The sequence below is a fragment of the Mauremys mutica genome, chromosome 1, assembly GCF_020497125.1.
Source record: "Mauremys mutica isolate MM-2020 ecotype Southern chromosome 1, ASM2049712v1, whole genome shotgun sequence".
Lineage (NCBI taxonomy): Eukaryota > Metazoa > Chordata > Testudines > Geoemydidae > Mauremys > Mauremys mutica.
This window is the reverse complement of record NC_059072.1, coordinates 178350554-178422366: the sequence shown is the minus strand read 5'-3', so window position 1 is coordinate 178422366 and position 71813 is coordinate 178350554. Positions and strand designations below refer to the sequence as shown.

Genomic DNA, 71813 nt, shown 5'->3' with positions numbered 1-71813 from the left:
CTAGACCATGATCAAAATAGTTAAAAACTGCAAGACGCTGATCAGGAATATATCATTCCAAAGAACACAGACAGGGTCATGCTCGAGAGTAAAAGGTATGAACACAACAGCAAACACTGAATTCAAGAACTTTCTGGAATGGTTCTTCCTGTGATGACCTGGGTATTAAACGCAGGCCTGAGAGTCCTCAGACAGCTGCTGCATCCTGGCCTCTGCCCACTGTCTGCTGAAACCTGGTGGACCAAGGAGCTAGCAGGACTATAGCCTCAGCCAAGGCACCACCCAGGGGCCCATTGCCCAGGACCACTGATCTGTCCAACATGCTGTTTTGGCCAGAAGGAAGCGCAGGAAGTTTGTCTAAGCAACCAGGTGATTTCTTGTGGTTGCTGCATTGGACCCTGCTTGTGCCTGCCTCCCACACCTACCCCTGTTCCTGAGTCCTGCTCTGCTCCTGGCTTGCCCCTGCCTTTGCTCCTGTTTCCAGCATGCTCCAGCTTTGAACTTGATCCTTGCCTCTTATCCAGCTCCTGCCCTTATACCTTGCCTCCAATCAGCAGTTACCAGTCCTGGTTCTGACCCAAGCCTCCGACATCTGACTCTGACTCAGGCTTGACCCTTGGCTCTGATATCTGATCCTAGGACAGATTGCCTACATCCCAGTCCATAATACCACCAAAGACAGCAGTAGAACCTGTAGCTGTGAACATCTGCAAAGCGATAGCTGTACTTAGAGAAAAAACACTGAATTAATCATTTGATTTTACTGAATAGGATACTAGATCCCAAGACACGTTATAAGAGTTATTTAAGCCCTACAATAGCCCTGTGAGATAGGGATTATCCATTTGTAGGTATGGAAACTGAGGCACGGAGATTGTGTGACTTTGAGCAGGTCTCTCAGTGAGTTCATACAGAACAGAGACCAAGAGCCACAGCACTTGAGCTCCTGCTTTTAACCAGATCCAATCCCTCTGACTTGATGAGGGGAGAGGGAGAGTTTGGTGGTGTACTACCCAGCTTTGTCTGCAAGGCAAGCTGCACCCACCTGAAATGCCAAAATGAAACCGTTCACAGCAGACTGTGAACCTAGTCAAAATATGATCACGTGGACTGTTCTGGACTCACCCAGAGCCAAGCCAGAGAAGAGGGGTTCCGAGGCACGCATGCCTAGGCCAATCAAGCCATAGGCCCAACTAACACATACCTATAGGCTCAGCTCCTGGAAAGAGCCGTGAGACGACACTGGAATTATCTGTCATGTTATTATTTTTTCTAGCCCTTATGTCTTGAAAATGTGACCCAGGTGTAACTGTTGCAGTGGTGTCTGTCTGAGGCTGCAGACTGCCTCCTACAGAGGAAGGAGCAGCAGTCACTAGAGCCAAGGAAGAAGCTGCCTTGCCCCACACCCACCACCAGACATTGCTCCAGAGATTGAACATAAGAGCGGACACACTCTTATGAGTGTCCATCCAGCCCAGTATCCTGGGCAAAGGTCCATCTAGCCCAGTATCCTGTCTTCTGACAGTGGCCAATGCCAGGTGCCCCAGAGGGAATGAACAGAACAGGTAATCACCAAGTGATCCAGCCCCTGTTGCCCACTGGCTGTCCTGCTGGCCTCTGTGGGATTAGCTTCCTTTTTATGGAAACCAATTCACTCCTAGCACTCTGATTAACCCCTCTAATCTTTTTGTCTCCATGGGTCAGCTTAGGGAAAAAGTGGCGGTATCTCCCAAGCACCATCCACTTGTGCCACTAAAATGAGACCTGTTTTGACAGCAGCGGAATAGCTCAGAACATTGAGAGTTAGAGCATCCCCACGCCGGCAGGGTGAACACAGCCTTGAGAGGAATGGGGTAGCTCTCGGCCTCTCAGAGCTACTGTCAATTCAGGCTGTGTACAAATCCCAGCAGGCATTACTCACTGCACCGGTTTACATCAGTGTCTATAAGGGCTAGAGATTTAGCTTTTATTATTATTTTTTAAAAAGGTAAATCCTGCAGATCATGGAAGTCTGAAAAGAAGGGGCGGAGGGGCAGGTCGTTGACCTGGTGTAACCCAGCCCAGTTCCACCCTTGCTTTCTCGTAGCACATGGATGGATGATCTCCTTCCTTCTTGAAAAATTACTGTGCTACTTCCAGGACAGTGTGTGTTGGCTGGGTCCAAACAGGATCAGCCCAAATTTGACTCAGGTTTACAAAATATTTGTGCAGCCAAATATTAGGTCTCGTTAATATTCAGTCCTTAATCCCATTCTGATCCATATATGAATTGGCAGAAACACCACAATGCTGCCATTGTCAGAGTGTTTCCAGCATGAATGCATTCAGCATCATAAGAGAAGTGGTATCTCGGCATATGGCATTAAAAAAAAAAAAGGCTGCTCTTGTGGAATTGTTCAGCTCCATTTCATGGAGAGAGCTGCACAGAGGGAGGGCTACGTGGCTGTGAGAAAAACATGCTCTGCTACATACATATGACAGAGGGAGCCAGAAGGAACCTGACAGGCGGGGAGAGGACAGCAAGAATAGAATAAAGACAAAAATGAGAGAGGAAAGAAACTTAGAAAATAGAGAGGAGACCATAAAAAAACCAAACACAGCTCTATATAGTCAGCTCCTGGGTCTTAGATTTAAATTGGAATATAAATATGGGATCAAAATACAAGTAAGCCTCGTTCTCCCATGCCCAGCCACGTTACTAAGAAAATAACCATTTAGGTATTCAGCTCATAAGATGTTTTTCCACCTGCTTCCTTATTACTAGCCTGTGCTGCCCTCTAGTGAACATAAAAAAAACTTCCAAAATAAAATTCATATGATGGATTGCTTCCCTTAAAAAAAACCCCACCTCTCACCAATCCAGTTCCTAGCTCTGCCATACTTCATCTAGGCTAGTAATACTGTTTCCTATTCCCTATCCCTATGGTGATGAGTGCCATCAAAATGCTTGTTTTCAAAAAAATATCTGTACATTGCTAAATATTATAACCCAACCACTGTGCAATGACAGCCTCATTGCCCAGTTCTCCAGGAAGTATTTTCTCCCATGCCACCCCTTACAAGTGGGAAATGCTCCCAGTCAAAGTTTGCAAACCCACCACCTTATCCTTCAAGTCTCTCCTCAAAACTCACCTCTTTCATGATACAGACAGTGAGCTGCAGCAAGATCATGGCCAGGCAGATGGTGAGTGGTGTTCCCTGCTCCCGACTGGTTAAGAAATTATCTGTAAAACCCTGGTGGTAGAATCATAGCACTGGAAGGGACAGTGAGAGGTCATCTAGTCCAGTCCCCTGCACTCAAGGCAGGACTGAGTATTATCTAGACCAGGGGTCGACAACCTTTCAGAAGTGGTGTGCTGAGTCTTTATTTATTCACTCTAATTTAAGTGCCATTAACACATTTTAACGTTTTTAGAAGGTCTCTTTCTATAAGTCTATAATATATAACTAAACTATTGTTGTATGTAAAGTAAATAAGGTTTTCAAAATGTATAAGAAGCTTCATTTAAAATTAATTTAAAATGCAGATCTCCCCGGACCGGTGGCCAGGACCCGGGCAGTGTGAGTGCCACTGAAAATCAGCTCAAGTGCTGCCCTCGGCACGCATGCCATAGGTTGCCTACCCCTGATCTAGACTATCCCTGACAGGTGTTTGTCCAACCTGCTCTTAAAAATCCCCAATGATGGAGATTTCACAGTCTCCCTAGGCAATTTATTCCAGTGTTTATTCACTCTGACAGGAAGTTTTTCCTAATGTCCAACCTAAACCACCCTGGCTGCAATTTAAGCCCATTGCTTCTTGTCCTATCCTCAGAGGTTAAGGAGAATAATTTTTCTCCCTCCTCCTTATAACACCTTTTATGTTCTTGAAAACTGTTATCATGTCACCTCTCAGTCTTCTCTTTTCCAGACTACACAAATCCAATTTTTTCAGTCTTCCCTCAGAAATCGTGTTTTCTAGACCTTTAATCATTTTTGTTGCTCTTCTATGGACTTTCTCCAATTTGTCCATATCCTTCCTGAAATGTGGTGCCCAGAACTGGACACAATACTCAAGTTGAGGTCTAATCAGTGCAGAGTAGAGTGGAAGAATTACTTCTTGTGTCTTGCTTACAACACTCCTGCTAACACATCCCAGAATGATGTTCACTTTTTTTGCAATAGTGTTGCACTGTTGACTCATATTTAGCTTGTGGTCAACTATGATCCCCAGATCTGTTTCTGCAGTACTCCTTCCTAGGTAGTCATTTCCTATTTTGTATGTCTGCAACTGATTGTTCCTTCCTCGGTGGAGTACTTTGGATTTGTCCTTCTTGAATTTCATCCTATTTACTTCATACCATTTTCCCAGTTTGTCCAGATCATTTTGAATTTTAATCCTATCCTCCAAAGCACTTGCAACCCCTCCCAGCTTGGTATTGTCTGCAAACTTTATAAGTGTACTCTGCATGCTGATATCTAAATGATAATGGTCACTCTATGAACTCTTCACAAAACTTACACTCTCCCAAGGGTGGTGCTGTAGAAACTGGGAAGTCCCCTTTGCTATGTAGGTGAGGAGGCAAATAGCATGGAGTGAGATAGGGAGGAAGAATGATCTTATGGATAGGGCACTGGAATGGGGTTTGGGAGACCTGAATTCAAATCCAAATTTGGTGATGGACTTTCTGCGTGACCTTAGGTAAATCACTTGATCTTCCCCATGCCTCAGTTTCCCCTTCTGGGAGATGGGGATAATATGTCCCAAATTTTAGGATAAAGTCCATGAATGATTGCAATTGCTCAGATACTACAATGATGAGGGCCATACATACCTAGATAAAGCTTAGAAATACATTTCTGTACTGTGGTGGCGCGGGGGGATCCCTTCAATTGTAGGGGTGATGAAGGAAGCATGAGCAATCTCTTGAATCATTAAGGGAATGGTAGAAAATGTATGGGCTTCTCTTCTGCTCTGCAGGTGATGGAAACTGGAGTGATCCTTTCTGAAATGGCTTATTGGACATAGAGGAATCCAGATTGTGGACAGAGTAGAAATTCTGCTGTTTTCTAGTGCTCCCATCTAAGGCTCTCTAAACGTTTTCCATGCAACACCTCCAATTAAGTATTATCCCTATATCTCAGGTGGGGAAATTGATGAAGTAGAATGAGTTTAGGTGACTTGCGCCAAAGTCACATAACAAAACTGCAGCAGAGCCAGGAAGAGTACCTGGATCTCCCAACTCCTGTTCAAATACTTTAATCCCCAAGCCATCAAAAAATGTGCCTGTCCATGCCAAGATCCTCTTCTCCACCAGGCAATGTAGGTGATCCAAGAGGTCCTTTCACTTTTGGGATCCAGAGAGGGAGGGCAAGAATTCAACTTTCCTTCTATAGGTCCCTGATCCTGTGAACACTTATGCACATGTTTAACTCTCTGCTCAAAAGTAGCCCTATTAATGTAAGTGCAATCACGTGTGTCTGTAAAGTTAAGCACTTGTCTAAGTGTTTGCAGGATCAGTGCACAGACTAATCTTCTAGGAAAGCAGCTCCACTAACTTCTCTGCTGCTCAGATAGGGAAGACCTTACCAGGAACGTAACTGGTTGTGATTTATTATTGGTGAAGGATGAAGACTGTGACAGTTAGGGGAAATGATCTTCGTACAGCTTATGAGTTCTGAATGACATTATGAAGGCTGTGTACAATGCTAATCTTCACTGTGAATAGGCATAGTCCCTGTCAGAAAATGGCTGATTCCTGTATTACACTCCCTGTCAAGACAATCACAAGAATGGTTCACATGGATTGACCCTGAGCTGATAGAACAATGCATATGCTAGAGGAAACTGGTTTTCCCCCCAAAGTTGACTGCAGGGAGATGAGTTGGAGCAATGGAAATTCCTCATCAAAGGAGAACAGTTTGAATTTTAATCCTGTCCTCCAAAGCACTTGCAACCCCTCCCAGCTTGGTCTTGTCTGCAAACTTTATAAGTGTACTCTGTATGCCATTATCTAAATGATAATAGAAACTGTCTGAACTCTTCACAAAACTTACACTCTCCCAAGAGTGGTGCTGTGGAAACTGGAAAGTCCCCTTTGCTCTGTAGGCAAATAGACATTAGAAACTGCTGTCCAAAAGGTTCATGCTCTCTGCGCGAGGGGAACCTGTTGATGTCAGACCTGAGCAAAAGGAGAGCATGTTGCAGGGGGAAGGAGCAGGGCTGGCTCCAGGCACCAGTGAAGGAAGCAGGTGCCTTGGGCAGCCAATAGAAAGGGGTGGCAGTCAGTCCGTTCTTGGGGCGGCACGTCTGGGACTGCGGCGGCAATTCGGTGGTGGGCCCTTCAGTCCTTCGCTTCCTCTTCGGCGGCCACTCAATCAGTGGCAATCTGGGAAAGGTGTGGTTGAGCTACTGGGGATATTTGAGGGGGTCAGCACTGGCCTTGGGACTTTGGGCTGCTGGACTGCAGGCTCCCATTTCTGAAAAGAGGTACCAGACATGGAGTCTACAACCCTGAGCGTGAGCTTGAGTGGCCAGAAACAATGCCGGGATGCTGCTCAGACTCAGTGGGCAGAGATGCATCAGCCATAACACAGCAGGCTGGTGAGTGTGCAGCAGGGGAACATCAACCACAGCTGTGACAAAGAGAAAGGACAGTCCGACATTACTCATTTGACTGGATGATGGATGCAGTGTAGATTGGTTCATTTCTAGGATTCCACCTCCAGCTCTAGTGACCTCTAAACATAGTAACACAACTGTTCTGCTTTTACAGATCCAGACTAACACGGCTACCCCTCTGATACTTGACAACTGTCTAAAATTACTTTATTTTCTAGACTGCAGCATCTTGCATGATGACACCTTATGTTTTTATTTTGTTATGAAAACTGATTTTGGAGCACAATTTGTAGCAAATAAAAAGATCTGTGTCCATATATACGGTTGAATAATGACATGATATGTAGGCCTTGTGTACACCATATAGCAGAGCAGGGGTGGAATGGTATGGGTAAGAGCTAAAAGCCAGATTTCTTGATGAGATCAGAGAGTAGATAGGAAGTCACTGAGCAGGAGAGATGGCTGGAAGGCTCTTCCATACAGCAGGAGCTGCAGAGCAGGGCTCAGCTTTCAACACAAGCAGAGCAAGATGCTTCTTGGGGGTGGGTGGAGACCTGTATTCTCTACCCTGTCATGAAAACTGAATGGGGAACACAGCTTATGGCTTGAACTCTTTGCTCTCCCCACAGATTGGGGCTTCAGCACCATTTAATCTCCATGGCTGTAAGGCTGGGACCTTTCACCAGCACTAAATTCACTACCAAAAGTAAAATTACATCACTCCGCTCTACTCTACTGCATGAGAAATTAAAGCCGGCAATTGTAGCCATCCACTCTGGACTGTTGAGGCTACACCAAAGCCAGAAGCTGCCAGGAACCCTAGTACGCAGAACAAAAGATCAATACCGAGAGGGAAAAGAGCTGCCTCCTTTCCCCAAACCACGAGCAGCATGTTGTGGATGTAAGCTACGAGCTCTCCATAAGCACATACTGCCATTATAAGGGGCCATTACTCACGCAGGCCCAATTACACCACTCTGGCACGGTAAGAGAGGCTGCAGTGTAAGAGGCCGCAGTGTAAATACAAAGCTGACCCCATGTGCTTACCTTCAGTTCCTTTGAGTGTGGCACATCATGTGACAAGAGGTGGCAGGCACAGCCTGAGGACAAGCTTTTGACAAGACTCTGCTTGGAAAATCTTAGGAATTCCTGGATTCTCCTTTATTTCCAGGCATCTCCATGATCTCGGTAGCTGAGCCACTGGTTCAGATCCTAGTGCCTTCTACACTAAGGAATCACCAGGTTGCTGCTTAGCTGGCTCTGTGTACCCAATCCGAGCACTGGGGAGCCTTCCTTTCCACCCCTGCACACTACCCAAGGAAATATCTAGGCCTGCAGAAAGTTGTGGTAGTGGGAATAGAAGCTGAAGCAGGCTGAGACACAAACTAAGGAGCAGGGTGAGTCTGGGGGGCAGAAAGGCAGGTTAAGGTTACAAATGTTGGTGGAAACAATTAATTGCATTAATGTTGTTTGAGAAATGAGGGGCCATTTTACTTGAACTGGAAGATGCACTGCCAGTCTGAGCATTTTCCTCACATTGTCCACCCCTGGCTGGCTGGGACATCCAAAGATCTGGTCCTTGAATACCAGGAAGAGATTGTTTTAAAGTGCGGGGAGAGAGTCCTCTTGTGACCCATGAGTCCAGTCCTGGACTGCATCAATACTTCCTTAGTTTCTGTTCCCCCTAGATCAGAGTATAAGCAGAGATCAGGGCAGGTCAGTACTCAGATAAGAGAGGCCTTCTTTGCAAGTGTTGGGGCACTGGGCCAATACCTCAGCATAGTAGAGCTGGCCAATACCAGTTGATCCAAGGGGCCAGTATGGCAGAATGGAATCACTGAGGCAAAAATCATCTCTTGTGCTGGCAGCAGGGAGGGAAGGTGGCACAGGAGCCACTATCCTGGCTCCACACTGCCCAAGGAGCCCTCTACATTGGGGAAATACACAGCTGCTGACACCAGCTTCCGTGCACTGGCAGCACAGCCCAAGCAGCTGGCCCACAATGCAGAATCTGGGCTGGGGAATTTCCACTGGGCTCTAGTCTCCCTGAAATGAGTTAGCTGTAGCCAGCCCGTTCCCACAACTGAGACAGAATCCATAGTTACTACTACAGCCTATGATTTAAGGACACGGCAAGCTCTTACTCTCTCTTCTCTAAGAAACATGTCACCCATCTGCTTTATGGAGACATCTTGTCCACCTACACTCAGTTCATTGTACAAGCAGTAGGCTAGTGGGAGAGCAGGAGAATCACATTGCCCTTCTCAAACTGAGTTGTCCAGCCTCCAGGAGAGCATTCAGCTTTCCCAGCCCCAGAACCTGCTACTCTCACCTCCTCTTCTCTCCGCACCAGGTGCATCTGGGCAGATCTGGACCAAGTTCACAAGCTTAATTCCCTCACTTTGGGCCAAATCCAGAAGACAAGAGGAGCCCTTGAAACTCTTACGAACTTCAGTAGCAGAGGAAGGAGCTCAACACCACTCTGGATTCAAAGCTACATACAGATGCTGTCCTTTGAGAAAACCTAGATTTAATATAGAGAGGAAGCTTATATGGAAGGCATGGATGGCTATAGGCATTTACTCTGGTTTGAAGATACGCTCAGGTCTTTAGCATACTGTTTGGCCCATAACCATTGCAGTTTGGATAATCCTTGCAACTGAACCATATGCTCTTTGATGCCTTTGCAGCAGACACTATTGGCTTCTGGAGGTTATGCCTGTTAGTCCTTCACAAACGACTGGGCTCCTCAAAGATACCTGCCTCTATGCAGTAGCTTCCAACAAAATTAAGGAAGACATTGAGAAGGATAAGACAGGGGACTGGGACTCAGGAGATCAGGTTCTGCCATAGGCTTCCAAGGTGACCTTGGGCAAATCAATTGATCTCTGTGTCTCAGTTCCCCACCTGTGAGATGGGGATAATACTTCCTTCCTTCTCTTCCCTTTGTCTAATCTGATGCCCCAATCCCACAAGTTATTTTGAAGTCATGCCTCTTTGCACACATGTAGCTCCCCTACAGGTGCACAGGTCCTCCCAGATGGATTAATTTGTAGGACTGTGGCCTTAGACTGTAAACTCTTTCAGACGGAGACTGTCTCTCACTCTGGACTATCCACTGTGCAAACACCCTGGGGCTCTGATCTCAGTCCAGGACTCCAGGGGTAATAAGAATTAGTAGTAAACTCAAATCTGTCTGATTGTTGAACCAGCCTCCACAAAGTGGTTGGTGAGTCACCAAACCCTTGAGTTTCACGGAGTTCAGCAAACCTGGATTAAGATGCCGTGCTACTTGTTTTACATGGGGGATCCCTTTCTTCTGTGCTAAAGCAAAGCTCATGTCATTGACGTTCCCCCTCCCTTCCTCTGGGCCTGGCCACTGCAGCGAAATATTTTCTGCCCATTTTTTTCAATGCATCCTTCACCTCTTTATTCCTTAGACTATAGATAACCGGGTTTAACATGGGGGTCACAATGCAATATAACGACGAAACCAAGGTGTCTATGTCCAGAGAGTAGCCTGAGCTGGGCCGATTATAATTGAAGTTGGAGGTGCTGTAGAAGATGATGACCACAATCAGATGGGAGGTGCAGGTGGAGAAAGTTTTGAATCGGCCCTTGATCGACTGGATCTTCAGGATGGCGCGGATGATATGGCCATAGGAGACCATGGTGAACAGACAAGGGCTCAGTCCAATCAAGGCACTAGCCAAATGAAGCGCAGCTTCATTGACAGAGGTGTCTGAGCAAGAGAGCTTCAGCAGCAACGGGACATCACAAAAGAAGTGGCTGAGTTCATTGGACTTGCATATGACTATGGCTGATGTAAGGAGAGTGTGCATCAGGGAATTCACCAAGCCACACAGCCATGAAAACCCCGCCAACTGCACACAAAGCCTGTTGCTCATAATGCTTGGGTAGCTCAAGGGCTTGCAGACAGCCACATATCGGTCATAAGCCATGACGGCCAACAAGACACACTCTGTGCCAGCGCAGGTAATGAGGAAAAATAGTTGGGCCATGCACCCGGCATACGAGATGGTTTTCCTGCGCCTGAAGAAGTTGACCAGCATGACTGGCACTGTGGCGGACGTGTAGCAGATATCTAAGAAGGACAGATTACTAAGAAAAAAATACATGGGTGTGTGAAGGGTTGGATCAGCCCTGGTCAGGGTTAAGATCAGCGTGTTCCCCAGGAGGGTTACTGTGTAGATGACCAAGAACACCAGGAAGAATAAAATCTGAAGGTTGGGATGGTTTGAAAAGCCCAGGAAAATGAATTCCATTATGTGTGTTTGATTTCCCATTTACACAGTGGATTTTTTAAAAATCTGTCAAGGAAAAGGATGTGGGAAAATAGTCAGTGTGCAGACAATGAGAATAGTCAATAAACACCACTTTTTCTTTCTAAAGAGCCTTCCAGGTAGGGGGCCAGAGCATCTGCTGGTGCAAATTGGCATTTGCTCCATTGAACTCAATGAAGCTACATAAATTTACATCAACTGGGGATCTGGCCCCAGTGAGCTATTGTTATTTTATTAATACATTAAGTAGAGTGTATAGAATGTATAAGAGACATGGTCCCAGTACTCTAGAGCTTACAGTCTAAGCATGGGCAAAATATAACAAATTAAGACAGACAATAGGAGAGCGAGGGGAAGGGAAGTGTGGTTGCCATGGTTAGTAATGGCATGCTTCTTATTTCCCAGACAAAAGAGAAAACTACAAGAAGAAGGAGTTATAGTTGACAGCACATATCAGTACATTTAGGGTAAGGTACATTAGAGAGATGTGTATTTATCCCCAAAGCAGCCATTATAAACCCACAACATTCAGAATTAAGGTTAAACTTAAATCCAGACATGCAAAGGTCTAAAGATGCAGTTAGGGCACCCAAACAACTTTAATTCTGCCCTGTAGTGATGTCATGCAATAACCATGTGATTAATGTCTTTTAGTGTTTGAAGTCCAATGATAAATGAACAGTTTTTAAAAAATACATGTAGGTTTTATCCTCCCCTGCCAGGGTGACCCTAAAGGGCAGAGTTAAGGGTATTAAGGTGCCCTAACTGTGTATTTCCAGACTTGTACATGGTTGGGTTTCTTTAAGTTAAACCTTAACTCAATTTTTTTTAAATGTCCTTTTTTACTCTATAAATAGATTACTTCCATCCACCACAATATGTTCCCAATGTTTGTTACTGTTTCAGTCTTCACTTATATAGTTAAGAAATTGTTCCTTTATTTCAGTTTTGTGTGTATGTTCTTTAAGGAGTATTTTTCATATAATGTGACTTCTACTAAGTCAGATCTACATTTTATTGGTTCCAGCATGTCCTAATAAGATCCATTTGGACATTTCCATGAGAGAGAATTTCAGTTAAAGTTAAACCATGCAAACTAGCTCAACTCTGTAGGATATCCCTACCTTCATTCTTTCTTTCTTTTCTGAGAGTTTGTATACACATAAGCAACATTCAGGAGCTGACATTTCAGTTTGATTGCAAAGTTACTGTAAATAAGAACTGAAGCCTTATGAGTTTTAATCAGCAGTAAGTGTTACATTATCCAGTTCACAACAAAAGCAATCAAGTGGGTAAGATATTTTTAGAGGAATTACTGTGGAAATATTACATTAGGTAGCAGTTAGTGTACTATTTTCACCCTCCAATGCTTTCACGTATGAGCCTGACTATAGAAAAAAAGTGGTTCTCAAGTACAGTGAGAAGGGCGATTAAAATAGCTGGAAGAGATTTACACTTCCATAAAGGGAGAATCAGCTAATCCAAGGCAGAGTTGGGGATACTTTAGCATTATGGGGCTAATTCTACTTCCGTTGAAGTCAATGGCAAAAAAACCCCTGCACTGACTTGAACAGGTGCAGGATGAATGAGGGAAGGATAGTGAGGAAGAGAATGAGAGAGGTGGAGGATAGGGGGAAGCAGGCAATAGAAATACAAGAAATCTGAATCTTGCACGAGCCTACTGCTTCAACATTGCAATTCTGCCGCCCTTTACAGTTTTAAAGTGTGAGAGCAGAGAATAAATGAGAAATACCTGGCCCTTTGGCTTATAAAAGGAGATTGGGCATGTTTTGTTCTGTGTTATATTACAATCCCTGGAAGCAAAAATAGACCAGGTCTACACGATAAACGTATATGAAAAATCCCCACGCCTGAGTGACGCAGTTATACCGACCTAACCTGGGTGTAGACAGCGCTACGTTAACGGCAGGGCTTCTTCCATTGACATAGCTACTGCTTTTCAGGGAGATGGATTAACGCCGCTGTTCTGTCGGTGCAGTAGTGTTTTCAGTGAAGCACCACAGCTGCAGTGTTTTAAGTGTCAACCTGCCCTCAGTTAACCTGTAGCTATAGATGTCTCTTCTGTCAGTGCATGAGGGCCTAACATACATAACTGCCACTGAAAGAAGGATACATTCCAAGGTACTCTTGTTAGGTTAAAGAAACTTGAGAAAAATTTGCTTGCAATTAGGGCTATTGCAAAGAGCCAGACTGACATCCTTGGAAACAGAACTCCTCAATTCAGTCTCTGATCTGGTATAGTAGGAGTCACATTAGCATCCCATTAGTAGTGTGCCTGACCGCAGAGCTGAGAATACTTTTTTTGTTTTAACTGTTTCTTGTGGGTTTTGCCAGCTCTAGGGTTGAGAGATCAGGAAGCATTGTAAGCCTGGACTATTTGTCAAGTGCATAACTCATGCTGGGTGCCACCAGGAGCCAGCTACCACACTATCTTGGTGCTTGAACTGCCCAGGGAATGGCCAGTTAATACCAAGTGTGATGGTGTTTGTGCTGTGGACACTTCTCCACACAGAACTGGACTGAAACTAGGGACTCGTTTTACACAGGAATGAGATGGGAGCAGCCGATAGTCAGGATTAGTATTCACTTATTATCCAGGTCAGTATTTGACATCAATTCAGTTTAAAAGTTTAAACTAGCTTCACATTTACTGACAGAATGCTAGATTCTGCTCCCCTTATTCACATGGAGTGACAATTTGCTCCTTGAATGGTCACATTGATTTCCAATCAGGCTAGTCAAGGATTACATTACTAGATGTGAGTAAGGGTGGCAGAACCCAGCCCGTACATTGTTTTGTATAGACAGACAGGAGAAAGAAAAGTAGCATGGAAATACTTACCAGGCTTCACTTACAGATCAAACCACCATTTCTGAGGTTTGCCTTGCATTGCCATTTTCCTGTCCCCCAAATAAGGTTTATTCTATGGTAATATAAGCAGCGCTGGCAAAGAACAAGTCCAGGACCAAACAAGAGCCCAACCCAAAATACTATCACTTGCATATGATACAGTAAATAGGAGAAATTCTAGCTTTTACAAATGTCTAACACTGCATGACTTACCAGTGAACAAAGGAATCCTTTCATCCTGGACTCCTATGGTTTCCCTCCGAAAGCTGTATTTAACCATGTGTCCGGGACCTCTGGGACATATTCTGTTCACAGAAATATCTCAGGGATGTATGCAGCGACTAGACAATTATTAATATTAGTTTTCTTGTTGTGATAAACAGTGAGGAACGTATACAATGAAAAGTTCTGTTCATTTAGAGAAAAAGCACCTCCCAGGAAACTTTTAGCAGATCTGTGCATGCCATAAGAGAAGCAAAGTATATGATGGCTTATGTCCCTGGATCTATGTCTGAAGATTTGTCTTTGGGTGAAGGTCCATAACTATTCTTCCAGCACACATGGGGCAGACCTGTGCCCATATACAGGTCTCTTCTTAAAGCATTTGTGGCCAGCTTCACAACTCGTGCTTTTTTGTAGTCATCTACGCAAAGGGTGAAGTGGGTGTCAAATACTATTATCCTGGGTTGGCACCATTTTACTCAGGTGTAACTGACTCTACAAGGTGCAAGGAAGCTGCAAAGTAAGTCCCCAGCTTTCCGTTTCTCAAGTCATGACAGAAATGTCCCTTTTGGACTTCCATTGGAATTGTCACTCTGGATCAGGCTAGTGATCCTTCTGGTCCAGTATCCTGGCTCTGACACTGGTCAGCACCAGATGCTTCAGAGGAAGGTGCAAGAAGAAACCCCACAGTGGGAAGAGTTGGGATAAGCTGCTGACCCCGAGATGAAGGTATTATTCTAATCCCTACTAACTGGAGATTGGTTTGAGACCTGAAGCATGAGACTTTGTACAGATTCCAAAACTTTTATCAATGCCTATAGCTCTAGATATTCGTGTTATCCATATATAAATCCAATCCCCCTTGAACCTGTGGCCATGAGTTCTGCAATCTAATGACACAGTGAGTCAGGGAAGAAAGATCCTTTTGTCAGTTTTGAATGTGCCACCTTTTGGCATCACTGAATTTCCGGTTGTTCCTGGGTTACAGGAGAAAGAGAACAGACCTTCCTGATCTACATTCTCTAGACCATTCATTTTTAATATACTTTTATCAGCATGTCCCCTATATGGGTCTCCCTTTCAAGGTAAACAATCCCAGTCATTTCAGTATCGCCATATGAATTTTTCAGTGCCCCTAATCATTCTCAACTTCTCTGACCCCTCCCGCCTTGAATTCTGCGCACTGGTGAAAAATTGAACAAGATCCCATTACTAATATTTAAGCTACAGTGAGGGTGAAGAAAAGACATACTGAATTAAAAAAAAAAGTTAAAATGCTTTGTTATTCAAAGCTCAAAAAGCTGAAATTTCAGGTTGGACATATTCAGCGTGTTCATCACTAAGGATTAAAGCCCTTTACCCATAAGAGTTATCCACAAATATTCATTTTCAAATTAGTTTTATCCACAGCTTAAATCCAGCTTGTCGTATGGTCACTGGTATCTGGTAGTGAATTCCAGCTGATCTGACCAGTTCAGTGAACCCCAATTCATTAATGTCATATCTGATGTGTCATGTAAGGTATCACTGGAAAACTAATAACACACTGATCATTAATATTCCTGTGTGGGATGGGTATAGTAAACATTCAAGGGACCATACAAATGTGAAGAAAAGAACTAAAATGTGTATATCAGACAAGTCTGGAGAGGGAGTAAGCAGGTTTCTCCCAGACAAAGGACAAGCCAATTCCTCCAGCCAGGTATCATCAGAGTCCATTGGCAATCATATGCCAAGTGGCCATTCATTTGCATTGGAGTGGACAGGAACAGGCCAATTTGCATTACAACAACAGCAGGGAAAGAAACCAGCATGGAACTTCCTTCACCACCAGATTCAATGTCTCCTTCCTCACAGCTTGAATGAACTTTATTTTGGAGGGGGAGCCTTCAGAAGAATCCATTTCAATAGTTCACTGAAATATAAGAAAGAGGAGCAAAGAATACCAAGTTATCTTTCGCCCAGGAAAACAAGGGGAACCAGCACCCTGTACTTATGTGGGAGGTCCTGAGTCAGACAGTCAGCCATGCTGGACAAAGAGTGATTGGTGAGAGAAACCATCTTACACAAAGACTGTCTCTTGCTAGATTAAGTGTTAGATTTTACATGCATGCTTTTCACTTCTGTTTGTTTATAACCATCTCTACCTTTCTTTCTTTTACTTGGCATCACTTAACCTATGCCCTTTTGTTGTTAATCTTGTTTGATTTTAATCTAAACCAGTCCAGTGCTGTATTTGAATGGAAGTGATTGTTAACTCCAGTTAAAGTGGCAAGCTGCTGGGTATTGTCTCTTTAGAGGAGCAGAAGAACTTCATTTTTACTCTGAGTGATCCATGAGAGGGCTGGACATTTCAGGGCTGATGGTTTTGGGGAAATTCAGGAGTAGGCATGCATTGGGGTCGTTTGGCTAGTAGTAATCAAGGGTGGCGGAGACCAGAGTGTGGGTGTAGTGTAACAAGTAAGCTGCTAGAGTCAGAGTTGCTGATCCAGGCTGTTTATCACACAGATACTCAGTGCATGCTTGTCTGCTGGCTGGGAGCATCCAGGCCAGAGAGCTACAGTAGCAGTGCATTTTAAGGCACAAAGGGTTACAAGGCAGTCAGTGACACAACTTCTCACTGGTCTGGATTGCACTCCAAAACCTGACGGTGGAACAATATGAGCAATCACATTTATCATGAACCTCATCTGCATTCTGCCACCTGAGCTATCTCCATCCTCTCAAGGAGCTTCAAACTTTCTGGAACCCAGAGCAGTTTCCAACTTGACAAAGTCAAACCAACAGTGTGCCAGAGGAATGTTTTCCATATTCTCCTTAGGGGTAAATTTCCCCTCAAAATTACCCTGGCCTGAGGCCCAGGACAGATACTATTTAGTATTGAACCCGTGATAAATTGAAGGTCAGATATCTGTGACCCATCATATCTAAAACTGGGAGATTTCTCATTGGGGAAATCCCACTATCACCGGGGTCCAAGACTTGCTTCCAGCCCTGGAAGGTCCCAATATCACAGCTTGAGGCTGCAAATGTTTTTATGTCTGAAAGAAAGCCTTTCAATCATTTGAGTTTTTTCTAGATTTTCCTCTCTGTTCTCTGTACAGCTGGACTCCTTGGAAATAAGGCACCTGGTTTCACAGATGGAGGATAATAGTCCCAGTGAAGTAGTAAAATCTTGTGCATTTGAGAGTTTTTGATCACACTGTATATTAAGGATATATTTCTGAAGCATTAATAAGTGATTAATAGGTGTTATGATCATGTTACATGGATCAGGGTGATGGTCATAAATGGTTATAAGCAGCCAGGTGGACTCTAGAAGGTTATCAAACACTTTTTATGGATGTGTTTATAATAATCTCTAACACCTATTCCTCAGATCATTTATTAACATCTCTGTCATGTATATACCCTTTATAAACTATAGGAGTACCTGTGTCATGTTTGTATAGCTTGCAGTGGTGCAATAGAAGTTTTATCAGCATCAGAGCTCCATGCTGCCAGCTAAGGGCCCAATACAAGGTTCATTAAAGTCAGTGGAAACACCCCCATTTGCTTTAAAGAGCTTTGGATTAGGCCCCAAAGGAGCAATAGGCTGCCTCCAAAATTCTAGCTCTACTCCCCATCCTGACATTTATGAGTTAGGAGGAAGGCTCTGGATATGTGGCTTTCGATATCCACAGGGAATGCACACCTATCTGTGGTAAACTATTGTGCAAAACTTTACCGATAAAAAACAATAAGGGTATGTTGTCTTCAATACAAATAAGTGATGCTGAGTTTCATGTCTTAGGTTTGAACAAACACCAACTTTTTTGTGTCTTCACACAACACACAGTCCACGTGTGGAACTATTTGTCAGAGGATGTTGTGAAGGACAAAACTACAACAGGATTAAAAAAAGAACTAGTTAAATTTATAGAGGCTAGGTCCATCAATGGCTATTAGCCAGGATGCGCAGGGATGGTGTCCCTAGTCTCTGTTTGCCAGAAGCTGGGAATGGGTGACAGGGGATGGATCATTTGATGTTTACCTGTTCTGTTAATTCCCTCTGGGGCACTTGGCATTGGCCACTGTCGGAAGACAGGATACTGGGCTGGAGGGACCTTTGGTCTGACCCAGTATGGCCCTTCTTATGCTCTCCCTTCTTCACTTCACATTGTTCACCTTGCCCTTCTCTTTCCCAATCCTTCTCTTTCCTGATTACCTCACAGCTTACTCTTCTGAATATCAAAACACTTCCATGACCCTTCCCACCACTCACCCCCGCATACTTTCTCCCTTCAGTATTTCATTGAGGACCATCACCCTTTCCCACATGTTCTGCTTTCTGCTGTGATCTGATCAGGTCCTTGGTATATGAGAGTCAGGGGCGGCTCTAGACATTTCGCTGCCCCAAGCAGGGCAGCATGCTGCGGGGGGCGCTCTGCCGATCGCCGGTCCCGCGGCTCTGGTGGACCTCCCGCAGGCGTGCCTGCGGAGGGTCCGCTGGTCCCGCGGCTCCACCGAGCTGCGGGACCAGTGGACCCTCCACAGGCACGCCTGCGGGAGGTCCACTGGAGCCGCTTGCCGCCCTCCCGGCGACCGGCAGAGCACCCCCCACGGCATGCCGCCCCAAGCACGCGCTTGACGTGCTGGGGTCTGGAGCCGCCCCGATGAGAGTCCATGTAGTAGTGTGACTGGGGTCCCAGGGAGCCATGCTGTATTTACTCAATTAGGGTGAGCTGCAAAGAATGGGGCAGACAATCCTCAAAGCTGGTGGATATTCCAATAATTAGATTTACCAAACTAGCACAAAACAGCTTCTACAATACCTAACTGATTACCCAGAAGCCAACAACACAGTTCCCGTAAAGCAATCCAGCCTTAGGCCTCCACCCAGACACCCAAGTCAAATATGATAAGGATTACTGAAAATCTTATTCATCATATAAGAAAGTTCTACCAATCCCAAAGGATCAGACACATTACCTCCCAGGCTAATGACTATTTCAGATCTTACTCAAATACACGCTTACAGCCAATTCTTATTAACTAAACTAAAATGTATTAAAAGGAAAAGAAAGTATTGGTTAAAAAATCAATATACATACAGACATGAGTACAGTTCTGAGACGAGATTCATAGTAGAGATGGTGAGCTTTGTAGTTGCAAAGAGTTCTTTCAGAATTAGTCCATAGGTTATAGTCCAATGTCGATATTCAGGGTGATCCAGATAGGACTGGAGATCCTAGTCTTATGACTTAAGCTTCCCCAGCATGAAGCATCAAGCAGATCTGAGATTAAAAGGATCAGGACCCAAGGGTTTTTATAAAGTTCTAGGCTTTCTTTTGACAGCTTGGAGTCCTTATGCAAACAATAGGCAATCATGGAGACATTGAAGTAGACCTATTTCCTAATCATCACCGGTAATTAGCTACAGGAATTAACATAAGGCAATTGCCTGTCTTCTACCATTCGCAAGTGATTGGCTATACATTTCAAAGAGGGATGAATACAGTGATATCATTATTTTACAGTTCATTTAAATGTTAAGATTTCCTTTTGATCTCTGAATTAACAGAATACAGCATAGACAGAGACTGCTCCATTACATTGTTACCCTCTAACAATATATATGTAAATACACAAAAACACAAACATTATCTACCAATATATCCCTAAAGGTTGAATCTGGGTCAATTAGCCTGCAAGCTGCTTAACCCTTTCTGATCACGTGTCACAAGTAGTCATTTACATCTGTGCAAACTGGGTGTAAACATTTAGAGGAGAATCTAGCTCTACCAAATTCATCCTTGGTGTGACCCTGTTGAAGTCAATGGAGTTATGATAGGGATTAATCTAGCTCAAGTACTTTCACTTGGGCCAAGGTAAAGTAGTCTCAGAATCCAGGTTGCATTATCCTCAAATCTCATGGAGACCTTGGGACTCAAGAACCTGAGGACACCAGTTAGCTCAGAGATCAGTAGACTTGCTAAGCCACCAGATGGATTTCAGTGAAAGCAAGTGACCCACAGGAGAGAAGGAGTGGGGGAACTTTTTCAAACTTTGAAGAAGTTCTGATCCATTTTAGGGTTTCTGAGCTGGTTCCGTTTCTAAGGTAAAATTGAAGTTTAAGTTTGAACTGAACAAGAGAGAACATTCTAGCAGACATTTAAATAAGAGACATTTTAATGGAAAGGAAATCATGCCTGAGGAAAGGAGGGATGAGCTACATGACCCATGGGAGTCCTTTTCATTCTACTTTGAAAAAAGAAATTGTCCATCTTGTTGCCACCAGAGACCTTGCTCTTGCAAAGTTTAATTTCCTCAGACTAATCACCTTTAGAAAACAAGTGCCAATAATGGATAATTAAGTTGCATAGGGCTCTATTAAAAAACTTTAGAAGTCAATGTTTACACTCTGTAGTTGCAAATTAGCTGCGATGGGCATTGTTAAGGAACCAGCGTGTTCATAAGACAAACAGTAGGTGTGAGTACACATTAGAAGAGTTCTCCAATGACTGAAAGTCACAGCATAACTCATTTTATTCCATCCTAAATTAGAAACTAGGAGTCCTGAGACTTCATTAAGAAAGGAAATTGTACCACATACAAGCTAGTTAAAAACAGAAAAGCTGACCTGCTTCTCAACTCTGACATGCAAGAAAAAGTTGGAACATAATACCGTTGGAATTATGTTGTAACTCCTGATTGGATAAATGTAATGGGAAGTGCCATGAAGTCACAATCATCTTGTTTGTCATCTCTGTAATAAGAACCTTTTGGTGAGATACACTATCTCTTGCAGTTTTAAATAATGAATATTTTTATTTTTTGCACTTTCAATATAACAATCATGTGACACTCTCCATATTCAGTAGTTTTCCCAGATAGCCATTGGTTAGGTGGTACTTGCTATTATTAAAATGGTAAAACAGCTTCTATTTTATCCCCCTGTTTTTATAACTTTCTGTAACATTCATCCTTGTGGCTGAAATTTTCCCTGGTTGAAGGTGCAACTTGTTTTTAAGTTTGATTTGAGCAGAATCTTTTTCAGGCACTTCAGAGCTATGCGAGAATAAAAGACAGACACTTTCTATGGTAAAAAGTTTAACCCCCATTTTTTGAACAGGGCTTCAGTGAAGGTGACTGATGTTTGAAACTTGTAATACAGTATGGACAGTCTTTGGGGTGTAATTAACCATTAGTTTGAGGGAAAGGAGAAATCAAAAGTACAGCAACTGAAAAGTCCATCAAGCATGCTCAGAAACTAAGATTTTTTTTAGCAGAGCTAAATGTAGCCCCAAACCTTTTGTGTCATTTCAGCCTAACAATCAGAGTTGTGACAAGTTGTTCAATTAGGATGCGTCCTGAAAAGTAGTTTATTTGGTAGGATTTAGGGAAAGTAAGAGCTGCTTTGAAGTTTTTGAAAAATAAAAAGCATGACATTTTAATGTTGGAAAACCTGCTTAGTTACTTGAAGATGGTCAGGAGAAAAGCTGGGACAATGAGATCTACATAAAACAGGATGGCTTCCCCACCCACAGCTCTAACACAAGGCTATCTGTCCATAGTACTCACAAGTTTCCATTGCCATAGTATCTGAGCATCTCACAATTTTTACAACACCCCTAAGAGGTACGGCAGTGCTATTCTCCTCATTTCTCAGATGGGGAAACGATACACAAAGGCTAAGGGACTTGCCCAAGGTCATACATGGAGTCTATGGCAGAGAAGAGAATTAAACCCAGCTCCTTGTTAGCCCAGGCTGGTGCCCTGGAGCGCTGAACCATTCTTCCTCTTTAGGTGAGCACTGGTTGAGTGGAGTTGTGCTCTGCCCCAAACCTAGTGCTGAGATGGCTGTGGTAGGAGCAGACTCCAGAAGAGAATTCCTCATTCCAACAGAGGGGAATTGTGCTGGAGCATCTGCCCCACACTGCCCAGACCCTTTGCATCATATCAAAGTAGCTGGAGCTGGCACCACATTGGCACCAGTGCTGTGAAAGTGGGAAACAAAGCCACAGGTTAAGCAAAGCCATATGTTGAGGAGTATTTCCTGTTGATGAGGCAACCATCTATTCTTCATCCTCAACACACTAAGGGCAGGTCTACACTAAGGGCGGGGGTCGAATTAGGGTACGCAAATTCATCTACGTGAATAGCGTAGCTGAATTCGAAGTACCCTAATTCGAACTACTCACCCATCCAGACGCGGCGGGGTCGAACTCCGCGGCTCCCCCGTCGACTCCGCCAACTCCTTTTGCCGAGGTGGAGTACCGGAGTCGACCGCGGAGTCTAGATCAGACGCGATAGTTCGAACTCCGAAAAGTCGAACTCTCCGCGTCGAACCGGCAGGTAAGTGTAGACGTACCCTAAGAGTCCTTTTGGGGACTAAAGTGTTTTATTAAATGAGGCAGATGAAAGACAGTCCCAGGAGTCTGTGGGCAAAATACAAATGGTGGACTAAATAGTTTCCCTGTCATTTTTCCTTTGACAGGAAGTCTGTTAGATCACCGAGAGTTTAAAATCTCTAAACTGGAGTAAGGAAGCTCGAGAATTCAGAGGAGAGCAGCTTTCAGAAACACTTCTTAGTCTATGGGACAGTGAACTAAGGAGCTGAGGTAATTATTTACATACAGGATCCGGCAGCAGACGCTTTTGGCAAAATTGTTGCTGGAGGTGATAGCTTAGAAGTCAACCTGCTAGTATCAATGAAGTTCTGAAAAGTCACTTGTATTACGGTACTACAGAGAGGGCCCAACTGAGATTGGGCCCCATTATGCACACAGTGACAGGCCTTGCCCTGAAGAGTTTCATTCTGAATAGATAAGACTAACTAAGCCCTGGTCTACTGTGACGGTGCGGTTCTGGCGAGACCCAACTGAGAGTGCCAAATCAGGACCAATTGCTTAAACTGGGCAGTCACAGCCCTAGGCTGGGGTTTTTCCACCTCTAAGACAAACCAAACCAGCCAGACAAAAAGGACTTTGGTCTCACCCCACTGGCTAACCACAAGTCACACAAGCAATTTCCTTAGACACTCCAGTCTCCCAGCATCACCACCAGTGCACTCGTCCTGGGGATGAATGGTTATGAAAACCAACACCCCAATAAAAGAAAAAGGTTCCCTCGATCCCAAAGGACCAAGCCTCAGACCCAGGTCAATATACACATCAGATCTTACCCACAAATCACGCTGTTGCCAATCCTTTAGAATCTAAAATCTAAAGGTTTATTTACAAAGGGAAAAAGGTAGAGATGAGAGGTAGAATTGGTTACATGGAATCAATTACATACAGTAATGGCAAAGTTCTTAGTTCAGGCTTGCAGCAGTGATGGAGTAAACTGCAGGTTCAAATCAAGTCTCTGGAATACATCCCCGCTGGGATGGGTCATTCAGTCCCTTGTGTAGAGCTTCAGTTTGTAGCAAAGTCCCTCCAGAGGTCAGAAGCAGGATTGAAGACAAGATGGAGATGATGCATCAGCCTTATATAGACTTTTCCAGGTGTAAGAATCTCTTTGTCCTTACTGTGGAAAATTACAGCAAAATGGAGTCTGGAGTCACATGGGCAAGTCCCTGCATACTTTGCTGAGTCACAAGGCGTGTCTGCCTTCTCTCCATGGGTCAATTGTGTAGCTGATGGTCCTTAATGGGCCATCAAGCCAGCTAGGCAGGGCTAACACCAGCTTGTCTGGGATATTTCCCAGAAGCAGAGCACAATACAAAATACAGACAGTACAGAGCCAATACTTATAACTTCAACTACAAAATGATACAGACATACAGACAGCATAATCCTAACCAGCAACCCAGAACCTGGTCTTAGACACCTTAGATGACCCCCTTTACCTAAGATTTGGTGCCACTACAGGGCCTTGGTTGCAACCCATGTTCTATATGGTCCCAATTTATATCAATAACGTCACATCTACATTATGGGGTTAGGTCAAATTTAGCCGCGTTAGGCCGATTTTAAAATGAATGCGTCCACACAACCAACCCTGTTCTGTCGACTTAAAGGGCTCTTAAAATGGACTTCTGTATGCCTTCCTAGTGAGGAGAGTTGCACTAAAATCGACCTTGCCGGGTCAAATTTGGGGTAGTGCGGATGCAAATCAACGGTATTGGCCTCTGGGAGCTATCCCAGAGTGCTCCATTGTGACCGCTCTGGACAGCACTTTGAACTCCGATGCACTAGCCAGGTACACAGGAAAAGCCCCGGGAACTTTTGAATTTCATTTCCTGTTTGGTTAGCGTGGCGAACTCAGCAGCATAGATGATCATGCAGAATCATAGAGCGTAGAATGTTTCTACATTCCCCCTATCATCTCTGTCCCTTAGGTTCTCGCAGATTAGAAGGCGAAAAAAACGCACTCACGATGACAAGTTTTCCGAGCTCATTCAGTCCTCCCGCACTGATAGGGCACAGCTTAATGCATGGAGGCATTCAGTGGCAGAGACCAGGAAAGAACTAAGTGAGCGCAAAGAGCGGAGGCAGGACGCGATGCTGAGGCTAATGGGGGAGCAAACAGACATGATGAAGCATCTGTTGGTGCTGCAGGAAAGCCAACAAGAGCACAGACTCCCGCTGCATCCACTGTATAACCGCCTCCCCTCCTCCCCATGTTCCATAGCCTCCTCACCCAGAGGCCCAAGAATGCGGGGTGGAGGAGGCTCCAGGCACCCAGCCACTCCACTCCAGAGGATGTCCTAAGCAACAGAAGGCTGTCATTCAAACAGTTTGATTTTTAGTGTGGTTACAATAAGCAATGGGGCCTTGTCCTTCCCTCCTCCCCCACCCCACCCGGGCTACCTTGTCCGTTATCCCTCTCTTTTTTTTTTAATTAATAAAGAAACAATGCATGGTTTTAAAACAATAGTTACTTTATTTCGAAGGGGGGAGGGTGGTTGGCTTACAGGGAATTAAAATCAACAAAGGGGGTGGGTTTGCATCCAGGAGAAACACACACAACTATCACACCAAAGCCTGGCCAGTCATGAAACTGGTTTTCAAAGCCTCTCTGATGCGCAGCGCGCCTTGCTGTGCTCTTCTAATCGCCCTGGTGTCTGGCTGCTCAAAATTGGATGCCAAGCGATTTTTATCAACCTCCCAACCTGCCATAAACATCTCCCTCTTATTCTCACAGATATTATGGCGCACAGAGCAAGCAGCAATAACAATGGGAATGTTGGTTGTGCTGAGGTCTGACCTAGTCAGCAAACAGCGCCAGCGAGCTTTTAAACATCCAAGGGCACATTCTACCACCATTCTGCACTTGCTCAGCCTATAGTTGAACTGCTCCTAACTACTGACCAGGCTTCATGAGCCATGGAAGCAAGGGATAGGCTGGGGTAGGTGCGACCACGCGGTGCTGTCAGCTAGGAGAGCAGCGTGAGGCAGAAGCCTCCAGCTGGCATGATATTCCAGCCAGGACTGAATCTCCATGAGATGAAACTTAAAGAAGAGAATGACCTGGAGTCTCTGGTTCCCATTCGGTGCTCTAAGAGGGGGATAGCCATGTCTTTCCAGACACCCCTGATCAACCTCACCGAGGTCTGCCAGGAGCACCCAGGAGACGTACAACGGCTATCAGTCCTACTGCACCATCTGCCGCGAAGGCAAGGAGCTGCTGCTGTGTAGTAATGCTGTACCGCATCTGCCAGCAGTACCCAGGAGACGTACGGTGATGGTGAGCTGAGCGGGCTCCATGCTTGCCGTGGTACGGCGTCTACATGGGTAACCCAGGAAAAAAGGCGCAAAACGATTGTCTGCCATTGCTTTCACGGAGGGAGGGAGGGATGGAGGGAGGAAGGGGGGCCTGACGACATGTACCCAAAACCACCCGCGACAATGTTTTTGCCCCATCAGGCATTGGGAGCTTAACCCGGAATTCCAATGGGCAGCGGAGACTGCAGGAACTGTGGGATAGCTACCCACTGTGCAACGCTCTGTAAGTTGATGCTAGCCACAGTAGTGAGGTTGCACTCCACCGACTTAATGTGCTTAGTATGGACATACACAATCGACTGTATAAAATCAGTTTCTAAAAATCGACTTCTATAAAATCAACCTAATTTTGTGGTGTAGACATACCCTAAGGGAGGAAGTTGACAGAGGTGAAGCAACTCTCCCAAGATCACACAACAGGCTAGTGAGAGGGCTGGAAATAGAACACGTCTCCAGGAGCGCAGTCCAGTGTACTATTCCGCTTCCATGTCATGCATCTGTAGACTCTATAGTGCTCCCACCTGGGTTGGGAGTGTATGGTAAGTAAAATAGCTACGTCTTGAGATTTACTCAAGTGAGATAACAAATACGTCTCAGAAATCAATACAATGACTCCTGGAGCACTGTGTTCTCTAGATTCTGTTTCCATGTCTTGACACTTTCACCGTGGATTCCACACAATATTAGAATGCCTTATTTGTGACTAAAATTCAGCACTTAGCCAGGTGAAGCTTTAAATTTGGACTATTGATGTCCAGGCTTTCCCCACATTTTAGCTGTTTCTCTTGGCTTAAAGGGTTCCATGACTTGAGAAAGCAAGGAGAGTTCTAGTTTAGTTTAGAACAACTAAATGATAATGGTTTCAGCCTGAAAAATTGGAAAATGCAACATTCCGTGAACTGGCATGTTTATTTCAGAGACTGATACTGTAAGCTGGCTGGAAAATTGTACTATGTGTCTGTGTCTGTTGTCAGCTTGGTCTTAAGGAAAGTGAGTGCTTCAAGTAAAGTAAATGATGTGTTTCTGTAACTTGACATCTCAGATCAGTCTCTGAATGAAGTCAGTGCTCAGCCACATAAAGAATGATACATATTAAGGATTACAGTGCTTCCATTTTCCTGGCAGAGTTGGCTAATAGAGATGTTTAGGTTATAACAGACAACCTATTTAGTTGTGTTACTTCCTACTTCCATAAGCATACTAAGTGTGCTATAAAAGATGACATTTCTTCAGACTGAAGCCTAGCATTGGAGCATTGCAACTGATGTGCAATGGGAGAGTGGTGTCTGAGAAGGTGCCAGACAGATTTCAGGAACAAGTCTGAAACTTTTATTTGTACAGTAAAAGCTTTGGTATCCGGCCTGTTGGGGGAATGGGAGGTGCTTATAAGTAAAAAATTCCAGTTAACTAAGAGGGAGGGAGTTTGGGTGTGGGAGGGGGCTCACGGCTGTGACGCAGAAGGGGGTGCGGAGCGCAGGCTCTGGGAGGGAGTTTGGGTGCAGGAGGGAGCTCAGGGTATGGGGTTGGGGTGTGGGAGGAGGTGCGGGGTGCCAGATCTGGCCGGCACTCACCTCAGGCAGCTCCCTGCGAGGGGCGACATGTCCCTGCTACTCCTAGGTGGAGGCATGGCTAGGTGGCTCTGCATGCTGCCCCTGCACTGCCCCAAATGCTGGCTCTGCAGCTGGTTCCTGGCCAATGGAAGCTGCAGGGGCAGTGCCTGCAGGCGGAGGCAGTGCGCAGAGATGCCTGCCATGCCTCCGCCTAGGAACAGGTCATACTCCAAACCCCTCATGGCTGTTCCTCTGCCAAGGAGCAGCAGGGACATGTTGCCACTTCCGGAGAGCCACGTGGAGCCAGGTAGTGAGCCTGGCAGCCCTGCGCCAACTGGACAATAAACCAGACTTTCAATGAAGATCAGAAATGCCAGTTTATAGAACTTTCCGGGTGGTAAAGTGCCGGATAACACAGCTTTTTCTGTGTCTCAAACTTCAGAACAGATCTCTGCTAATGAGAAAGTATGTACAGTTATGAAGAAACTGATAATTTTATTAGCACACATGCTACACAGCAAAAGCAGCACTTCCTATAGTAGAAGTCTGACTAACGGTTGGAGTTGCCCCTTGTTCTGAATAGAGGCCATATACACACAGGGCACGGCCCAAACGTAACAACTTAAAAAATCCCTTAAACGTTTTGCTAAGCTTTTCCCCACATTCAGATGTTCCCATAGTTTCCCGGAGGGACCTCTGCTTCAGAGTGAAATTTCACCCCCCTTACATGTATAGGATGGAGCTAGATGGATATACCTGCTTGTAACTCCAGACTGACTCAACAAAAATATACCTCTGCATCTCTATGCAGAGTTTAATCCCTGGGTATCAAGAAGTCTCAACAGAAGAGTCCTGCATGCCTGAGCAGAGGCCAAGAGTCTGCCATCCTATCAGAGATATTAGTGCACCTTCCTTGAAGATGACTGAATGGAGGCAGGTGTTTCAACATAAACAATTAATACCATATACAAAATGTCCCACTAATACATTGTGGCCTTACATCTGTAAGAGTGAAAGAAAACCAAATAAGTGCAGATGGCACATAGGGAAAAGAGATATTGGCCGTGCAGTTGATCGTACCAATATTAGGCCATAAATAGGATCATCATCTCCATAACAGAAAGTGAACAAGTTCACACTGCACTTGTACTAGTTAGAATTGTGCTGCAGGGCTGACTCCCTCCCTGGTTGCAATTGAGAGGTGAGCCACAGGTGATCTTTGGCCTGAAGATTTTCAATACAAGATTATAGAACTCCCCAAACTCATTGGTGCTCCAAGGTTGGGTCAGTGAAGTTTCAAATTACAATAAAATAATAAAGTTTGGCAACTACAGGGAAATTAAGAGATCTCTGGAACAACCCAGTGTTATAACCTTCTTGTCTCCAGAAATTTGAAAAGAGACCCCTGTGGCACTTTGTACCTCAAAGCAGCGCCCTGGAACCCCCATATTCACCTTGTCACATAATTATGACATATTTCATACAAGGCATGCCATGTAAGATATCATATGAAAGGTCATGATCTGCTAGAGCCCCTTGTTCTGGTAATTTCATACACACTAACGATATACATGGTGATAAATGAGAGGGGGGATAGCTCCCTTTTGTGGACACCCAGCCAGCCAATTGGCTATGGAATCTCTCTGGGTGTTTGTTCTCTACTTGCTTTACCTGTAAAGGGTTAACAAGCCCACAGGTAAAAGGAAAGGAGTGGGCACTTGACCAAAAGAGCCAATGGGAGGGCTAGAACTTTTTAAAATTGGGAATAAAGCTTTCCCTTTGTGTTCTGTGGTTGTTCTCCGGAGAGAGGGGACAGAGCAAAGTCAGGGCTATGACTGCTGTAAAAAAATTTTTTGCCAGGTATGGAAATCATTAGATTATACCCAGAACTACCCAAATATGTCAGTAGATTAGGAGATCTCTAGAAAGACACAATTAGGTTTATTTCTTTTATTTTCTGTAAGGCTTGTGGACTTCTCTGTGCTAACCCCAAATGCTTTTTGTTTAACCTTTAAGCTGGACTTCAAGAAGGTTATTCTTGATGTTTAAATTTTGAAAATGGGTATTTTTAATCTGGCAAAAGCCTGAATTCCAGATGTATTTTCTTTCTTTTTGGTTTTAATAAAATTTACCTTTTTTAAGAACAGGATTGGGGTTTTGTGTCCTAAGAGGTTTGTGCGTATGTTGTTTAATTAGTGGCAACAGCTGATTTCCCTTTTTTTTTCAGCTCTTCCCGGGCAAGGTGGGGTGAAAGGGCTTGAGGGTACCCCACAGGAAGGAATTCCCAAGTGTTCCTTCCTGGGTTCTCAAAAGGGGTTGTTGTTTTTTGCACTTAGGTGGTGGCAGCATCTACCCATCCAGGATCAGAGAGAAGCTGTGACCATGGGAGTTTAATACAAGCCTGGAGTAGCCACTATTAATTTTTAAAATCCTTGCGGGCCCCCACCTTCTGCACTCAAAGTGCCAGAGTGGGGAAGCAGCCTTGACATACATATTTTGAGATTTTGGTATATGGTTGTTACTGAATATGTTGTAAATTTGAGGGGTGTCCACTGCCAGTTCTCCAGTGACAACAAAGGAGGTGATCCACTCCCAGGAGGGTGTTAAATGATCATTAATCAGCATGGGAGTTGTAAACAAGGGATTTACAATGCTGTAAAAGAGCTGCACAAGCATCACACGATGGGGGATTGCTCAGCAAATGTGACTCAGCAAAGCCCACCAGGATGTATTTGGGCTAGTATTTTTCAGGTACATGGACTGAGGATACAAAATAGGGGACAGTGGCATCGTGCTTCTACATTTCTCCTCCCCCACCTACGCTGGAAGCAACAAGAATTCTGGGGAAGATAATGACTTGGACTGAGGAGACTGGTCCCAGGCTTAAAGGGAAAGCCTGTATATTAAGGACTGTAACCTGCCTGTAACATCCAGTGAGGTGAGAAAACTGCTTAATCCAAATACTGTTAGTCTAATAAGGTTCAGGATTTAGACTGCATGCTTACTCTTACCTTTTATTTTCTTTGGTAACTATGTCTGACCTCTTGTGCCTACCACTTATAATGACTTCAAATATTTATTTCTGAAGTTAATAAATCTGTCTTATATTTTACCTAAAACAGTGTGTGATTTGGTTGAAGTGCTTGGAAAATCACAGCTCAGTTTACAAAGGCTGGTGTGTGTCCTCACCACATTGAGGGAGGGGCAGACTGGGTAATGAACTTACACTGGTCAGGCTTCTGAGCAGGGCAAGATGATACAGTCCTGGGGTGCAAGGCTGGGGGCTTGGGAGATTTGCTGGTGCTTTTCTCTGTGTGATTTGTTAGTGGCTCAGTGAGCATTCATGCAATTTAGCTGGTGTCAGGCTCCACATGCTATTGTTCTGAGTGATAACAGCGCCTGGAGGGGGTTAGCTGTTGTCACAAGAAAAGCCTTGTGAGAACAGCCCAGGCTGGAGAGTTAAGGGGCTGTAGCGAGGCAGTCTGGTTCCCCGCCACCCCAGAGAGGGACGAGTCCCTCTGGATGCCAAAGTGGGCAGAGCCAGTGGAGCTTGCGCCCGCCCCCCAGAGGTCAGGGCACAGGACAGGAAGTACAAAAGCCCAACCCCAGAGCTCACTAGAGGCCTGGCTGCTGGAGAAGCCAGATGCCTGTGGTCTAGCGGGCAGACTCCTGCAGTCTGCGACTGACCCAAGGACTGGCCAGACCAGCCAATGCCTGATGCCGACCAGACTCCAGGGAAGCTGTTAAGCCTGCCTGTGGCAAGCTACTCAGAGGAGCTGCCAAGCCTACCACTCACCGAGTACCCTGAAGTGCTTGGTTCTGTGGAGGACACCGTCCAGATGCAGGTACCTGTAGAGTGGGGAGGTAGGAAGTAGCCCTGGGGCAGCCGACCCTAGTTTGGCTGCAGCACTGCCAGAGCCGATGTCAGTGTGTTGTGGCCAGGATCCCCACTGACTCAGCAGCGGATCTTCAGCCGCTGCTAGGGCCCCGGGCTGGGACGCAGTGGAGTGGGAGGGTCTGTGTCCCCCCCGCACCCAATATGCGGGTAGCAGTCTCCCCCTCTCCCCAGGCCTTTCGGAGCCAGGGCCTGGGCCTCCTGAATTTGTTTGTTTGCTCAGCCCCTGCATAAGGGCCTGAGCCGTTGACTCTCTACTGCCCCACCCTGATCTAGGGCTAGGGTCTGTGTTAACTGTTGCTCAGCCCCTACCTAAGGGCCTGAGCAAAAGACTCTCGACTGCCCTGCCCTGAACTAGGGCCTGGGTCTGTGGAATAGAGCTGTTTGTTTGTCTCTACCATTGCTGTGGCCAGGCTAGTTTGCCCGAAATAACCTGATGGACAAAGTGAGGTGACGAACCCAGCCGAACCCTTCTACAGGGGCATAGTGGCACCCCAGTTCCAGGTTGTACCCTGGGGATCCCGTCACATCCTATGCATTACACATTTCTTAGTTCCTCTCATGCTGTTTTTGTATACAGATACAACATACAAAAACACTTTTAAAACACTGAAATAGAAGTGACTGTAAAGACAAATCAGACAATACAGATATGCCATATATGAAGCTGATAAAACATACCAAATAACTTACTACATGTTTGGTTGTATGATAACATCTAGCCTAGTCTAACTTGTTAATGGGATCACACATGATTTAGAATCCTTACCATGGCACAGATATTTGTGATGATAAACCTTTACCTCTATGTGTTAATAGTCCAGCTGGACTACTGGTCTGTTGATCAAAGGTCAAGTTTGCCAGAAGATGTTTCCAAATGATAATAGCTCTGCATGCATCAGAGAGCTCATCTGCCTGCTCTTTTAAATGGTATCAGCTTCTTCTCCAGCATTGTCCTGCTAACAACTCCTTTCTCATCAAGCATGTTTTAGAACATTTTCTAGGAATGTGCTGCCAGCTGGCCAGAGACAGATAATCAGGTACTGGTAGCCATCTGGAGCTACAAGAACCAGTCATAGCCAAATGCCGGTAATTCAGGAAAACCCAGTGCACAACTGGACATTCCAAACAGGGCATCATTCAGTCCAACAAACAGTGCCAGCAACAGATGAAGGTCAATGGTTAATGACCTCACAGGTTAGCTGCAACACGTGTTATCAACTCTCACAGTTTGTTGCTAAGATTTTGGCCATTACTGCAGGCAGTGTTGGTGGGTGAGAGAGAGAGAGAGAGAGAGAAAGAAGTTCTTTGCTCATGCTGATTTTTCAGACCTACCAAGATAGGAGGGCCTCCTATTGGCTGCCTTCCTTACGTCCCTGGATCCTGGAGAAGCGCAGCTAATCATGGCTGCTGCCTTTGGCAGGCAGAGCTCTCGCCCCAGGACTCACAAAAGTTTTTGGGTAGGCGGAAGGAGCAGCCAATACCATTGTCCCAAGAGGGGAGGAAGCTGAGAGAACCAGCAGCTCGGGGACGCTTGCTTCCTCCTCTCTTCTTGTGGAAAAAAGAAAAAAATGGGATGGGCAGCTCTTCTCTAGCTAGACAACACCAGGCGTGGGAGTGAGGGGTGAAGAATTTCTGCAGGTGCCCCGCATGCCACCTCAGGGCGAGGGTGGGAGGTTAAGAGCCAAGGAGGAGACAAGGTACACAGAGACCAAGGGGTAGATGTGGGGCTGGGAGTGCGGAGAAGTAATTGGAAATTTGCAGTTTGAAGCCCTCTACACTATCAGGCAGTATTTGAGGCAAGTTTGCAATTTTATCTCAATTGGATCTTCTATTCAGAGCTCCCACAGTGGCCTCCTTCCCATTCCCCAAAATAAGTCACTTTACTTACTGTAAACTGAGATGACAACAGTAGGTGTCACCCCCCTCCCCCATACATACAAGAGTCTGAAAACTAACCAAGAATCACAATGGTTTTCTTTAAAAAATCTCATTTTGGGGGGCATCTGAATCATGAGTTTCAAACTGTTGGGGGTGGCAGTACTATGTAACACCAAAAGGCCCATGACAATGAATGAAGGTCAAGAGCTGAAGGAAAGGCCTGTCCATTCTTTGAGGAACTAAACAGCATACCTAGGACTTGCTGTTCAATACAGCCTGATGTAAGGGACAAAGAGAGAGGGAATCTTTGTTGCACAGCAGATGCCAGGAATGAGGAGTGAATTCCAAATTCTGGGATCCTGGAGAGACTCAAGATCTGGATTTGGCAGCAGGGCACTACCTATAGCTTTTTCCTCTATTGGGCCCTGAAATCTCAGAATTCTTCCCCAAGCACCCATCTTCTGTGCCATAATGACTATCTGGGCAAGGACATTGCACACTGCAGGTTTACAGCCAACAGCTTTTCTGCTCCAGGCAGATGGAGCATAATGAAAATGGGTTTCTGCTGGTACTTGTCCTGGCAGAAAAATTGAGGGAGGAATGATGTTTGAAACAGCCAGATGTTCCTTCCACAAAGCTCCAGGCTTAGAGGGAAATTGGGGAGAGGAGGGAAGGTGAGGCAAGGTTGGTATTTGAAATGAGAATTAAGGGGTTCCAATTAAGCTCACAGCCAAGTCACTTTGGGAAGGCTCCAAGCTTAAGAAAAGCTGCATATTCCAAAAGCAAACACCAATGGCCTGAGGTACTTTAATAACATAAAGCTGGAGGGTGGGGGGAAATGTCTATCTATGGCTTCACAGGAGTTTCATCTTAAACTTGACCATGAAGGTAGATTTACCTCAAATGAGTTGAGCCCTGGAAAGACTTAGTGGCTATTGACTATGTTGTGTATTTGGTTGTCATGGTTTTGTTGCTATGGCAACTGAGTTAGATTATTATGGGTTAGCTCAACCGGTTTCAACCGGCTGAGGAGCTCTCTGTATATATGTAAATAAAATGGAGGTTTTGGTTAGCTGCCTGCTCTCTGGCCTCAAGTGATTGCTTCCTACACCGGCTGCCCCAAGGATATAACACTGGCGACGAGGGTGAGACTCCGGTGCTGCTCCAGTAACAGAAGGAAGTAGAAGTTAAGGTAAAGAACAAACAAACAAACAAAAAGCTGCTTGTTGCACTGACTGTGAAAGTGAAACTAAAAATCATGGCTACTCTGACCAGGCCCCTGGAGCCTTTTGATGAGAATACAGAGCAGTGGCATGTGTATACTGAGCGTTTTGAGCTTTTTGGTATTGCAAATGACATTACAGAAGCGAAGAAGGTGCCAGTATTCTTAACTGTTGTAGGGGCTAAAACCTACTCTCTGCTACGCAGCTTACACCCTGTTAAGCCTGAGACTAAATCTTACAGTGACATTGTGGAAATCCTGGGGTCTCATTTCTCCCCAAAACCACTGGTAATTGCTGAAAGATATAGGTTCCACAAAAGAGACCAAAAGGAAGATGAAACAGTTGTACAATTTGTAGCCATTTTAAAAAAGCTAGCAGAACACTGTGAATTTAAAGAAATGTTACATGATGCCCTGCATGACAGGTTAGTGTGTGGCCTGTACAGTGAAGCTATACGGAAGCGCCTACTGACAGAGGCTCAGCTTACCTTACAGAAGGCTGTTGATATTGCTGTTTCCATGGAACTGGCTACAAGGGAGGCACAATACATCGGTGCACCCCCTAGGGTGCAAAAAGTGTCACAAGAACCGACCCACAAAACTGTGCAGAGTCAAGAATGTTACCGCTGTGGTAAGCCGGGTCACCAGGCATCAGAATGCTGGTGTAAGGACCTGGTGTGTCGACACTGTGGCAAAAAGGGACACATTGAGTGTGCCTGTAAACAAAAGAAAAAGAGGCCTGTGGTCTGGCCGACAAAAAGAGGAACCCTGCATACCCTAGAGCAGACCCAGGATGATCAAGGTGACACCTCATCGCAAGAGGAAGTGCCACTGCATGTTTTGTCTTTGGCAATGGGCTCACATGAATACTGGGTAACCCCGTTATTGGATGGCAAACGTATACGCATGGAACTGGACACCGGTGCAGCCGTCTCACTGATCTCCGAGACTGTGTATAAAGAAAAGCTACAGCATCTTCCGCTTAAGGCAACAAAAACTGTTCTGAAGACGTATACGGGAGAAGCTGTGCCTATGCTGGGCACTATTGATGTTAAGGTGGAGCTCAATGGACAGGTGGCTAAATTGCCACTGTTTGTGGTGAGAGGTAACTACCCAGCCTTAATGGGTAGGTCTTGGCTTGGGAAGATTCAACTGAACTGGGCAGAAGTGCACCGGATGACTAAAGAAGAAACCAGTCTAACCCCTATACTAAGGAAACATGCTGCTGTTTTTGGAGATGATTTGGGAAGTATGAAGGGAATCACTGTGACATTGAACATTAAACCTGGCAGTCCACCAAAATATCTGAAAGCCCGAACTGTGCCATATGCCATCAGGCCAAAAGTTGAAGCAGACCTGGAGCGCCTGGTCACCAATGGAGTCCTAATACCAGTTACCCATAGCTCATGGGCCACTCCTATCGTTCCAATCGTGAAGAAAGATGGCTCTCTCCGGATTTGCGGTGATTTTAAAGTCACTGTCAACCCAGTGTTGTGTGCAGAGCAATACCCGCTTCCCCGCATCGATGACCTCTTCGCAGGCCTGGCTGGGGGACAAAAGTTCAGTAAGATTGATCTGAGTCAAGCATATTTACAGATGCACGTCGATGAAAAGTCCCAAGAGCTGTTGACTATTGTGACTCATAAGGGGCTTTATCGATACTGTCGTCTACCCTTCGGAATAACATCTGCTCCCGCCCTGTTCCAGAGGGCTATGGACCAGATCTTGTGTGGCTTGTCAGGAGTTCAGTGCTATCTGGATGATATCCTGGTCACTGGAAGAAATGAAGAGGATCACTTAAAGAATTTAGAGGCTACCCTACAAAGACTGGAAGAGTATGGCCTACGAGTTCGCAAAGACAAGTGTGAATTCTTCAAGCCCTCTGTTGAATATTTGGGACATATCATTGATTCTGCAGGTCTTCATAAGGCCCCTGCAAAAGTTAAAGCTATTGTGGAGGCTCCCCCACCTCGAAATGTAAGCCAGCTGTGCTCGTTTCTAGGACTCCTGAACTATTATGGAAAGTTCATCTCACAGTTAGCCACACTGCTAAAACCACTTCATGAGCTCCTTGGGCAGAACAAGGCCTGGAAGTGGACTGAAGCCTGTGATGTTGCGTTTAACAAAGCTAAGGATGCATTGCTAAATTCTGAAGTTCTAACGCACTTTGATCCATCCTTACCACTGCAATTGGCCTGCGATGCCTCCCCTTATGGAGTGGGAGCAGTCGTGTCACATATTATGCCTTCAGGAGAAGAGAGACCTATTGCTTTTGCTTCACGCACTCTAAGCAAAGCAGAAACTAACTACGCCCAAATCGAACGTGAGGCATTAGGAATTGTTTTTGGAATTCGGAAGTTTCATCAGTACCTGTTTGGGCGAAAATTTACTCTTCTCACAGACCATCGACCTCTGACATCAATTTTTGGACCTTACACAGGCATTCCCCCATTAGCTGCTAGTCGTATGCAACGTTGGGCATTGTTACTTTCAGCACACACATATGAAATCAAATATCGGAAATCCACTCTACACGGCAATGCAGATGGCCTCTCAAGGTTGCCTTTGCCGGTCAAACACCAAGATAGTGCCCACAAGGAAATCTTCTACTTTGAACAGGTAGAGAATACACCCATCACTGCTACTCAGATAAAGAAGGCAACTCACGTTGACCCAGTATTGTCCCACGTTATGGACCTGGTGATGCATGGAACATCTCGACAAACCTCTCCGGTCTCATCCGACCTTGTTCCCTACATGTCCAAGCGGACGGAGTTATCGGTCCAATCTGGTTGTTTGTTGTGGGGGAGACGTGTCATTATTCCACCACCACTGAGATCACAGATGTTAGAACAGCTACATTCCGGTCACTGTGGAATAGTGCGCATGAAGGAAATTGCACGAAGCTATTTTTGGTGGCCTGGACTGGACAGCGCTATTGAAGAGAAGGCAAAAGCTTGTATGTCACGTCAGGGTGTGAGGAATGCACCCCAGTGGGCACCCCTACACCCATGGGACTGGCCTGAAAACCCGTGGCAACGTATTCACGTTGACTTTGCTGGCCCCCTTGAAGGAAGCATGTTCTTGGTGGCAATAGATGCCCATTCTAAATGGCCAGAAGTCTCTATAATGCAGTCCACTTCTGCAGAGAGTACTATCCAAAAACTACGAGGACTCTTTAGTCGTTTTGGTCTGCCAGAACAACTTGTGAGCGACAACGGACCACAGTTCGTTTCTCAGGAGTTTCAAAATTTTATGAAAGCAAATGGGATACACCACATCACGTCAGCACCATATCATCCGTCCACCAACGGATTAGCTGAAAGATTTGTGCAGACAATGAAAAACGCTTTGAAATCAGCAAGGGGACAACACTCCATTCAAAAGCGTCTGGATACCTTTTTACTTTCCTACAGAAACACACCTCATGCTACGACCCACGCATCTCCGGCCTTTCTAATGATGGGACGACAGCTGCGCACTTGCTTTGATCTGCTGAAACCTTCTGAACCCCGACAAATTGTGCAACATCAGCAGCAATATCAAGTCATCGGACGGGCACCGAGAGCAAAAGACCGAACCTTTAGCCCGGGACAGCCAGTTTTGGCTCGGAATTATACTTCCAGAGCTAAATGGGTTCCGGCCACAGTCATCACTCAAACAGGACCTGTTTCCTACACAGTCCGGACTGCAGAGAATCTTACCTGGCGGCAACATGTAGATCAGCTGTTGCCAGGTCATGCCAGTCCTCAGGACCCATCTGCAGTTGAGGGGTCTGACTTCACCTCTTCTGGTGAGGGATCGAATCACGAGTCACCTGTTTCTGACTGTTCTCCTCCATTACTGCCGGCGGCTGAGATACCCCTTTGCCCAGCACGAGCTGATACCACCTCCTCACCTGTTCGTGCTGCGGACCCTGAGCCCCTAGTGCTTTCGGGTGCAATAACACCAGTAGTTCGCCGTAATCCACCTAGAGACAGAAGGCCTCCTCATCGGCTGGATCTTTAGCTAGGGCGAAACCATGGTTATGGGGCAAAATAATCCCCAGGGTTTAGCCGGGAATGGAGGCAGTCTACCCTCCTTCTCTAGTCTAGTGTGTGTTTTATTTAGGGGATGTTCTTATTAGGGGGGGAGGAATATGTTGTGTATTTGGTTGTCATGGTTTTGTTGCTATGGCAACTGAGTTAGATTATTATGGGTTAGCTCAACCGGTTTCAACCGGCTGAGGAGCTCTCTGTATATATGTAAATAAAATGGAGGTTTTGGTTAGCTGCCTGCTCTCTGGCCTCAAGTGATTGCTTCCTACACCGGCTGCCCCAAGGATATAACAGACTATCTCTGCTGTCTGCCTAAAAGAGCACTGCAAATGACAACCTTCTGCTGCAGAGCCATTTACTACAGTCCTACTGGCTGTGTGACAGGTTGGCACGCAACCCATGAGAGGCAACCACAATGAGAACATTGACACAGGATATGGATGCCACAAGTAGGTGATCAGAGGCAACAATGGGGAAATATGTTCTGGAACTTGAAATGGGAGACAAGCAGAGAACAACACTATTAATAGTAATATAGCAGTTCGATCAGATGTGTAGGGAGGCCCAGGGAGAGATGGGGTCTCGGGCAACTGTTTAGGTGACAAAGATCTAAGGCATTCACGTTATGCTTGCCTTTTCAGGCTTTTGTAAGATTTATAAGCCTAGCCACCACAATTAATAGGCAGCAGTTTTAAAAGAAGCAAAATGAAATACTTCTTCACACAATGCACAGTCAATGTGTGGAAGTCATTGCCAGGGGATGTTGTGAAGGGCAAAACTATAACTAGATTAAAAAAAGAATTGGATAGGTCCCTTAATGGCTATTAGTCAAGGTGGTCAGGGATGTTACCCTCTGCTCTGGGTGTCCCTACGCCTCTGACTGATCCAGTATGGCCATTCTTATGTTCTTAATTTTAGGACTATTCACATCACTTGCACAGCTGCAACAGTAACAGCTTAGAAGAGGAACAGAAAAATTGATTGTTTAAACAGAAAGCAAGAAGACTGCTCTTGACAACAACCATTGAGAGGAGTAGATTCTTTTCCTGATCTAATGGGTTTTTGCAGGGAGGCTCATATGCCAAGAAGAGTTTTGGATAAGTGTATGAGGAATGCCTTAGATTTTCCAATTTCTCATTGTAGGTAGTGTTACCACTTTTGACCTAAGTGGCTAGTCACAGTTTAGGTCCCTGCAGGTTGTTCCAGTTAGGAGAAGAAATCTATGATGGGTTCAGGTACCTTTAATGCAATCTTTTTTTCATTTAGAGAGAATGTACAACATTCTGTTTCCCTGAACATGGGAGGAGCTAAACAACAGGAGACCGTTTCCTTGCTCACAGCCCCAAACCTCACAGATCCGTACTTCTTTTAGCCAGAACCCGGCCCAAAAGCGCTCTCTCCACTTTTCCAGGACCACACACTAAATGCTTGTTCAGGGCATGCCTGATGCTTCCTTGCAGCCTTGTCTCTCAGCTTCTCTGTAGTTTCTTAGAAATCAGATGAGACCAGTGTCAGAGATACCTGCATTTAAGAAAAAAAAATTACAAAGCAAAAGGAAAAACAATTAAAAACCTTGTTGTATGTACCGATAATTTTCAGGTAAGTCCAGGGGTGAAAGTAAGTTAGGCCACTTTTTGGTACAGGCCGGCGGGGGGGGGTGTGTGTGTGGCTCCGGCCCCAGCCCCTGGAAGGGGTGGGGCCTTGGGCAGAAGAGGCAGGGTTGGGGGTCAGCATCCCCCAACTAGGCCTTTCAGGCCACCTGGTCTGCACTGCCCAGAGCTCCCATGTTGATTTAAAGGGCCCAGAGCCCTGGGCCCTTTTAAATTGCCGGCCCCAGGGCAATTGATCCCTTTCCTCCCCCCCCCCCGCCCATAGGAGTCTGCGGGGGGGAGGGGCAGACAATGGGGCGGGGACATTAAAGCACTACAGGGCCCTTTGCCACAGCAGCACTTTAACGTTGCTGTGCCCCCCCGCCGACCGGGGGGCGCAGGAACATTAAAGCACTGCCGCAGCAAAGGACCGCCAATGAAGGGATGGGCAGCGACGTTAAGCACTGCCATGGCAAATGGCTCTGCAGTGCTTTAATGTCCCTGCCCCACTGAGGATCCTTAAAGTGCTGCTGCAGCAAAGGACCGTCCTTAAAGTGCTTTAACGTTGCTGCCCATCCCCTTTCCCCCTCCACTCCCCCCCGTCAGCAGCCCTGCCGGTACGGATCCTACCAGCAGGGCTGCCGACAGGGGAGGCAAAAGGGGCAGGGACATTAAAGCAGTGCTTTAATGTGGGCTGGGTATGGGCTGGTGCGGGTTCTTACCGGTATGGAGTACCGGCCCCTACCAGCTCACTTTCACCCCTGGGCAAGTCCCTCAGTACAACCTACCTCCTTCCAGGTACTTAGGACTTGTCTGCTCTTAGAAGTTAGGGCAACATAGCTATGGTACTCAGAATTCACACCCCTGAGCACCGTAGTTAAGCCTATTTAACCCCCAGTGTAAACACAGCTAGATTGATGGCAGAATTCTTCTGACAACACAGTTTCTGCTGCTCAGGGAGGTGGATTAACTACACAAATAGAAAAACACTTCTATCACTGTAGGAAGCATTTATACTATGGTGCTGCACCACCATAGCATCTGTAATGTAATGTAGACATACTCTTGGGAGAGGACAGGATTCATATACTTCCCTGACTTCCTAGCTTGCTTTGCCCTAGGCAAGGACTACAACATTACTACATTTCCCAGCAATCCCACTCTCCCGGATCTCAAAAAATAAGGTAGTTCCTATCTGCTCTGAGACTGCCTTATCTATCTCAGGTTTCCCATATTTGTTTATAGACAGGGTCAGAAGCACATATAAGGGATGGTTGGGAGAGGAAAAAAAAAAAGGAGAGGGAGTGACCAATGTTACTCTCAGAAATTGACTACTTTCTGAAACTTTTTATCCAGCTTGTAACATCCTTCCAGGAAGATGCATCACTTCTCTTATGTATTCAAGTCACACCATAATTAACAGACTACTTCAAACTGGTTTCAGATAACATAGTTACACAGGCCATTGCTAGATACTGTGGACAAGGCATCATTCTTAAAATATTTTTATCTCTAATGGTTTCCAACAAAAAAAGTGGCTTTCAAAACAGTAATGCAGCCTTCTCAAATTGGTTGGCACTTTTAAAAATAGGTAGCAAGTTCACAGATACATAGATTATAAGGCCAGCTCTACACAACAGACTTTTCTTGGTATAACTACATTGTTCAGGGTGTGAAAAATCCATAGCCCTTGTGTGACATAGTTATACTGACTTAACTCCAAATATAAACAGCGCTATGTTGATGGGAAAACTTCTCCTGTGGCCATAGCTACTGCCTCTCAGATAGGTTGATTAACTACACTAATGGGAGAAGCTTTCCTGTTAGCATAGTAGCATCACCAGTAAAGCACGACAGCTGCACCACTGCTGCGCTGTACATGAAGAGAAGCCCTAAGACCGGAGGGGATCACTGTGATCATCTAATCTGAGCTCCTGCATAAGACAAGTTAGAGAACATCCCTGAATTTATTCCTGTTTGACCTAGAAAAGGATCTAAGCATGATTTAAAAAACAGCCTGTGATGGAGAATCCACCGCAACTCTTGTTAAGTTTTCCCAATGAATTACCCTCACTGTTATAAATGTGTGCCTTATTTCAAGTCTGAATTTGTCAGCTTCAGTTTCTAGCCACTGGATCTTGTTATACCTTTGTTTGCTAGATTGAGGAACCGATTATCAAGTTTGTGTTCCTCATGTAGGTACTTACAGACTGATCAAGTCACCCCTTTACCTTATCTTTGTTAAGGTAAATTGATTGAGCTTCTGGAGTCTCTCACTATAAGACATGTTTGCTAATCATTTACTCATTCTTGTGGCTCTTCTCTGAATTCTTTCCAATTTACCAATTTCCTTCCTGGTTGACACCAGAAATGGACACAGACTTCCAGCAGTAGTAGCACTAGTGCACAGTCTGGACACTAGCTTCAAGCAAATGAACCCCTCAGCCCTGGCTCTCACCCCCTTTACTTACCCTGTGCAGTGTCCTTGGGGGGGGGGTAGAGTGACCAGACAGCAAGTGTGAAAAATTGGGATGGGGTGGGGACTCATAGGCACCTATAAAAGATAAAGTCCCAAATATCAGGACTGTCCCTAGAAAATTGGGACATCTGGTCACCCTACTGGGGAGACAGGACATAGGTGCTGCAACTAGGGTGCTGCTACACCCCCTGGTGTGAAGTGGTTTTCATCATATACAGGGTTTACAGTTTGGTTCGATGGCTCTTAGCACCCCCACTATACAAACTGTACCCCTGAGGTGGGGCAATTCCCACCCACCCCACAGGTGGCGTTCACACGCTCCCTGCATACACCCAAGCCAGCAGGGTTAGTGAGGGGCTCCAGGGCTGCGATCCACACCGCAGTCACCCCTGGGCAGGGAGGGGCTGTGGTCTGGGTGCGCCCCCTGCCCAGGGCTGAAAGCGGGGGGGGGAGACTGGGGATGCCCCAGACCTGCACCCAAATCTCTCTGAGATGTAACATGCAAGTGTCCGGCACTACAACTCCCAGCAGGCAAAGCGAGTTTTGTCCCGGATGCGCAGCGGCGACGGGACCGATGTGGAATTGACCAGGGCGGCCATCTTTGTGCGGGGCGCCGCCACCTTCCCCGCTGCGGCGGCCATCTTTGTGCGGGGCGCGTTTCGCCCTTCGCTCCCCCGACTTCTTTTTTTCTTGAACCAGCCGGCGGCCCGATGGAAGGGGCCGGGGGCGCGCAGGCGCAGTGAGTGGGCGGCGACTGCCCGCCGGGCTGCACCATGGGGCCGCTGGTGGCGTGGACGCTGCGGGTGGCTGCCTGGTCCCAGCTGGTTCCCAGCCCGGGGAGCGGCGCCGCCGCCGCCGCAGGTGAGAGGCTGCGATCGGGGCGGGGGGTCCCTCCCAGCGGCACCAATCCCCGCCCCCGCACCGGGGTGTTTCCCGCCCCCAGAGCTCCGGGACGGGACCCGTCCTGCCTCGCCCGCTGCCGCCTCTGGCGCTCAGTCGTTCTGCCCCAGCGGTGCTACGAGCTCGCCCCGCTCCCGGATCGTGCCGCCCCCTGCGTCCCCCGCGCCCGCGTCCTCTCGCCTCCAGCCTGGGGCTCGGGCTTCGCCTCCGTCCCTTCTCCGCGCCGGGCCCCTGCAGCTCTGCCCCCATCCCCGCCTGCCGCCGGGTCCCCTGTGAGCGCTTCTGCCCGCCCAGGAGAGGCTGCCCGCCTTCCGTCTGGGTCAGCCTCCTGCTGGGCACTGAGCAAGCTCCCGCCGCCGCCTCGCAGCCCTCCGTGACCCACCCAGATGCCCTCTGCGGCGTAGTTTAGGACGGGAAGTACACACTCCTTTATCCAAATGAAGCTACTCTCATCTGGGATCTCATTTATTAGTATAAAGTAAAGTATCAGAGGGGTAGCCGTGTTAGTCTGGTTCTGTGGAAGCAGCAAAGAATCCTGTGGCACCTTATAGACTAACAGACGTTTTGCAGCATGAGCTTTCGTGGGTGAATACCCACTTCTTCGGATGCAAGTGGTGGAAATTTCCAGGGGCAGGTATATATATGCAAGCAAGAAGCAAGCTAGAGATAACGAGGTTAGTTCAATCAGGGAGGATGAGGCCCTGTTCTAGCAGTAGAGGTGTGAAAACCAAGGGAGGAGAAACTGGTTCTGTAGTTGGCAAGCCATTCACAGTCTTTGTTTAATCCTGAGCTGATGGTGTCAAATTTGCAGATGAACTGAAGCTCAGCAGTTTCTCTTTGAAGTCTGGTCCTGAAGTTTTTTTGCTGTAGGATGGCCATCTTAAGATCTGCTATTGTGTGGCCAGGGAGGTTGAAGTGTTCTCCTACAGGTTTTTGTATATTGCCATTCCTAATATCTGATTTGTGTCCATTTATCCTTTTTCTTAGAGACTGTCCAGTTTGGCCGATGTACATAGCAGAGGGGCATTGCTGGCATATGACGGCGTATATTACATTGGTGGATGTGCAGGTGAATGAACCAGTGATGGTGTGGCTGATCTGGTTAGGTCCTGTGATGGTGTCGCTGGTGTATTCCCTCAGTGGGAATACACTAAGAAACTGCATCATCTACTCAGGACACTCCCTACACTAACACCGGAACAAATCAACATACCCTTAGAGCCCTGACCAGGGTTATTCTGTCTACTACCCAAGATCCACAAACCCGGAAATCCTGGACGCCCCATCATCTCGGGCATTGGCACTCTCACTGAAGGACTGTCTGGATATGTGGACTCTCTACTCAGACCCTATGCCACCAGCACTCCCAGCTATCTCCATGACACCACTGATTTCCTGAGGAAACTACAATGCATTGGTGACCTTCCAGAAAACACCATCCTAGCCACCATGGATGTAGAGGCTCTCTACATAAACATCCCACACACAGATGGAATACAAGCTGTCAGGAACAGTATCCCTGATGATGCCACAGCACAACTGGTTGCTGAGCTCTGTGCCTTTATCCTCACACACAACTATTTCAAATTTGATGACAATATATATCTCCAGATCAGTGGCACCGCTATGGGCACCCGCATGGCCCCACAATATGCCAATATTTTTATGGTCAATCTGGAACAATGCTTCCTCAGCTCCCGTCCACTCACGCCCCTTCTCTACCTATGCTACATTGATGACATCTTCATTATCTGGACCCATGGGAAGGAGACTCTGGAAAAATTCCACCAAGATTTCAACAGCTTCCACCCCACCATCAACCTCAGCCTGGACCAATCTACACGGGAGGTCCACTTTCTAGACACCACAGTGCAAATAAGTGATGGTCACATTAACACCACCCTATACCGAAAACCTACCGACCGCTATGCCTACCTTCATGTCTCCAGGTTCCATCCAGGGCACACCACAAGATCCATTGTCTACAGCCAAGCACTGAGGTACAACCGCATCTGCTCTAACCCCTCAGACAGAGACCAACACCTACAAAATCTCCACCAAGCATTCTCAAAACTACAGTACCCGCACGAGGAAATAAGGAAACAGATCAACAGAGCCAGATGTGTACCCAGAAGCCTCCTACTGCAAGACAAACCCAAGAAAGAAACCAACAGGACTCCACTGGCCATCACATACAGTCCCCAGCTAAAACCCCTCCAACGCATCATCAGGGATCTACAACCCATCCTGGACAATGACCCCACACTTTTACAGGCCTTGGGTGGCAGGCCCGTCCTCGCCCACAGACAACCAGCCAACCTGAAACATATTCTCACCAGTAACTGCACACCGCACCATAGTAACTCTAGCTCAGGAACGAATCCATGCAACAAACCTCGATGCCAACTCTGCCCACATATCTACACCAGCGACACCGTCACAGGACCTAACCAGATCAGCCACACCATCACTGGTTCATTCACCTGCACATCCACCAATGTAATATACGCCATCATATGCCAGCAATGCCCCTCTGCTATGTACATCGGCCAAACTGGACAGTCTCTAAGGAAAAGGATAAATGGACACAAATCAGATATTAGGAATGGCAATATACAAAAACCTGTAGGAGAACACTTCAACCTCCCTGGCCACACAATAGCAGATCTTAAGATGGCCATCCTACAGCAAAAAAACTTCAGGACCAGACTTCAAAGAGAAACTGCTGAGCTTCAGTTCATCTGCAAATTTGACACCATCAGCTCAGGATTAAACAAAGACTGTGAATGGCTTGCCAACTACAGAACCAGTTTCTCCTCCCTTGGTTTTCACACCTCTACTGCTAGAACAGGGCCTCATCCTCCCTGATTGAACTAACCTCGTTATCTCTAGCTTGCTTCTTGCTTGCATATATATACCTGCCCCTGGAAATTTCCACCACTTGCATCCGAAGAAGTGGGTATTCACCCACGAAAGCTCATGCTGCAAAACGTCTGTTAGTCTATAAGGTGCCACAGCATTCTTTGCTGCTTTTAGTATAAAGTAGTTTAACTCAAAGCCGGAGACTTCTCCAGGCTCACCACTTCATGATGCTTCTCCTGGACTTCTATTTCCCTCTGAAGAGTTTTGCTGCTGTCCTTTATTGCAAGTAGCTCCAACCAACTGGTATAAAGAGCTTCTTCTCTGACCCTGGGTTTACTCTAGATCCACCCACAGGAGCCTCCTTGTAGGTCTGTGTCTACTCTTTACCCTTGTATCAGGCCTCAGCTCCCCAGACTTCTCTAAGCAGGGTACTTCTGCCAGCCAACCCACTTTAGGATTCTTTGAAAAGACTCACCCTGACTCCTGATCTCTCATTCCTGAGAAAGCAGGATCCCTCTTATATGAAGCCTCACCCCAGACTACCATCCTGTGATGCCTGACCACATGACCCAACCACCAGCCAAATCCAAACTCATCACCTGGAAGGTGGAAAACTAGGCACAGGTCGGGATGAGTCTCACTCCCCTTACAAGGTGACAAAGAGTCCTGTGGCACCTTATAGACTAACAGATGTATTGAAGCATGAGCTTTCGTGGGTGAATACCCGCTTCATCAGATGTCATGCATCTGACGAAGTGGGTATTCACCCACAAAAGCTTATGCTCCACTACTTCTGTTAGTTTGTAAGGTGCCACAGGACTCTTTGTCGCTTTTTACAGATCCAGACTAACACGGCTGCCCCTCTGATACCTGTCCCCTTAAAAGGCTAGTGACAGAGGTATTTTACAGTTATAATAGGAGAGTAGCCCAGCTAGTGCAGAGTGCTGCTTCTTGAGATGGCTCTGTGCATGTTCACCAGTTGCTTAGTAGTAGTACTAGTATGTACAGCACCTACATCACACATGTCCCTTTATCTAGATGTTTGGTTGAGTAAGGACAATGCCTTGACAGGAATCCAAGATTTGGTCTCTGGTACCTAGGGGCAGACATTACTGAGCTTTCTTTCTGCCCCTCTCAGAAGTGGGGAAAAATCAAAGGAGAGCTGATTCACAATGATTCACAGTGCTTGATTCCAAGGCCAGAAGGGACCATTGTGATCATCTAGTCTGACCTCCTATAAAGCACAGCCCATAGAACTTCCCCATAATAATTCCTAGAGCAGATCTTTTAGAACAACATCCAATCTTGATTTAAAAATTGTTAGCGTTGGAGAATCCACCATGACCCTTTGTAAGTTGTTCCAGTGGTTATAAGGTAATAATTGGAGATATACCAATCTCCTAGAACTGGAAGGGACCTTGAAAGGTCATTGAGTCCAGCCCCCTGCCTTCACTAGCAGGACCAATTTTTGCCCCAGATCCCTAAGTGGCCCCCTCAAGGATTGAACTCACAACCCTGGGTTTAGCATGCTAATGCTCAAACCACTGAGCTATCCCACCCCTCCCCTTTTTCTCTCACCCTTAAAAATTGATGTCTTATTTCCAGTCTGAATTTGTCTATCTTCAATTTCTAGCCAATGGATCATGTTATAACTAGGTAGCATGTACAAGTAAAAATACTTTCCTTTAAACCACAGGTTCAAATCCAGCTCTCTCTAGTACTGACCAGAGTCATTGCTACCTAATGCTTGTTCAGTGGCTTATGTGAATTGAGTCTGTTCTTTCAATCTGGATTGAGGAATCCACATTAAAAGAACCACTGTCACCTCTGGCACCCTCTTGCTGACAGTTTCTATGGAGAAGTCATGAACTGAATAAACATGGACATTCAACTCCCTCTCACACCTAGAGGCAGCACCACCATGTAATGTGTTAGACACATGGATAAGAGTAGTACAGAAGTGGTCTGTGGTGTTCGACACACACCATTGGTGTCATCAGACCAGCTGGCTTTCATGGACTGGAAGACCCATTCATCTCCTGGTAGCTGCTGTGATAATATAAATGGATGTACTATATTAAGTCTTTTTTGTTCTCTTTCTTTCTTCCAGATGCAAAATGGAAACATTTCATTGGCCAGATTGACAGAGCAGTGGAGAGCTACAGACCATGTATAAAGGAGAATTGCAGCTGCTACCAAAGGTGAGGGCATGTTTTCCTGGTTGTTTGAGGTGCCCTCTGGCACGAGAGAGAAAATACTCTTGCCATGCACTGATACGTGGGGTGTAACTGTGAAGTGGCTGAGAGCTAAGCTATCATATCTTCAACCAAGGAGGGAAAACTGGTATTAAAGGGAACACTATTGATGGCCTTCTAAAAAAATTAGTTGGTGGTTCTTGCTGTTTCCTAGAGGAGGGACGTCCACACACAAAAGCTACCGTCCTAATTTTCTCCTTGTTGGCAGCATCAGCAGTAAAGCAGGTGACTAACTGGACCATAGTCTACTCTAAACACTCCTTTTGCCCTCCTGCTGATGGCCCCTCCAGAGCAGGATTGCATCACTGGCTTCCCGTGCTTTAACAATCCTGTGGATAAGGGCTTTAGTCTCTGCCCATGTTTATCTGATACCTCTAAACAGCACCACGCTTTTAAATGAAGACAGTGGTGGGAAGAGAAGGAAAAATCAAAATGTGCAGCCTACACAGTGGAGTACTTGGAAGACAAGAAAGCCATCAGAGTAAAGTTAGGAAACATGAGAACTGGGAATGTAATATCTTCCCTAATGTGTCTAATGAAAGATGGTGTCTCTTCTTTCTCAGTGTTAGGGAGCAGGACTTGGCTCCCTTTCAAGGAGGCATCTCCAAGGACCTGCTGTCCGATGTGGTTAGCCGGAAGCTTGGGACGCACTACCAGATCATCAAGAACAAGTTGTACCGTGAGCATGACTGCATGTTCCCTGCTAGGTGAGAGCAATGCAGAAAATCTCATCCATGCCACAGGGAAATAAAAAATTACTCCAGAACCAGCCACGTGACCACTTACTGAGCAGAAGAGTGTTTGACAAGTCTCAATCCTACTGTGTGAGAGAAGATCCTGATGAAGCGTGCACTGGATTGAAATCTACGCTCTGCAATTAGTTGGACCAGGGGTTAGAAGAGGTTAGAGTCCCAGAGAAGGCTGTCTTAAATTTTTGTGGGGAGAGCAAGGTTGGCTGAAAGGGATAATTTTCATTGTTGCCTGGATCAAGGTTGGGTTGAGGGTCAGAGAGGGCTAGTGACTGTATCCAAACTACCTTTATAGTGTGGGAAGATAATTTAGTGCTCTTTTGTTCAATGGAGTGAGAGGATCCAGAGGGAAGATTCTTATCCATTTTCCCTGCATTTGCACCCTCTATCATAGTAACATCCCTTTAGTGGAAAGGGTTGGATGCAGATGCCTTCACGGTCCATCAGTGCTGCTCCTCAATTAACCAGGAGGGTTTACTGCAAAGTAGGGTGGGTGAAAATATTGGTTAAAAAAATTCAGAAATATATTTTGTTTTAAATTGTGTTTTTTAAAAAATTGTCTTTTTATAATGCATTGCTCGTTTTTTACTTTCTTCCTATTTAATGGTCTTTAATCACTAAAACAGGTTTATTTTGTAATTGTTTCTTTAATTCATTTCTTAACTGTTAATTGGATTTCAGATTTTACATAGTTACTTTTTTCTGCTAAGGAGGTTCCATGATTAAAATGCTCATATGTGACATGTGAAAAAAACAAACAAACATGTCTAGGGCCTCAGTAACATTCTCACAAGCTTTCAATAGACTACACTTCCTAAAGTCAAGAAAGCTTTAAATGTTTTGACCAAACTATACTCCTCCATTAGGGGTTTGCTATTTTGAAGTTACTGGGACGTGCTCTCCAAGTTGCTTAGGTGCTTTTGAAAATCCCACCAGTAGGTACATAAATCTGGGTACCGGCTCTATTTTTGTAACTTTTCATTTGTGAGTATTAAAAAGTTCACAATAAGTTTGTTAATATATTGAAAGTATAAATAACTTTTCGTTGGTAACATAGTGTCAAAATCTTTGTCACTTCAATGCAAAATTGCTTCTAAGAGAAGTTTTTAATGGAAATACAGTTTTAGCTTCAGAGACTGCAAACTTCTATGCACGTGCTTAACTTCACATTCCTGAGTAATGGAAGTCAGTGAGACTATTTGTGGGACTAAAGTTCTGTGCCCAAGTTTTTCAGGCTAAGAGCCTTCATTTTCAATATTTTGATTTTTTTTCTATATAGCAATTTTGGACGATTAAAATCCCCTCGCAGTAACAGCATTTTTAAAAACCCAGCATTTATTATCTAGTTCATTGTACATATTAATGTAAAGTTGCAGTAGCACAAATTTTCAAATTAGTGTTACAGAATCTCAACCTGATTTAGTTTGTTTTAAAAAAATAAAATGCATATGATTTAAATCAGTTAATTACATTGTCTTAATTGAAATCACTTCACCCTGCTACAAAGTGACCTGAGATGCTTGCTCCTGGCCCTTGCCAACCTAGAAAGCAACAGATGAGGGGTCCTTCCCTGTTTATGTGCTTGAGAGTAAAGGATTGACCTAGGAATTGAACTGCAGTGTCTTCCGCTAGTGCACAGCCTACTGACCGAATCTTCCCACTTGGGGAGTAATCACTTTAACAGAGTTATCTTGTTCTCTTCTGATCTGTTACATTATGTTTGTGGCTTCCTCAGTCACTCATTAGATGAAGAACTCTTCTGTGATGGACGTGAATGCTAAATAAGGCCTATCCCGTTAAATTTCCTATGGTTGGGTTAGGTCAGTCCTTGGCTGGTTGATTCTAGTAAAAGCCCAGGTTCTTCAGCAAGTGGTATTGATGATTTGGTTGGTGCCATGCTACTTTTGAGTCACCATAGAGCCAGCTCCAGCCTGATGTCTTGCTTGAAATGGGCTGTTTCAAACGAGACATAAAACTAAAATTTTGACCACTTATCATCATAAACAATTCCAGGGCAGTTTTTTCTGCCAGAGTAGGAATGTTTACCCTGCATGATTATAATTACATTCTGCCACTCTAGATTCCCTAGGCAGTTTCATTTAATCTTGATTTCCTGTCCTAGGCAGCTGAGTAGTGGTGTGCGCTCTGAAACTGTTGTTATGTTGCCTCCCTGAATTTCAATGGTGGGTGGAGTGATTGCTGTGTCTATTGTCTACAGATTGTACACTTTGTTGAGTGCTTCTGGGGCGTTTGGATGAAAGATACTATGTAAATATCTATTATTAAGGCCCTACTTAACTTGCGATATTGCAATAATTGCAAATTCTGCAATATTAGGCTTCCACCACAGTTTTGACAGTGGGAGCTACACTGTATGTGGGGCTGACAGCAGGAGCCCCTGCTCTCAGCCCCGGGTGGCTGACAGTGGAAAATCGCAGAAAAATAATATTACTTTTCTGCAGTTTTCCATGGCTTGTCCACAACTCAGCCGCAATTTTTTGACAATCATCCCGTGATTCAAGTCGGGCCTTATCTATAATACATGTAGAAAAACCCACCCAGTAGGCAGTAGTACCACTCGACAGAAGAGTCCCAACGGTTCATGGAGAAGATGAAAGCATTAATTACCTCACTGTCTTTGTTTCTAACTAGCCCCAAACCTGGCCATCTCATACTTCAGTGTTTGTGTCCTCCAGCTTCGTTCTCCCTTGTAGCTTTTCTTTTCCACCTTCTTCAGCTCTGCCCCTTCAGAAGAGCAACTGGTGGGGGAAGCAAAGGCCTGGTGACACCAAACCTTTTGCTCATGGCTTTTCGTTGTATGTCAATTCTCTGCAGATGTAATGGGGTCGAACATTTCATTCTGGAGATCATCGGCCGCCTCCCAGACATGGAGATGGTAATCAATGTGCGAGATTACCCCCAGGTCCCCAAGTGGATGAAGCCAGTCAGCCCAGTATTCTCCTTCAGCAAGGTGAGAGTCTGCAGGCACCTTTGTGATAGTGGGGGACACTGTGACCTGCATTTCATCCTCTAGTTCATTGCAGTCACAAGAGTAAGAAGCTATAAATTCCTTTCCTAATGGGACACAGGAATTTTTAAGTGAGTGGGGGTTCTATCACAATGTAATTTCTTTTTCCAATGCCCAAAGGCTCTGAGTCAAAATTACCCTTTTCTTTCAGATACAAAACCTGGAGTTGTTTGTTCTTCATATTTATAGACTTTCTCCTTCTAGCTCTCCAGTGCAACGAATTAGAAATTTGTTCAAGGGAATGACCCCCGCCCAAGCTCATGCTCCAGATAAGTGTCTCATCTGTCCAACAGTGCAGTGATGCATACCGCCACTGGATTTAGTGCCGTTCTCCCTGTGGTTCATTATCAGCTTTAGATCTTTGATAAAGTTATAGTTTCCAGGGGCGGCTCCAGGCACCAGCACGCCAAGCACGTGTCTGGGGCGGCAAGCCACGGGGGGTGCTCTGCTGGTCGCCGCGAGGGCGGCAGGCAGGCTGCCTTCGGCTGCATGTCTGCAGAGGGTCCGCTGGTCCCGCAGCTTCAGTGGACCTCCCGCAGGTGTGCTGCCAAATCCACGGGACCAGGGATCTCCCGCAGGCAAGCCGCCGAAGGCAATCTGCCTGCCATGCTTAGGGCGGCAAAATACCTAGAGCCGACCCTGATAGTTTCATTTTAAGATCACTGTTAAGGGAGTGGGCTTGTGGCCTCACTAAAAACTCAGTTGACCATCATATAGTTGCTTTGAGTTAATTTGCATATTATAATCCTCTTGGTTGATAGTCCAGAAAAGTAACGGTAACTTTTTCTCATAGCTATGAGGTCACACTGTGAACTGTAGCCTCAGGATTACATCACGGCTGTGAAAAATTACAGGAGTTTTTTGAAGTTCCTTCTTTATTTCAAGTGGAATGTGGCCAATGGAGCCAGCTGCTCAGATACCAGTTGGGGGTGCAGTACAAATGCTTCTCCAGAGCCATTGGGAAGTGCTGATAGACCATTGGATGCTCAATTCCGATAAGGGCCATTTGGCCAGTGAAGTGAAGTGGCATCGCTTAAGGGATTATGTCTTTACGGTGACGTGTAGGATGGTCCCCAGGAAGTCTGATGTGGATTAAAGAGAAGCCATGAGCAGCCTAGATGGCAAAGTGTTGCAGGAAATGGTCATAACAGTACTGCCTATTTTATGACCAATAACAACATTTGTAGCTATACATAATTCGTATCTTTTTAAAAAGGTAATCAAAGCCATGCTTCAGGGTATTCACTGATCATGCTAGTGGTCAGGAAGAATATTTTTTTCTCCATGTAGAGCATTGCACAACTAATCTGGTGCATTATGGGTTTCTCTTTCCCTTTCTCTGTAGCATCTGGTATTAGCCATGGCCCAAGGCAGGATACTGGGTTTAACTGTCCAGCAAATCACATAGCACCTCTTTCCCCTTCACATACATACACAAACAAAACCAGACTCTTTATTTGTTGGGCATGTGGCCTTTCAGTACTACAAGGATGGGACTGCTACATTCCCACGGGGGTGGGCGGTAAGTGAGGGCAACACACTGAGAAACAGAATCTAAGCTTGGTTCTGCTTCCCTGGATAAACCTGCAATCCGTGCTCTGCATGTGTGAGGGCATTTGATTGAAACATTTCCTCCAAGTAAAATGTTAGATTGTTGGAAACCAGAAGAAGGCCAGGCAAGTCACAAGAATGGCTCATTTAACACCAGCTGTGCAGGAAGCTTATGTTCAGTGTGGCAGAGCTCTGACGTTGTCCCCATGGGTCCCACGCGGTTTATGTTAGCCTCAGAGGGTCACTGCGACCCTCCACATAGCCCTTCTCTCTCTAGGGCCAGGGTTACAGTCTACTGAGCCTTTTCATCATAAGCCAGCAGGGAGGTTGGTGAGAGAACTCCCATAGTCTTTGTTGTTCCTACGGGTTTATTCAAGAACAAGCGAGTCTCCCATCCTGACAGGGGCCTGTCTTCCCTTCCCAGGAGGTGTTTCTGTAGTGGCAGGTTGGGGGGAACCTGGGCCCGCCCTCTACTCCGGGTTCCGGCCCAGGGACCCTAATGGCAGCATCTGTTGGCAGCCAACCTTTCACTGCCAGAGTTGATACATTTCCCTGGGCTACTTCCCCACAGCTCCCCTGCTTCTCTCTCTCAATGCCTTCTTCACCCTTACCTTAGGGCTTCCTTTCCAGTGGTTTCAGGGTGTCTTCATTACCCAGCCCTTCAGCCACACTGCCTCTCCTCTGGCTCTCTTTGGCCTGACTGGAGTGAGCCCTTTTATAGCATCAGAGGGGCTTTAATTAGAGTCAGGTGCTTAACAGCCTCACCTGACTCTTAGCAGGTTAATTGGAGTCAGGTGTTCTCATTAGCATGGAGCAGCCTCTGCTCTGGTCAGTCAGGGAACAGAAAACTCCTTATCCAGTGGCCAGTATATCTGCCTTCTGCTACTCTGCTGTTCCCAACTGGCCTGGGTCTATCACATCAGGCTAGTTATAAGGAATTGTCCCTATCATGTGTACTGGCTAAATACCTGTGTGTGTTTATTTTGTTTGTTTTTTAAACAAAACCCAGTTGCTCCTCTTCTTAACAGTGAGGGTGAAACTTGGTTAAATGCATGACCACTTGTGTACCTGCTGATTTTCTTGTTTTTAAGACTTCTGAGTACCATGATATCATGTATCCCGCCTGGACATTTTGGGAAGGGGGACCAGCTGTTTGGCCAATTTACCCGACAGGTCTTGGGCGCTGGGACTTAATGAGAGAGGACCTCCGAAGGTACGTTTCAGGAGAGAGGAGTTTTTTTCATAGAAAAGAAACCGCTCAGCACAACTATGCAAGAGAACCTCCTAGCATTGATGCAACATGGTGACAATAACTTGTAAGCCCATTAGGTCTATTTTCCTGAAGCCAAATCATCTCGTGCTCGGGGGGACTGTTTTTACACAGGAGAAGAGACAGGACTTTTCTAAGACAATAGCTCTCAACCTTTCCAGACTACTTTACCCACTTCAGGTGTCTAATTTGTCTTGTGTACCCCCAAGTTTCACCTCACTTAAAAACTACTTGCTTACAAATTATTCACTTTCTCATTTTTACCATATAATTATAAAATTAATAAGTTGGAATATAAATATTGTACTTACATTTCAGTGTACAGTAAATAGAGCAGTATAAACAGGTCATTGTCTGTATGAAATTTTAGTTTGTACTGACTTCGCTAGTGCTTTTTATGTAGCCTGTTGTAAAACTAGGCAAATATCTAGATGAGTTGATATATCCCCTGAAAGACCTCTGTGTACCCCCAGGGATACACATACCGCTAGTTCAGAACCAGTGATCAAAGGGTAAGTCTGAACTGCAATTAAAAACCCATGGCTGGCCTGTACTAGCTGACTTGGGCTTGTGGGATGTGGACTGTAGAGCTGTTTAATTGCAGTGTAGACGTCCAGGCTTGCAGTTTAATTTCAGTGTAGACATCCCTGCGAGGTTCCCAGCACTCGGGCTGCAGCCTGAGCCAGAATGTTTACACTGCAGTTAAACAGCCCCACAGCCCCAACCCCAACCCCATGAGCCTGAGTCAGCTGGCACAGGCCAGCTGTGGGTGTCTGATTGTAGTGTAGACATACCCGAGGGGACCAGAGTCACTGACTAGTAAGGCACGAGAAGTTTGTGAGAGGGTATTTTTCATTTGGCCATGATATTCTTTTTGTCAGTCTAAGGGTTGGTCTCCCTCAGAGAGCAGCACTTAGGCCTGGTCTACACTACAGAGTTAGGTTGGCCTAAGGCAGCTTATGTCGACCTAACTCCGTAAGCGTCCACACTAAAATGTCAGTCCCACTGATGTAACTCGCCCACTACACCGACTTAACTGCACCTCTGTAAGAGGTGTTATGCTTAGGTCAATGTAGTTAGGTCGACCCCACAGTGTCTATGTAGACACTGCATTGCTTGCATCAACTGTTGCTGCCTTTCAGAAGCTGTCCCACAATGCCCCACACTGGCAGTTAAATCGTTGCAAGCACTCCTGGTGAGGACATGCACCGCTAACGCAAGGAGCATAGTGTGGACCTGCAAAAGTGATTTAATTACTGCAGTGGCTGTATGTCGACATAACCTAGGTCAACTTCATTTTGTGGTGTAGACTTGCCCTTAGGCTATGGGAAGGTGAGCAAATATAGGAATGCCGTGGGAAACAAAGCATTTTGAAGCAAAGATCTGTTAGCAACAGACCCCAGGGTTAAATATTTTCCTCCTTGAATTCCTAAGGCAATAATTGATGCCCAAAATACAGGTTTTAAAAAAAAACTGGAGGAGCATTAAAAAAATAAATCATTATTTCTCAAGCACAGAACTACGCCAGGCATCTAATGGCATGATTTTTTAAAAATAGCTTTCCACCTTAAAAAATGTACAATCAGATCCATGCAAGCAGATTCTCCCACCCATATGGACCTCGAGTGACTTCATTGGGGCTCCATGCATGTGCAAAGGTCTACCTGCACAGAGCTGACTGCAGGATTGGGACCTATGTTTTAGACAAGACACAAGTGAGAGCAACAGACATTGGGAAAGAAAGGACAAGGATTACAGAAACTAATCTTGTGGGATAACAATTCTGACATGCATGTGTTTTGGTGGATGTGTGAACATACACATTAGACACACAAGCAGTATATTTAAACTTTCTTTTTATTTTGTTTTTCTAATGGTTCAGTGATTTGTTTAAATTTAAAACGAAGGTGGTTCGTGCAACCATTAGCCTGCAAATTTAGGAACTGAACAATGTTTTGCACGTACAAGAGAAGTAGAAAGTGAAAATGCCTAGAAACTGCCCATTTGATTTGCATGACTGATACTCAGTGAAATGCAAAAAAAAGAAAGCAGCGGGATAAGTAGTGAAATGTGAACTGGAGTTTTAAAATGATTTAAGTTTCAGTAATTCACAGTGTTACTGATAACACAGGAAAGAGTTTGTTTTTGTGTGTATAGATTGATATACACCCCCCTATAATATCTTGGCTAGAGAGCTACCATCTGTGGAAAAGGCCCGTCTTGTTGGGCTTAGTGGAGATGTTTTTCTGCTCTAATGAAAGAATTGGTTCCCATCAAACCTCAAGAATAATGAAATGTGACTATACGGCAGAAACTGAGGACACTTTTTCATGCTTGTGTTAAATTATTTATTCTCGCATATTAAAAAATGTTTCCAGATCTGCAGAAAAATGGCCGTGGAAGAAAAAAATCTCCAAAGGATATTTTCGAGGATCCAGGTGAGCACATTTTCCAGCTCCAGGTTATTCTGGCAATATAGGCTGCCAACAGGTGCCAGTTTAATTAAGACCAAAATAAGTCTGATGGAAATATGCACTAGCCTTTTATTTCTGGGGATCTTTAAGTACTACTTGACACAACAGTTGCCATTTAAAAAGCAGTATGTGCAGTTCTATGACATTTCCTGTGCTAAGAGTAGGCGATATTGCAAAGACCATGCCAAAGGGAAGTAGTGCTGCACAGCAAATAATGCTTTGTTTCACCCTCACCCCACCACGTGGCTACTGCTGTTTTTGTCCACTTCATGAGGAAAAATACCTGACAGAGTTAGGTTCAATCACTAGTTTCTGCTTGAATCAGTAAGAAAGCAGAATATGTTTGGCTTGCGGAGCAGCGGTGGAGCTGCATGGGGTTGCATTTAGGGGTACTGCAGTTGGAAGCAAGCCTTCCAGCCCAAATAAATAGACTTGCACTAGCATGCTAAAAAATAGCAGCGGTGGACGTTGTGGCACTAGCAGAGGCTTGGGCTAGCTACCCGAGCTCAGACCCACCCTGCTCCCTGAATCCAAGCTCAGGTGGCTAGTGAGCCTCAACCATTGCCGCAGCATCCACACATCTACTTTTTAGTGTGTTGGCACAAGCCCCACTAGCCTGAATCTGTTGACCTGGGCTGGGAGGCTTGCTCCCAGCTGCAGTGCCTTACAGTGTCAGCTGTCTGGATTTGTGAAATTTTCTCTAGGTACTAACCAAAAAATGTAACCAAAATATGTTTCTAAAAAGCAAATTGGGTCCACCACCTTGTACAACATCCTCTCGGCTCATGTGCCAAGCATTAGCTGCCATTTGCAACTAATTTAGTGTAGTAAGATATACATATAACAATAGCGATGGTGGGTGTGCTATGAAGAGTTCAGCTGTTTTAGTTCTTAATTAATAAATGGTTTGAATAAGGACTCTTTTTGTTCTGTATTTTGCTTCCCTTAAAATGGGAACTACAGCTACTTTGATATGCATCAGAAGGTTTGTCTGGTATCGTCATAGCTCCTTTTTGGGCATCTATATGCTTTATTTTGTAATTCTCTGCAGCAGTGCACTTTAGTGACTTAGCAAGTATCCCTACAGCAATGATGGGGGGAGTAAGGAAGGAGCAGACTATTTTTTTCCTATTGTTTATAGGTTGTGCATTTAAGAAAACAGACATGAAAATGTGCGACTCTCAATAGTGTATCCAGGGGGCAAAGAGAATGAAGATTTCATTCAGGTCACACCCATGTTAATTTTTCTCCTAACAAAGGGCCTAATCCTAAAAGATGCTAAACATCTCTGAACTTCATAACTTAGATATAAATTGAGAGTAGTCTGCACCTCTCAGGATCAGGCACGAAGAGAATAGCTCTTTTGCTGATTTGTTCTGAATAATGTTTAAAGAATATACCACTTAAAACTAAATGGGATAAGGGAATATCACTTAAAGTTATTCCATTTCACATACCCCCTGCCCCCATTCCCCCAGCTACGTCCTCCTACAGATATTGTGAGCAGCATTTAGCAATATTGCCTTCAGGCCACACAAGAGCCGGTCTGATAGAGACCAGGAGGTATTTCTGTCTTGAATCCCATTGTTGGTTGGCTGTCATGCAGACGTGCAGAATTGGAGACATTCAGAATGACACTGACTGATCTGAATGTTGTTTCTCTTGCAGAACAAGTCCTGAGAGGGATCCCCTCATTGTTCTGTCTCGAGAGAACCCAGAACTCGTCGATGCTGAGTACACTAAAAACCAGGCCTGGAAATCTGAAAAAGTAACCACTAAGGAGCCAACTGCATAAGCAGCTTAGGAAGCAATAGTTTAAAAAGGGCAATTTCAAGTGCTTTATGTAAATGTTGCTTCTTAGAGACTGGTGATAATATTGGTGGGGGAGGCTGTGTCACTAGTTAAGCCACTTCTAAGTCAGGCGTTCAAATTATTGCCATCGGATGGCTGTATCTGTCTAATGTAGGTACGGGCATGGCTCCATCACTGCAGTCTCTGAGCATCTCACAAGTATTTAAAAATAAGTAACAAGCACTCCCCCTTCCCCCAGTCTGTAGGATAAATAACTTGAGGAGGTTTTTTTACTGTGTGTATGTGTGTGTGAGAGAAAAGAGATTATTAAGAGAAAGTGGCATCAGAGAGAGGAGTTTTCCATGTAGATCTGAATGCAGCGAGAGCCAGGTTCATTTCTATCTCTTTCAGGCATGAGTCCCATAGTGTAACACAAGTCCTATGAAGTTCTGTTTCCAGCACTTGCGAACCTCCCCCTGGTGGTTGATAGTTTCACTGTTGTGGGAGCTCAGAGGGAGAGAGGCTCTCACAGGTAGCTATGGTCAGTCCAACAGAGGGCTTTGAATAGCAGGGAAAGGACTTTGGAGTAGGGTGACCAGATGTCCCGATTTTATAGGGACAGTCCTGGTTTTTGGGTCTTTTTCTTATATAGGCTTCTGTTACCCTCCCACCCCCATCCCGATTTTTCACATTTGCTGTCTGGTCACCCTACTTTGGAGTGAATTCTGCATGCACTCCATACTGAATATAGAGAGTGGAGCACCGGAGGGATGTGGTCAGGGTGACCTGTGATGCTACTGGTGTTTTATCCCAGTTAGAGCTTTCCCAGGGTGGGTGGCTTCAGTCCTAGAGTTGCAGTAACCAGACCAGGAGGTCATGAATTCATGGATTGCTGTAGCCCAGTCTGTGTTTGATGGACTAGAGCACAATCTTCTTTTTATCTTTTGCTCTCCTGGTTATTTGAGCATCTAGTAGCCTTAACCTGTCCAAATAAACCCCAAAGCTAGAGACTGACTTAACGAACTGAGGGGCAGATGCCCGCAATTGTGGGGGAAGCAAGTTCTTTGAAGTGCTTCCCTCTTCTACCAGCTCATTCTTCCCTGGGTTTGGCTTTAGCCAGCTGCCCTTTTTCCAGGTGCTGCTTTTGGCTAGGCATTGAGAAGTCTGGGAGACTGTGCTGCTCATGTTTGATACAGAGTTGGTGCTGTCATCTGGAAATGGCTGACACTTCAGCCCAGGTTGTCTGACCTGCTCCCCCAAAGGCTTCATATATGTGCTGAACAATAGTGGGGAGGGGAGGGGAGAGCCTCATGGGACTCCACCCATGAGGGCTGTGGAGGAACTGTGCCCATAACAATCTTCTGCGGTTCTGAGAAGAAAGATCTGACCCACTGAGGGCATCCTTCTAGGAAGCTGGGCTGAGACATTTCATTATCAGTGAGGAAAATTCTTGTCAGTTTGCAAAGACAATCACTTAGATTCAGACTGTGGTAACAGAGCAGGCTCTTTAGGGGACAGAGGGCTGGGCATTCTCTGCTAGAGTTTAAGCCATTGTTGTTCACTGAGGTTTTGGACATGTGGGAGAAGCAACCAGAGACAGTAGCAAAGATTATTTTCGCCCCTGTGATTGAGGGTGTGTGTCTGCTGCCTGTCTGCTGAGGATGGGGGTCTGGGAGTCAGTGACCAACATGGCTTCTTGCTATCTGCGTCTGCTCAGGAAGTTGCAACCCTTCCTCTGTGATGGAGGAAGCTCTCACTGTGGCTGACTGTTAACTCTTCAGGGGACAAGTTGGAGGCTTTTTGACAGTTCCTGTACACTAACCAACAACACTTTCCCCCAGCACTATTAACTTAAAAGTTCCAGCGCACACAGAGATGAGGAAAATGAATTGCTAAAGCCCAACCCTCTTTATAGTCATTAAGTAAGAGACTTATTCTTAGAATGTTTGTAACGTACGGAGAATATTTCTCAGGTAAAGATGAGAGAGGCCCCCAAAGATGCTACTGCAATTAGAAGCCAAACTGGTTTCCCATGACCAGGGAGACTTTTGAGACTTTAGCCTTATTTATGATTTGTTGAAAAAGAAGCCTCACAGAAAATGTGATCAGAAAATAAATTGTACTGAATTAATTTTTTGAAGTCTCTTTTTTTTGAAGGACACTCTTGGGAAACCGCCTGCGAAGGAAATTCCTCTGGTCGATCACTGCAAATACAAGTGAGGTTTTGCTCAATAAATCTGTTCAGGAGCTGCTGAAATCTTGTCTGATTGTTAGTGTTATTAGGCTTGTTTGTTTTAATGTGTCATTTTCTTTTTAAGGCCCCAATCCTGCAACTGAATCCATGCAGGCAGGCAGCTCTCTGCACCTATGTGGAGTCAATTGAAGGTTTGGGAGAGCTTAGTTTGGCCTCTTTAAAGGTCAGTGTCAAGAGACTGCCAAGTCTGGAATGTAAAGGAGAACTGAAGAGTTCTGTGGAAACTAACTACAAAGGCCTCCCTTAAACCAAAATGTTTAAAATTAAGCGTGTCCTTTTTACTTGCCTACCAAACCCTGGGTTCAGGGTTCTCTACAGTTGTTTATATTGCTAACCTCCATGGCATAAGAAATGCAGCTCTTGGTCTGGTATCTGAAATCAGACCTTGGCAGGTGAAGTGTCTTTGTTCTCACTTTCTCACTAGTTCTTACATCAGAGGCAGGGGGCATGGAAAATGCAAACTTGTTAGCTAGAGCCTAGTCTCTCCACGCACATTTTTCATTTGAGGTGAGGGCACTTAGCATTTCAGATTTTAAAAAGCAGCCAAAGTTTCAAAAAAGTGCTTTAAAAAAAATCCTGAGTTAGTGGATGGGGAATGCCAATACGAAATCAAAATTTTCTTTGCTTCTCTTTTTACAGATACCTGTTTAATTTCCGAGGGGTAGCAGCCAGTTTCCGTTTCAAACACCTCTTCTTGTGTGGCTCATTAGTCTTTCACGTAGGGGAAGAGTGGCTTGAGTTCTTCTACCCACAGCTGAAGCCTTGGGTACATTACATCCCAGTCAAACCAGACCTCTCTGATGTCAGGTAGGAGACTACAGGTGATTTTCTGGAATGACTCAATGATCCCAAGTGTGTTATGCAGAGTATTTCATGCAGTGGGCTCTATGCTACCCATGCTACTCAAGGTATGATCAGGCTTGGGTTGTATTGACAAATACCCACACTCTGCTCGTATTCAGTGCACCAAAGGTAGAAAGAACATCATGTGGCATTTGCTGATCCCTTAGACAGTGGGGATATATATGTTTCATTCTCCTTTCTTTGTAAGAGAAACAAACAAAATTCTCAGTACATATTAGTCATACAGGAAATAGTTTAGAGCCATAGACATGTTGAGGAAAAATATATTATTGGCCTCATTAGAGAGACACAGTAAATATTGACATTCTTCTAACATAAGTTCGATTATTGAAGGTATTTTTGATTATGCCTTACCTTTTTAGTAATAATATCTATTCTGAGATCTGGGCCAGGAGGATGTCACCGATGTTCAGCACACCTTGAACCTAAAGGTTAGAAGTGAAAATTGAGACAAGCCCTCAGCATTTCTGACTTAGAGTAAAAAGGAGAGCAGTCATCTTAGCCGTTAATGGTTCCAAACGTTCGTCAGCTGCCAGAATTCAGATTCCCCCTTGTCCCGCCCCCAGAAGACTGGTATGAAAGTTTAGTTATGAAAGTAGCAGCACCAATCACATGCTTGGCTTTAGGATCCCCAAATCTAGTTCTGCCACAACACACTAACTGGGTGTGCGGTATTATGCACTGAGCCAATACTTAGTAGCAATTTTTCTTTTTCCTTTTAGGGAGCTGTTGCAGTTTGTGAAGGAAAATGATGATGTAGCACAAGAAATTTCAGAGAGGTAAATTGTGTATTCTTCCTGATTGTCAAACACCCATCCTCCAGTACTCAGCATTCAAAAGAGATACCTGTCAAGGACAGCCTGGTGATAACAGCGCACAATGTATCTATCTTCAGCAGGGAGAGTGGCGAGCGCAGGGTATTGATAACAGAACTCTTCACCCTTAGTTCAAATCTGATCCATGTCAATAGTCCCCCAAAGAGGTATCAAATACTGATAACTTTTGTTCATTGTACAAAATGAGTTAGCCCCAGTGAACAAATGTCCATTTCACAAAAATGCTGCCACCACCACTGGCAGTAAATGTCAAATAGGACTGATTGGTGGGGGCAATGTAGGGGAAGCTTGCAGTGCCACTCCCTAAGCTGTACCTGTCTTGTGACTAATTAGTCATCAGAGCTGCTTGTGGTAATGAAAGGTGTCACATTAATATTAATAATAAACTGTATATAGCACATCCAAATTCTCATGTTTCCCCATTTAAAAAAAAATCTGGGAAAATTGATATAAAATAGCTAAATCCAAGGACTTTTCATCTTACAGGAACAAAGTTTGACTTTGAGCTGTCACTTTATTTTTGTTTGCCTCCAGGGGGCACCAGTTCATCATGGACCACTTGCAGATGAAGGATGTCTCTTGTTACTGGGAGACTCTGCTGACTGAATACTCTAAAGCCCTGACTTACAAAGTTAAGAGGAGGAAAAACTATGATGAGATTGTCTCCAAACACTTGAAAACAGAACTTTAAAACCATTGTGGTTCTCTTTCCAATTCAAGGCCTGGGACTGGTGGTCACTGAAAATCCAAAAACTGATGTACCTTCTGTTACTCTTCTTCCCTTAGATTTATTATCTCATACTCTAAAGCAGTGGTTCTCAACCGGGGTCCGCGGACTCTGCCTAAAGTGTCCATGAAAGACTGAAAACTGACTGAACAGAATTCAACTATATATTCAGACAATGTATTTCCAAAGGGGTCCACACCTCCATTCAGAATTTCCAAAGGGGTCTGCAAATGAAAAAAAGTTGAAAACCACTGCTGTAAAGCTACAGCAAGCAGCATTATTGTTACTTTAAAACAGTTTGTGTACAATGAGAGTGAATCACATTAACTAGACCCCCAACTTCGGGAGAACATATATAATCAATGAGGCGGTTGACTCTAGTGCTTAGAGCAGGGAACTGGAAATCGAGACTCCTGGGTTTTGTTACCACCCCTATCTCTAACTCACTGAGCCTGATCCAAAGTCCATTGCAGTAAGTGGGAGTCATCAGTGGCCTTTGGATCAGGCCCCAGGGGACCTCAGGCTAGTCATTTAAACCCTCTGTGCCTCCCTCCATATAGGTAGACTTCTATTTGGGGCAAATTTCCAATGTTATTGTGATTGTTTGATGGCAGTTTGGGTACAAGTGTTTCCTGTCAGCAGCCGTGGTTGGGATTTTAGGTTACCGTTATGGGTGGGTTAGGGTTGTTGTTTTTAAGTCTGTAAAGCACCCAGATGTTAATGCCATGTTGGACACTAAAAAGTACCTTTGAACAACTAAACTACCTACCTCACTGAGGGGTTTTGATGATGGATGAATGTTTTTAAAGTGCTCTCTGATCCTGAGATGAGAGGTGCAGTCATAATGCACAATGTTCTCTGCCTTTGCCACCCTAAGGTGTACTCCTCCCATCCCTTGCATTTGCCCTAAATAATCTCAAGGCCTTGCATAAACACCGCCTGTCTTTTGACCAAGGATAGCTGGATAGAGGTTTTAGTCTGTGCATTCCTTTGGACACTTTTACCTTATGTTTTAAAAGTTGGGTTCTTCTTCGAGAGATGTTCCTGTGGTTGCTCCACTCCAGGTGTTGGTGGGTCCCTGCACCTTCGTTCGGAGATTTTTACAGCAGTACTCGTACCGGTCACGCACTCACAGAGCCTGCCTCCGCCCCGCCCCGCTCTAATGTACCTTAATGGTACGTGTGTGCGACCCGTCTCCTCAGTTCCTTCTCTACCATCTCTGGCCTGAGACGGAGCTCAGCAGACTTGTTAGAGACTTTCTCTTCCTTTGTTCAAATTCCTTCCTAGTTAGTTTGTTACCAATAGTACTTAGTTACCATTTTTCTATCTTCTCTCTCTCTCTCTCTCTCTCTCTAAATAATTAATTTTTTTCTTTGTTCCTGTCAGCAGCAGCTGCTTCCGACATGCCTGGCTCCCCAGGCTTTAAGTGCTGCTCTACCTGCAATGATGCGTCCCTCTTTCAGATGGCCATTCAAAATGCATAAAATGTTTGGGGGAGTCCCACATCCCCCCCCAAAATGTGCCCACTGCAGCAAGCTCAAATCCAGGGTACAGAAGGACAGGGAGCTGAGACTAAAACTGCTCCTCCTTCAAAAATCTCTAGGGTCAGCTTCAGACCTGGGTGCCGACTCTGCTGCACACACCCCCACCCCCTCCGCCTCAAAGAAAGATTACAAAAGGCACCTTCTCTCACCCGCAAAGGGAACTTCGTGGGAGAAGACTTCCCCAGGCAGGTCTACAGCCTCCCTCCCAGCACTTTCCCGGCTGAGCACTTTTGACATGCTGGGCTCCTCCGGCGCCGCGTGAAACCTGCCTGCGGTGGTAGCACAAAACTCTGGTGCTGAGGCTTCAGGCTTCCAGTTGCCTGCCTCTCATATGGCACTGTTTGGCACTGCAAAGGAACCGGGGCCGACACATTCTGACATGCCTGACCCCCCGCAGGCTATTATTGCTCTCCCGGCACCGGCACCCGCTGAGCTGGCTGGCAGTGAAACAATGCTCAGGACACCGGTGCATAGAAACTTTTCTTCAAAGCAGATTCCTCTTGCACAGTCCTCACCTCACAGAGGAGCTCCAGCACCGCATTTTACACAGTCAAGGGACCGGCTGGTGTCACCTATCCTGCAGTCACCCCTACTTAGTGCCTACTTCTCTCCAAATGCTCAGTCAGGGTCCGAACAGCCTTTTTCCAGTGATGAGGAAGCTGGACTTCAGGGAGAATTTTCACCATATCAAATCTCCCATCCTCAGACCCCAATCAATAGAGGTCATAGAAAAATTACCTTGTCCTACTCTCAGGATCCTGCCCTGTGGTGCGTAAACCCCTGGATGGCACCACCTATGCCCTTCCCACCACAGTGGCAATATTGGGCTCCATGGGCATCTTATCCTTGAGACCACACTCGCTATGACACCACAGCCAGGCATGACACCTGCCTGGCACCGCCAGCTGACGAACCTGCCTCCGGTGTAATGCAACAGGTAGCACCGTCACAACTGCAGGATCAGTCATGACATGCCTCCAACGCAGTGGACCCACTTGTTATGCCTGATGAAACCTTACTTCCTCCTCCCCCGACATCTTCAGATGACTTCTCAAAATTTCAAGACCTTTTCAAAAGAGTTGCCAGTGAGTTAAGAATTAACTTGGAGGAGGTTCCTGAACAGCAGCATGAGTTAATGGACATCCTGTAGCCCTCTTCTTCTTCTAGGATTGCATTACTGATCAACACAGCCCTTTTGGAACCTGCTATGGCCATCTGGCAGAATCCCGCTGCAAGCCTACCTACCTGTAAACGAGAGGATGGCAAGTACTTCATCCCTTCCAAGGGCTGTGAATTCCTTTTCATTCATCCAGCGCCAAACTCGCTGGTAGTAGATGCAGTCAACCAAAAGACCAAACACCAGTTTCTCCGCTCCACCCTATTTGATTAGATCTTCTCGGACGTAAAGTATATGCATCTTCCACGTTACAATTTTGCATTGCTAATTATACAGCCGTTCTGGCAAAATATGACCACAAAAATTACAAAAAATTCATGGACTTTATTGATGACATTCCAGAAGAAAAGAAGCAACAATTCATGGCTCTAGTTTCCGAGGGACAAATCATCTTACATACCGCTCTTCAAGCGGCCCTCGATGCAGCCAATACTGCAGCAAAATCTACTGCTACAGCAGTGGTCATGTGCTGAGGTTCATGGCTCTCCTCCTCTTCCTTTCCTCGAGAGGTCCAGAATACCATTGAAGATTTTCCCTTTGACGGCGACAAACTCTTTGCCTCCACGACGAATGACGTACTTCCATTCAATGAAGTACTCAAGGGCAACTCTCCTGTCCTTAGGAATTCAAACCCCTACAACCAGAAGGCAACAATATAGATCTCAACCTTACCAGCGTCCACGCTACCCTACGTATACCCAGCACTTCCATAGATCATATGAGCAGCAACAACAACAGCAGCAACGCCAGAGACCCAGATACCAGCGTCGTCATCCCAATTCCTCGGCAGCGTCTCAACCCCTTCCAACTAATAAGCAGATTTGAAGCGTTGGTCGAGTGTTTAGAAAACAACGTTCCCATTCAGCACTTACACCGCATGTCCCTATTTTTGGACAGCGCCTACGACCATTCTCCCGTCAATGGCAGAACATTACCACCACCAAGTGGATTATAGAGGTCGTCACAATTGGCTATTCTATCCCTTTCCTATCCTTGCCTCATTCCTACCTACCCACCCACTCTCCCTGTCCCTCTTCAGGGATCTCTCTCACAAGCAACTGCTCCTCCAAGAATTACAACATCTCCTTCTATTGGGAGCAGTGGAACTCGTGCCCGAACGACACAGAGGGAAGGGGTTTTATTCCCATTATTTCTTAACAGAAAAGAAAACCAGGGGATGGTGACTGATCCTCGACCTCAGGCGGCTCAACAAATTCATCAAAAAGCAAAAGTTAAAATGGTTACCCTCACCACCATAATACCAGCGCTGGAGCAGGGCAATTGGTTTTCAGCCCTCGACCAATAGGACACCTATTTTCATGTGACTGTACATCCGGCCCACAGATGTTTCTTTTGTTTTACCCTCGGCTTGACACATTTTCAATACAGGGTGCTACCCTTCGGCCTATCCACCACCCCCCGTGTTTTTTCCAAGCTCCTACCCATAATCACTGCCTACCTCAGGAAACAAGGGGTCATAATATTTCCTTACCCTCGACGATTGTCTCCTCAAAGCCTCAACGCTTGACGGCGCGCTTAGATTCACACAGCTCACCGTCGCTTGCTTCCTATCCCTCCGCCTACAAATAAACAAAAACAAAACCACATTATCTCCTAGCCAGCACCTGGAGTTCATAGGAGCACACCTTGACTCCTGGACTGGAATAGCATCTCTCCCGCCCAATCGCTTCAACAGCATAAAGCTGTGGCAATGAAACTTTGCAACAGTCCTCAGGTCACCTCTCGAGACTGTCTACAACTACTTTCATGGTCCAAAATGCACAACTATACATGAGGTGCTTCCAAGCTTGGTTGGCCACAGTTTACAAACCGAATGTGCACGCTTTAAACAAGCCTCTATCCATACCTTTCAGAGTCAAAGACTCTCTCCTATGGTGGACAGTTCCCTCCAACCTCTGCTCAGGAGTCTTCTTTCTCCAGGATGCTCCATCCCTCATAATGACTACCGATGCATCCCTCACAGGGTGGGGTGCACACATTTCCACCACAGTCCAGGGGCTATGGTCTTCAGCTGAAACCTCCCTGCACATAAACGTCCTAGAACTTCGAGCCATAGGCAATGCCTGCTGTCACTTCCTCCCATTAATCTGCAACAAACATTTATGGATAATGACAGACAACATCTCTTGCATGTTCTATGTAAACAGGCAGGGAGGAGCTCGCTCTCACTCGCTTTGCACAGAAGCTATGAAGCTCTGGAATTGGTGCCCTGCGAACAACATCCGGATATCAGCCGCCTATCTTCCCAGAGCTATGAATACCACAGCGGACGAATTAAGCAGATGATTTCCCTGGGATCATGAATGAGAGATAAATGAGACAATCATCCGCAACATAGTCCACTATAGACCTTTTTGCAACTGCGAAAAATACTAAATGTCCCGAATTTTGCTCCAGAGTGGGACTGGGCAAACATTATGGTCCCATTGCATCAGGACTTACTTTATGCTTTTCCCCCGATACCGGCTCTCCACAGAGTTCTGACAAAGATACGAACAGATTGTGCCGCTGTGATTCTGATTGCCCCATCATGGCCTAGACAACCGTGGTTTTCGTTCCTCACCAGAATGTCACTTCACCCACTGATTTCATTGCCCCTCACTGCGAATTTCCTATCCCAACCATGCTTCATCTCAAAGCTTGGTTCCTATATGATTCTCCCAAAACGAACTAGCATGCTCTGAGCAGGTTCAAAGAGTGCTCCTACATAGGTGATGCAAGCAGATTGTGTTCTGCTGTCTCTGAAAGTGGAAGTGATTCACACAATGGTGTTCAACTAAACAACTTCCTCCTACTTCTGCACCTCTTCTGCTCATACTTGACTACCTATTAGACCTTAAGCAATCAGGCCTTTCTTTCAGCTCCATCAAAGTCCACTTAGCCACTATTACAACTTTTCATGACAAGATCGACGATACCTCTGTTTTTGCTCATCCAGTCACCAAGCGTTTTCTCAAAGGATGCCAATCCCTATACCCAGACAGACCTCCTACCCCTCTGTGGGACCTTCACTTAGTATTAACCTGCTTAACTCAACAACCATTCGAGCCCCTAGCCACTTGCTCCCTCTTACATCTCTCTATGAAAACAGCATTCTTAGTGGCAATCACCTCTGCCAGATGGGCAGGAGAAATAGCAGCTCTCGTGGCGGACCCACCATATACACTATTTTTTAAGGACAAGGTTACCCTTCGATTACACCCCAAATTTCTTCCAAAGGTGCATTCGTCATTCCACATCAACGAGCAGATACACCTACCAACCTTCTTTCCTAAAGCCCATGCAAACTCTTTTGAATCCACAATGCATATGTTAGACGTACGCAGGGCTTTGTGCTTCTATCTGGATAGAACCAAGCCCTTTAGGAACTCTTCTAGACTCTTTGTCTCCATCACGGAGCGTTCCAAAGGGACACCTATTTCTACCCAGAGACTTTCAAACTGGATTTCTGAGTGTATCTGACTGTGCTATCAGATAAAGAAAGTTATGCCTCCAGCTGGCATCAGAACTCACTCCAATAGATCAGTGGCTACCTCCGTGGCTTTTCTACGCAAAGTTCCCCTGGTTGACATCTGTAAAGTGGCCACTTGATCTTCTGAACACACATTTGTTAAGCACTGTACCTTTACTCAAGGCCCTCTCTCTGATACACAATTAGGCAGAGTTGTATTATCTACTGCATTCCTACCAAATCTGAAGTCCCTACCTCCTTGAGGTACCATGCCTTTAAGTCACTTGGAGTGGAGCACCCACAGGGATATCGCTCAAAGAAGAAGAGAAGGAGGAGGTTACTCACCTTGTGCAGTAACTGACGTTCTTCAAGATGAGTGTCCCTGGGGTGCTCCACTATCCACCCTTCTCCCCTCTACTTTGGAATTGGGGTAGCCTCCATTGTAGAGAAGAAACTGAGGAGACTGGTCATGCACGCATACTATTAAGGTACACTCGGGGGCAGGGAGGCTCTTTGCGTGCACGATCGGTATGAGTACTGTAAAAATCTCTGTGTGAAGGCGTAGGGATGCACCAACACCTGGAGTGGAGCACCCACAGGGACACTCATCTTGAAGAACGTCAGTTACTGCACAGGGGGAGTAACCTCCTCTGTCTTATCCATGTAAGCTGTGAACTGTCCGTCTCTGTGAGCTGAGACTGTCTCCTTGACCATGTACATGCTGTGCTAACAGTACCAGCCTGCATGATTCTCAGCACATTGGCTTTGAATATGCAAGGGTGGATGTCACTGGAGCAATTCTTTTTGCAGCCCGTCAACGTGGCTCCTTAGTTGTGTGGTGGGCTCATTGCAGAATGAAATAAAGTGCTAAGACTGTCTGAAAGCACAACAGCGTAAGCAACTGCTTGGGGTCTCACTCTTTTGAGGTTTTTGCATCTCATGTGAGTACTGCAACTCGTTGGCTGGCCATGTGTTACTTAGATAACTGGTGGGGTGGGGAGTGGAAACAGAGGGGAGATGGAGGCAACTACTTACCCCCTCCTTCTCCTTTGGCAACTGAATCAGAGGAATAGAAAAAGCCGTGACCTGATTTTTCTGACTTCTGGCAGATTGGGGTGCTGCAGAGTTCTCACACACAAACACACCCCAACATCAGGCCCCAGTACAGGGCAAGAAGAACTAGACATGACAGGCAAACATCAATTTCCAGTGCAGAGCACCAATTACAGGACCACTGGCTGGGCTGACCCAGCATGTAAAAGAATGAAATCAGGAAATGAATAGCTTGGAGTCAGAACTGTGTAATATTGGAAGACTTTTTAATAAAAGCTTGAATGACAGGTTTTAACGAGGAGATGGAATTATATGAAATGATAGATTTATCTACTGTATTTTTAAATCCTTTTTGTTTTTAATGAAGTGCTTTTGGATTAAAAACAAAAAACAATGCTTTTTATTGGCTGAATTATTTCTCAACCAAAAGAATGATTCTGTCATAATAAAGGAACTGGACAGTCAACAGCTGTTCTGCCCAACAGGATGTAGCAATATATACATTCCTTACCATTTGTTCTCTTTGGGGAGATGTTTTATTGAGGAATTGGATAGCTCATGGGAATGGGATTGAGAAGTGGAGCCTTTTGCATCTAAAGCTATATCTGTACTTAAGGGAGCATGTAGAGTACAGGAGCTACAC

General features: G+C 45.5%; 2 protein-coding genes and 1 long non-coding RNA gene across 4 annotated transcripts; 1 reads left to right on the top strand and 2 right to left on the bottom strand.

The window, feature by feature from the left end:
* Nucleotides 1-9942: 9942 nt before the first annotated feature.
* LOC123353325 (olfactory receptor 2G3-like) lies at nt 9943-10908 on the bottom strand (the record flags this gene model as incomplete). The annotated part of the gene is made up of 1 exon (XM_044994372.1): nt 9943-10908. A coding segment is annotated over one exon (966 nt), but the record flags the coding sequence as incomplete, so codon positions are not given.
* Nucleotides 10909-39520: 28612 nt separating this feature from the next.
* On the bottom strand, nt 39521-43284 carry LOC123361853. Its single transcript, XR_006576252.1, has 2 exons — nt 42356-43284; nt 39521-39816 (listed from the first exon to the last, which is right to left on the bottom strand). It is a non-coding gene; the product is annotated as an uncharacterized LOC123361853 (long non-coding RNA).
* POGLUT1 (protein O-glucosyltransferase 1) lies at nt 43094-71573 on the top strand. 2 transcript variants are annotated; one of them, XM_045002026.1, is made up of 11 exons: nt 43094-43218; nt 48233-48326; nt 48944-49087; nt 51965-52100; nt 54800-54921; nt 57357-57416; nt 59121-59220; nt 61401-61459; nt 62137-62304; nt 63084-63140; nt 63732-71573. In XM_045002026.1, exons 1-11 carry the CDS (start codon nt 43137-43139, stop codon nt 63886-63888), a joined length of 1179 nt encoding a protein of 392 aa, XP_044857961.1. In that variant the 5' UTR covers nt 43094-43136; the 3' UTR covers nt 63889-71573. The 2 variants fall into 2 exon arrangements, with proteins under 2 accessions (XP_044857961.1, XP_044857960.1); XM_045002025.1 differs by having other exon boundaries at nt 43097-43224; nt 48236-48326.
* The last annotated feature ends 240 nt before the right edge of the window (nt 71574-71813 follow it).

Bases quoted from the DNA above. Each gene is read 5' to 3' on its own strand.
- POGLUT1 (XM_045002025.1), top strand. From the start codon at position 43,137: ATGGGGCCGCTGGTGGCGTGGACGCTGCGGGTGGCTGCCTGGTCCCAG. The intron at 52,101-54,799 runs GTGAGAGTCTGC...CTTGTTTTTAAG, and splicing joins CAGTATTCTCCTTCAGCAAG to ACTTCTGAGTACCATGATAT. The intron at 59,221-61,400 runs GTAACCACTAAG...TTTTTTTTGAAG, and splicing joins AGGCCTGGAAATCTGAAAAA to GACACTCTTGGGAAACCGCC.